General features: G+C 43.2%; 2 protein-coding genes across 2 annotated transcripts; both read right to left on the bottom strand.

Moving 5' to 3' along the window:
* Positions 1-13,071: 13,071 nt before the first annotated feature.
* On the bottom strand, positions 13,072-41,077 carry SSUH2 (ssu-2 homolog). Its single transcript, XM_065408587.1, has 12 exons — positions 41,050-41,077; positions 35,752-35,850; positions 33,888-33,969; positions 30,898-31,027; positions 29,199-29,259; positions 27,579-27,703; positions 26,409-26,471; positions 24,326-24,411; positions 23,090-23,182; positions 20,863-20,968; positions 19,643-19,750; positions 13,072-13,218 (listed from the first exon to the last, which is right to left on the bottom strand). The coding sequence occupies exons 1-12, from the start codon at positions 41,075-41,077 to the stop codon at positions 13,072-13,074; spliced, it is 1,128 nt and encodes a 375-aa protein (XP_065264659.1).
* An 8,902-nt stretch (positions 41,078-49,979) lies between these two features.
* LOC135881881 (protein SSUH2 homolog) lies at positions 49,980-70,780 on the bottom strand. Its single transcript, XM_065408607.1, has 13 exons — positions 70,743-70,780; positions 67,118-67,176; positions 64,334-64,438; positions 63,891-63,972; positions 62,703-62,832; positions 61,476-61,536; positions 59,146-59,270; positions 57,794-57,856; positions 54,457-54,542; positions 53,599-53,691; positions 52,095-52,200; positions 51,168-51,275; positions 49,980-50,120 (listed from the first exon to the last, which is right to left on the bottom strand). Exons 1-13 carry the CDS (start codon positions 70,763-70,765, stop codon positions 49,980-49,982), a joined length of 1,182 nt encoding a protein of 393 aa, XP_065264679.1. The 5' UTR covers positions 70,766-70,780.
* Positions 70,781-72,089: the final 1,309 nt, after the last annotated feature.

Raw genomic sequence — 72,089 nt, 5'->3', positions numbered from 1 at the left:
GGGAGAGTTCTCACCAGCCAAATGGGAAAGGAACTATCAGGGAGCACCAATAGCCCAAACAACTCTGGCAGGGGGTCTGGGGGGTTCTCTCTGCTTTTAGGATAGAAGGGGGAGCTGTGGTCTAGCCTGCTGCCCCCCTACGTTAACTCTTACATGTAGACTGTAATCTTGCTCTCCCTGCACCAGTGCAACTGAGAGGAAAATTAGGCCCTATATAGCTATTGGAGTTCAGCACAATGACATTCTGAAGCTCTGGTTGTTGAGGAAACAAGCTTTCATGGCTTTGCTGAATGAAACGGTGCAGAAAAAGAGCTGTTAACACAATTAATTTGCACTCAAACGTAGCAGGTGTATGGGCCAATTTAAGGAGAAATGTGTTTTACCAAGACCAATCAAAAATAAAAACCAGTCTCCCATAATGCAGAAGGCCGTGCAGTCCCACAAACCCACTAGTAGTGGCTCAGTCTACTATGAACCCTTCTGATTTAATATGAAATAGGGATGAGGCCACTTAGACACTGCAGTGTGAAGCAACCCCAATTCTCAGGGGCTCCTCAGTGGCAGCAGAGTCAGAAGAGGATATCATTTACATGACACTGTGATGGGTACAAGGGTTTCCCTCAGAGTTTGTAGAGAGCCCTATATAACCATGGGCAGCCCTGAATATCCATTTGTCATCCCCTTTCAGTAAATACTTTGTTACCCCTGCTCATCGAAAATAGAACCTTCTGATTGTCCAGGGTTTCCAAATGCTAACCTTGTATTCTAAGATATGAGGGGCAGTGTGGCCCTGTGGGTAAGGCACTTAGCCTGTTGGAACATTGGTACAATGACCATCCACGAGCTTTTCCAAGTGATTGTGAAAGCCACCTAAAATGAACAACAAGTTGCAAGAGAAAACCAGACATTCAGTCCTGCCCCTGAAAATCAGCTCATATTATAGTGTTCTATTGTACTCTATTCAAACTGCAGGCTGCACATCAGCAAGCCGCTGTGTATATTAAGGCTCATCTGCTTCATTTCCTCTTGAGACAAAGGAAACAAGTTGGCTTTTAAGTTGGATGTATTTTGCGCTTTTCTAAACAGTCGAGTCAGATTATTAACACAATTCCTGTTAACGAGTTAAACGTGTATGCTGCTCTAAGTCTCCAGCAGTGCTGACATCACATTAAACTCCAACAATTGTATATAAGCCTTGCTATCTAAAGCAGCATGTGTCAGTGCTTTATTGAAAAGGCTGAACGTGATGGCATAACTTCCGTACCAATTGTTGTCTTAGACCTACCCTTTCCAGCTCAGAGAGCTGTAATTGTGTAACATCTGGGATCTTTTCTTTTCTTTTCTTAACAATTTACCTTCTGTATGTGCACCAAATAATATCCTTTTATATGTTGATGTCTCCAGAACTTAAGATTTGTTGATGGGTTTTGTTGCCCAGCTGCAAACTCAATGAAATTCACAAAGGTGCAAAGAATAATTAATGGCAGGAGATGGTGCATAGAGTTTACAGTATATTTCTCTTCTTTTTTTAACCCTTTCAAAATAGCTGGGTCTCTAATATGCCTCAGAGAACGTGTACAAGGAAAATAGGAAACAAATTGTTGTCCCGTTGTAAGAAACACAGTAACCAAAATGAGAACTTCTGTATATGGTAATGTGTTAATCGGGTCTGTTTTATAAGGGATTCCCATATTTTTGTGTGCACAATTTTTCACCCATAACTTTTTGCCTGCAATCAGTGGGTGACACAAATGATGCCGTTTATATGGCTAACTGGTGCAAAATTGGTCCACTTGGTTCATGTGCAAAGGTTTGTCTGTTCTTTGTGTGCCCTGTTAAAAATGGTGGCAAAAAGAAAGAGAAGGGCTTTGCTGAAGCACTGATTGCTGTGTAGGGATACCTTAGATCAATTAAACTGTGTTCTTGATCTCTTAATCCCCTGCATAATGGGGGCGGAGGCTATGACTGGCCCCTACCAGAAGTGTAAAGTTGGCTATAAATGAAGGAGCAACTTTTGTAGGGGTTATGGAGGTAGATATGTAGGGTCTCTTGGACTGGAGAAGTCATAGTGACATGGGTCCTGCCTGCAAGGGGCATTTTAAAAAAAAAAGATGGTTTGGAAAATTACACAGGGAGAGGGGCAGGATGCAACATGTGCTAGAGATTACAGTAGTGTGGTTAATATAACTGCTAGGCTGCATGACTCACTGAAGATTAGGAGCAAAATAGCAAACATGAGTTTTATTGCACTTTGATGAGTTACCCTATGCTGGCTGGGAGCTAGACTAGGTGACCTAATGGATCTTTCCCATCTTCTATTTCTATGAGTCTGGTTTAATAAAAAAAAAAGAGAGCTATTGAGCTGTATTCCAGCTGGGAGCATATGACCATTGATGATTCCATTTATGAGCAAAAATGTGTTTGCCCTTGACCTGGTTAGTTTTCTTTTCATTCCTGTGAATTTCCTCCCAATGTAGCCTGCATGATGCTAGGCAAAACCCTTGGATCTTTGGTTTCTATGCGGGTACGTTTTGTGCAGCCAAAACTCCATGCAAAGGTTCTAGGGAGATGGAGGGAGAGAAAATATTAACACACTTATTTTGCTTCCCTCGGACACTCACACTGACTCTGGCAACATGACAAAACATTTCTTCAAGAACAAATGACTTCTGAATGTTGTTTAACATCAAAAACTTTAATAAGACCATGGCTGTGTTTCAAAATGGCTTAGATCTCCGCCTGGAGGTCAAGGCTAAGCAATTTTGAATATGGAATTGGTATTAGTTCTAGCTTGTAAAGCCTTTCTATTAGATTTTCTATATATGATAGATGGGTCAAACACAGCCTGCTTGGGTCTCTCAGTGATGAAGGAAAGATGAATGATGTCAATATTTTATGTGATAAAAGCCAAACAGAAACCTAGGTTGCATTCAGTTTTGTCCACAGGTGGGGAGAAAAATGCTTAAGCTGTAGAAGAAAGAAGATAGAACATGGGAACATTGACTATGAGAAGGTCTCGTCTGAAAGTTTTGGATAATGATCAGGTTTTATATAGAGAATTGGTTGAGAATTTTCCATTGGAATGATTTTCCAATGGAAAACGTGGTCGCCACAAAACTGACATTTTTCATAGGGAAATTTCAGTGTTTCCAAAATGTTTTGATCTTCTGATGGGGAAAAGCTAAATGAAACATTTCATTTGGGTAAATTCAATTCAGAATATTTCATTTTGTTGAACTGACCTGAAATGATTCATTTCAAATCATTTCAACAAAACTTTAAACTGAATTTCCCTATCAGTACATTGCCTCATGGACCTTGTAGTTTGAGCCCACATTCTCTCCTAGGGGTCAGGCTCTCTGGTAGACTAGGTGTCCCAAAATACAACGCAAATTCCCCCTCACCCACCTGTGTGGTGCATCATGGGAGTCACATGACTCTGGATGAATTATGGGAGATGTAGTCTGGCCATGGAACCCAGTGGAGTACAAATGTTTGCTCCTGTTAAGGGCATGATCAGTGGGTTCACACCCAGCAAATTCTATGCAGTGGTACAGAACAGAAGATGTGAGGCCCAGGACTCCTCCTCCTATGCTGCAGTAGCTGTCTGCAGCCTGACTACAAGGGCACAAATGCCCCTAAGCACTTGCCTGAGCTGAGGAGTTCTTTCCTAGTTTGTGAGTATTAGTAGTTTCTCATCTTGGGGAAATGAACTTACTTTTGGTGTATTAAAAAAAAGAAATTAAAGGAATTGATAGCTCTGGCACTGCTATAGCACTTTGTACATAGTAAATGCACACACGAGTTTGCTTGATGTATTTCAGGCAAGACCTACCACTGGGATAGTGTGTGTATCAGAGCTACTGAGTGAGAAAGACATGAAATAGGGAGGAGAATAAGTTGCTTCAAACTGTGCTTTGTAAAGGCATCTGTGAAGTGGGGAAAGAAGCCTAGATGAAGCTTCAGAAACAGCCCTTTGAAATGCTCTTCTTTTCTTGGAAATGCAGTTTGGTATGTTTTACATTATCATATCTGACGCCAGGGAAGTGAGGAGAGAGACTGTGGCGAGGCAAAAGAAAAGTCAAATATTATTTTAAAGTGCATTCTTCTTAGCAGTTTTTCAGTGATTTTAGAAATGCACCTGAATCAAAGCCCTAGCTCACGTCTTGCCACAAATTTGAGGGCTTCAAAATCTAATTCCAAATGCCGTAGCTCAGACCAAAATAAAAGACCACCCAAAGCAATTTGGATTTAAGCCATAATACAGGAATCTATGGACAAATGGCAGCCGACTCAGTCTGTGAGCCTAATTGTTTGTCTTAAGAACAAATGCCAGGGCTAAATTCTACTGTGTACAATTGTTAGCAGAAGTCCCAGAAACCATACAGTGTAGAATCTATGCAAACAAAGTTGATGAAAAATGGAATGCCAGGCAAAACTACATTTCTGTTTGCATTTGCTTCCCTCTGGTGGGCAAAACTATAAGGGCATGTACCTCTCCAGGCTCTCATCCTCCGTGTGTTACAGTCGATTACCAATGGGATGCCTCTTGCTCTTCTAGAAATAATATTAGACAGACCTCCTCTAGAAACTAATTCTTCTGCTGTAACATTACTTTCAAAGGCAGTGGATTCTGCTAAATTTAGAGCAGTGAAAATAATTTTGAAAAATGGTCCATCAACCCAAATATTCAGTTTTTTTTAATCGAACAAAATTCAAGCCAAGCACCGTGCCTAATCTGCTCCCACATGACCTTGTGATGTTGATAGGAGTGCTATGTGCAAACTGAAGGCACCGACTCTCCCCTGCCTTTCTCCTTGAGTGGTCATTTACATTTACACAGTATAAAAAGCTACTATTCTGATTGGATAGGTATTTACACCCACTTTGCAGAACTGTAAATGAGCATGCAAGGTACAAGGCAAGGGAGAATCAGACCCATTCTATGGATCTTAACTTGCTAAAACCGCAAACATTTCTATGCTGCCCTTGCTGAATTACCTGTCTACACCAAGTATCGGGGGGGTAGCCGTGTTAGTCTGTATCCACAAAAACAACAAGGAGTCCGGTGGCACCGTAAAGACTAATAGATTTATTTGGGCATAAGCTTTCATGGGTAAGCTTCTCTTCTGTAACTTTCACTCCATACATCTGAAGAAGTGAGGATTTTTACCCATGAAAGCTTATGCCCAAATAAATCTGTTTGTTTTTAAGGTGCTACCGGACTCTTGTTGCTTTTCTGTCTACACCAGAGACAAAAGGAGCACTTAAGAATAATCAGAGGCACAAACTATATTGCTTGATACTTATGTCTATCTGTTATTACCACCCAGCAATGTATGCAGTATTGCCAAGCCCAACTATTTGAAAACCAGGAGTCAGGCTCCAAAATTATGAAATTGCCTTAAAATTCACGAGAGACAAGGTGGGTGAGGTAATATCTTTTACTGGACCAACTTCTGTTGGTGAGAGAGAGACAAGCTTTCAAGCTACTGTGACAGACCCAGACCAGTGGGGTACAGGAGTCTGGTCCTATTGGGATCCAGGATGTGGGCAGGCAAAGCCCTATTGGGATCCAGGATGTGGGCGGGCAAAGCCCGCCCACTGCTAAAGGATCCCTCCCAGCCTAAGGGGGGGGTCCACAGGACCTGGAGACCAAAAAATTACGGGGGACAACTAATAAAAGAACAGGGACAGGAGTGAGGTCAAAGGGTCAAAAGAAGGGAACCAGATGGGGACACCGAGCAGAGAACCCCGGACAGCGCCCACTGTCCTCGAAGGCGTCAAGGGAGCCAGTGGACGCCGCCCAGAGGAACTCTGCCCGGATACGTGAACGAACGGAGGACCGGAAATAGGCCCCACAGTCACAGGAGACTCCATCGGCCAACCTCTTCACTCTGGTTTTATAGATGGCCAGTTTTGCTAGGGCCAGGAGGAGGTTGACCAGGAGATCCCGTGACTTTGTGGGGCGACGGATAGGGAGTGCATAAATAAAAAGGTGAGGGGAAAAGTGCAACCAAAATCTTAACAAAATATCCTTGAGGAGCCGGAATAGGGGCTGCAGCCTGGCGCACTCTAGGTAAACATGCGCCAGGGTCTCCCTCACGCCGCAGAAGGGGCAGGTGTCTGGGATAGGGGTAAACCGCGCCAAGTACGAGCCCCTGCTCACGGCTCCGTGAAGGAGCTGCCAACTGATGTCCCCGGTGGGCTTCGGGATCAGAGTAGAATAAATACTGGCCCACCGGGGGTCCTCGCCATCCAGAGGTGGCAGAAGGTCCTGCCACTTCGTATCGGGGCGGGACGCGAGGGTGAGGACATGAAGAACATGGAGCACGAGCGTGTATAGATGTTTCCTTGGCGCGGTCCGGAACAGAACCGGCTGCAGATCGTGCAGCCGGCTCATGGCGAAGGGACGGGGAGGGGGCCGGTTGGGTCCACGGGGCAGGGGCCCGACGAAAAAGTCTGGAGGGCTTGGAGTGGAGGGTGGGCGGGGTGTGCCCTCTCTCAGGACCCGGTCGAGATAGTCCCGAGCAGCAGGCGGCAAAGTGGCCCTCACCTCCTGAAGTACGCGCCGGGGAGTACGAGGTCTGGAGAGCCCCATGCGCTGAGCGAGCGTCAGGGGATCCAGCCAATCTCCCCGGTCGTAGTCCAGGAGGTCTCCGACTTTGGTGACTTCTGCCAGGACCAACCTCTGGCACACCATGGGGGACTCCGCCACCTGCACACGGAGCTGAGGGTTGTGTAGCAGGGGCTCCGTGAGGAGATCTGCCCCCACGGTGGCCGCCACGGACCTGGTCACTGAGAACAGTTTCCACGTCCGGAGGAGGTCCTGGTAGAAGACCAGCAGCCCGAAGAGGTCTAGCGGAAGACCTCTCGGATGGAGACAAAGGAGCTGCCGGTCATATCGGAGCCCTCGGAAGCGGCGCAGGAAGGCATGCGCCAATACACTCCACGCCAGACTACCTGCACCATAAAGGAGTCTCTGCAGGGCCTGGAGGCGGAAGACATGGACCTGAGCGTGCAGACACTTCAGGCTGCCCTCCCTCCTCCAGGGGTAGATGGAGAACCCCCGCAGAGACCCAGTGCAGTCCTGACCAAAAGAACTCCAGAATCGACGTCCGGAGGTTGGCCAGGAAACCCGGGGCCGGGACCAGGGTGTTGAGCCAGGTGTTGAGCCAGAGCATGGACAGGACTAGTTGATTGAGCACCAGTGCTCTCCCTCGAAGGGAGAGACACCAGAGCAGTCCTGTCCATTTCTGGAGCTGCTCCGACACCCTGCCCTCTAAACCTACCCAGTTCTCCGGTGGAGACGGATGCGTGGCAGAAAGGTAAACGCCGAGATAGAGCAGCGGACCCGCGCTCCACCGGATGGCCTGAAGCGCGGGTGGGAGGGAGCTCGCCTGCCACCCGTCCCCTACCACCAGGCCAGAGCTCTTGACCCAATTGACCCGGGCGGAGGAGGCCACCGAATAGATGGTCTGGCAAGCCTCCACCCGCACCAAGTCGCCCGGGTCCTGGACCACGAGGAGCACGTCGTCGGCGTACGCCGACAGGACCAGCCGCAGCTCCGGCTCCCGCAGCACCAACCCTGCCAACCTCCTACGGAGGAGACAGAGGAAGGGCTCGATCGCCAGAGCATACAGCTGGCCCGAGAGGGGGCACCCTTGACGTACTCCTCGCCCGAAGCTGATGTCCCGGATGTCCCTCCGTGCCGGGCCAAGGGGCAGTCCCTCCGGACGTGTCCTATTGCCCGGCAGAGGTAGCACCGGGCCTCCCCCGTTGAATAATGCACCCGGTAGCAGGCCCCCTGGTAGGGGACCAAGAAGGACCCCTCGAGCGCCTCACCGTCACGTGCCGCCGGCCGCAGTTGTAACTGTACCTGCCGGCGGAACGAGAGGACGTGACGGAGGGCGGGGTCTTTGCAGCCCAATGGGAGAGGGCTGACCACAGAGATCGGCCTCCCCAGGGTAGAGAGGGCGGGTAACAGGGCGGCATTTGGAAGGAAGGGAGGGACAGAAGTCAGGACCAGTCGGGCGCCCAGGTCTTCTAGCGGCTCCAGGGGGACGTACACGCCCCCCACCGCCAGGCCCTTCTCCACTGCCTCCTTGGCGGCGGCCTCCGATGCTAGGAAGAAGACGACCTTTCCGTACATCTTGGAGGCCGCCACAATGGCCGTGGGCCCCACCACCCTCGCCAACGCCCGCACGTAGGTCTCCACGTGGGGCGAGGCGGGTACCAGGAGGCAGCGGACGCCGTGCTTCCTGGTCAAGGTGGGGAAGGGGCCCCGGCCGCTATAGATGGTAGCAGAGGCGGTGGATGAGGGAGATGACGTAGCGGCAGGCGGGGGGGCCGCCGCCACCTGGGCGTATGCCCTGGGGGCGGGGGGAGGGACACCCACAGAGCTGGTGGAGGGAACAGCAGGAAGGGACGCCGTGGCCGGTTGCAGGGCCGCGGCAGTGGGGGCACCCCCTGCCATGGAGGGCCTGGCTTTTTTAGCGGGGCCTTTACCCTTCTTTGTGCCCTGGCCCTTCCTGCCGGTTGGAGGGACTCCCCCAGAGTCAGAGGGGGCGAGGGACGTGGCAGCAGCGGAGGTCACCTAGTTACCCACCGCTGCCGGTGCTCCAGCAGGGGTGGTAGTAGGTGGCTCGGCAGCGGCGGTTGAGGTAGAGGCTAAGGGGGACGATGGTGGGGCGGGTGGAGGAGGGGCAGCAGGGTCTGTCTGAGGGGTCTCACTCTCCTCGTCCCCTGCCATAATGAGGACGGGGGGGAGAGCAAACACTGGAGGGGGGGGGTAGGGAAGGGGGAAGCAGGTCGACCACTCCTCCCCACTAGACTGTAGGCAGGGGAGGAGGGCGCCAAAAAAAAAAAGGGGGGGGGTGGATGGGGGGGGCTATCAAGGGCTAGGGGTCAGTCACCGACTCAGGGAAGGTTTCCGGCTCCTCTTGTTGCACCAAGGAAGGGAGGATATAACAGCATTGGGGGGTGCAGTGAGACAAGGTCAAACTAAAACGGGAAGGGGCACAAGCGCAAGGGAGGGGACATGGGCGCACGAGGGGAGGGGCTAATCAGGGGCAAGGGGACCGCAGGGGGAAGGGAGCAACCAGGCGGGAAATGGGGCAGAGGAACCACGGTGCTAGCTTCAGAGGCTGGGGCGGGTCAAACAAACAAAGGCTGCAGAGGGAAAGGGCGGGGCAGGCAAACAAACTGGAGCTAGCAAGGGGCTGGGGCAAGGGGGAGGGGCAAAAGGCAGCAAGGGGCAAATGGGTAGGCAGCAGGGGCAAAGCTGGGGGCTTGCTGCAGGGGGGAGGGGGTCAGTCCAAAAGGGGGGGGTACGTGCACCCACGTGCGCTTGCAATGAAAATAAAGTCTTTTAAGGTTGGCTGCTGTTTCAGGCCCAATGGTGGCAACAGGGCGTGGCAAGCCTAGGTGAGCAGCTGAAATCCCAGAGGCAGGAGCTCAAGGTAGATGGTAAGTAGCCAGTGTGGGTGGTGGAGGGGGCAACGATGATGGTGGTGGTGGGGATTGGGGGGGGGACACAGATGGACCAGGGGGCAGGCTCCACGCCACACCCCCTGTGTCTCCACAAACACAATCTAGATCCCCACCACAAGAGCACAGTTAAAAAGTTACTCAGTCCGGGAGGGCCCCCTCCACGGTGGTCTGTAGAATTCCTACGCGCTCCCCCACTGGCAGATGGTCCTCTCCTTCTCCTCAGGGCTCCAGTAGCTCCCCAGCAGCAAACACAGCAGCTCCAGGCGGCAGTCTGGTGGCCAGCAGGAAGGACCCTTCTCAGGTGGAGGTGGTGGTGGCATCCCCAGCAGCAGGAGCAATGGTTGGGGTCTTTCCCTCCCCTCCTCTGGGGAGTGGGCCAGCAGCCCCCCCCCCCCAAGGGGCTGTAGCTGGAGCAGCAGCAACCAAGGGTGTGGGTGGGTCTAGCAGCCAGCCAGCAAGCAGGTAGCAGAGAAAGAGGAGGAGCAGCCCCCTACCTCCCTTCCTCCAGGCCAGAGGGCTACAGGAGAGTGATCTATTAGTCCCAGGTCAGACAGGGTTTCTGTTCCCTGAGTGACCAGAGCAGGGGCTGCACTAGAGTAATCAGGAACCTGCTAGAACCCATTAAGGCAGGCAGGCTAATTAGGACACCTGGAGCCAATTAAGAAGAAGCTGCTAGATTCAATTAAGGCAGGCTAATCAGGGCACCTGGGTTTTAAAAAGGAGCTCACTTCAGTTTGTGGTGCGAGTGTGAGGAGCTGGGAGCAAGAGGCTCAAGGAGCTGAGAGGGTGTGCTGCTGGAGGACTGAGGAGCACAAGCGTTATCAGACACCAGGAGGAAGGTCCTGTGGTGAGAATAAGGAAGGTGTTTGGAGGAGGCCATGGGGAAGTAGCCCAGGGAGTTGTAGCTGTCATGCAGCTGTTACAGGAGGCACTATAGACAGCTGCAGTCCACAGGGCCCTGGGCTGGAACCCGGAGTAGAGGGTGGGCCCGGGTTCCCCCCAAACCTCCCAATTGACCTGGATTGTGGGTTCTCCCAGAGGGGAAGGTCTCTGGGCTGTTCCCCAACCCACATGGTGAATCTCTGAGGCAAGAAAATCCACCAATAAGTGCAGGACCCACCAAGATAGAGGAGGAACTTTGTCACACTATACAGAGTTCTTCTCCTAGTCTTTGGAAGGTACTGAGAGTGTCACAGCTAAATACAAGATGGAATAAATTGTTTAGCATAAGTAGTTAACATATATTCTAAGGGATAATTCAAGGTGAAGTGGCCTGTTAATATCTCTGCAGTCATAGGACAAAAAGAGTGGGTTACAGATTATTGTAATGAGCTATAAATCCAGTGTCTTATTAAGACCATGCTTTTTAGTGTCTAGTAAAGTTATGAATTAAGCTCCCCAGCTCATTTTTTTGAATGTGTTGTGCAGATTTCCTTTGAGGCTGAAGACTGAGAGGTTGCATGTGGAATGATTGTTTTGTAAAAAGTGTTGGCCAATGGGTGTTTTTGTTTTTATCGTGTTTCTGTGTAAGCTCATTCACGAGTGTAGTGATTGTCTGGTTTCACCCATGTGAGTTTTTTAAATAAAAACGTTGGCTTCTTTTTATTGCCTTTCTGGTTTCTGAGCCTTTAGAGGGTGCTCACTTCACCCATTCAAGCTTTTCTCTGCCACAATTAGGGCTAGACATTTTTTTTAAATGAAAGCTGGGATTCTCAGGGGGTCTCTGGCAATAGCTTGGACTTTAAGAGTAACACCAGATATTGCAAGATTAGTGGTAAGACTGCAAGAGCAAGCAACACTGCATACTCTAGGCGTGATCCAGCACCCATTGAGGTTAGTGGAAAGATTCCCATTTAGCTTCAGTGTGTACTGGATCCGGTCCTAGCATTGGATATTCTCCCTAGATGAAGTATTGCAAGCCAGAGGGCAGCAAGCACTGTCTGGGAACCAGGTGATGGCAACAGGAAATTACAAGTCTTCACTTCTAGCACTACAGCAACATTTTCACATGGCTAGTTTACCTGAGGAATATTCCACCTTCATCCCAAATCCAGGCTGGAAAATTCAGGATACACAAAGCTGTCAGAATCCTTTTAAAAAAACGTTGACCGTCCTGAACAGTCTTCCATGCTTTTCCAGGCCTCCCGGATCTTCCTCAGCATGATCATCACCAGCCCAGTTTGATGGATTCCTTGATCTTTGTCTCTCAGCCAGGGCCGGCTCCAGCATTTCTGCTGCCCCAAGCGCCAAAAAAAAAAAAAAAGCCGCGATCGGCGGCGGCAGTTCAGCGGCTGGTCCTTCGCTCCTAGAGGGAGTGAGGGACCTGCCGCCCCCGAATTGCCACAGGTGCCGCCCCTCTCCCTTGGCCGCCCCAAGCACCTGCTTGTTAAGCTGGTTCCTGGAGCCAGCCCTGCTCTCAGCCCCCAGTGGACTTTTGACTTCCCAGAGACCCACAGCTGCACTGGACACCCACCCACCCCTTATTCTAAAAAAAACTGAATCCTAAAGTCTGGTGTTAGGGATGGGGAGAGGAATTAACCATTGGCACAAACAGGTGGTGAAATTGACCCCTCATTCCAAATCGTCACAGGATTATAGGAATTGCATAGGATTTGAGTAACATGGCTTTTCTGCTACTCATGGGAGCACGTGCTGATTTCTCAGGAAGAGCAATAATCTTTAATGGCTGAGAGTTTCAGCATTGACTTCAGTGGGAACAGAGTTAAAAATTCCACCCTACAAATACGTACAATTAAATAAACAATTCCACTTTGACCTGCCCCAGGCCCGGTGTCCTTCACCTCCTCTCCAGCTGCCAAGAACATCACACACAATGTACAGGGTGCCTGAAAATGCTATTTATTCTTATCTGATCCTTTCCATACAAGTATTATCACATCAGGCAAACTCCAGTTGGTATTTTAAAATAAAATAGATTTAATAACATATTTCTCTATATATTAAATTATCTGTTACTATGGGTTATTTGTAGTAGCTCGGGGAAATCCTAACAAAGAAAAGAATAGAGACGAGAACACATCACTCATAAGTAGCATAACCTTGAATGTAAAAAAAGGCTTAAAAATATGTAACATTTAATGGTGAATCATTACAGCAATAAGCAAACAAAATATCCAAAACATCCTCAGGTGGAAATACTTTTCTGAAGGCCTGATCTTTCCATTGGCTCTAATGAGGCTGAATCAGGCTTTGAGCTGCTAATAGCATTGATGAGTATGTGAGTTGTGTTCCTTATTCTCTCTCCTGGTGAGGTTTATTTTCTTCTTTCATTGACTTCATCTAGACTGGAAATTTTAGGTCCATGCAGTTCCATGGGTAGTAACACTAGATAAAGCTGCAGAGTAAACAGGACTCAGGAGTTATTACCATCATGTCTTCCAACTGTACCCTGAGTGGGACCAGATGACACAGTGATGAAAATACCCAAGTCCTGCCATGCTGTTTCTCCCTCTGGTGCCGACCCTGCTGGGGGTGCATCCATGGAATGTTAATATTGCCATTATAAGTGCAGCCATTGTCTGTTTCACACTGAAGAACTCTGGAAGCATTCCACTGCCATCATATGATGGTGCAGCCACAGCAGTACCTCTCTGGGTAGTCCAGTGCATACACCTTGTTTTCTAGTCCATAGACATAGTACAGGTACGTCTTCCCTGCATACAGATAATGAACTTCTGTGATGGGGATCAGCTCAATAGTCTGTCGCTGAGAAAAGAAAAAAAAGCAAGTGAAAAGCCTTAATTAAGTAAGGCTGACTCCTCATGTTTTGCCACATCTGGAGAGGAAGAAAGAAATGCTTGACATCCCATAGAGAGAGATGCCTTCAGCCACCACATCAGTTGTCAAATGCTCTCCCCCTTCTTCAACAGACTATCCTGTGTGTTTGGAGCTTTCGGCCTTGTGCACACTAGAACACTGGCAGTGAGTTTATAACCACTTTGTGACATGCTTGATTTGTTCACAAACAAGACATGGTTAATCCTGGGGGCTAACTGTGTGCTTAGGCCAGGCCACCATGTCTTCCTGTAACCGTGTTATGACAGTGTTATTTTGCTGCGTAAATGTGACCCTTTCACTGTGTAAACAGGTTAGCCAGCCCTGTATTGTCACAGCTCTGTGTGTGGTAACACAGCCCAGAAAGCATTGCCTCATCTATTGCTGGTACATCTCCTGTAGATGCAATTCCCCCTCTCTGCCCCCGCAAGGCATTATGGGATAGCTACATGGTACAGCAGCTTTGTATGAGTAGATGTGTAAAGAGAGGACCTACGGTTTTCTGGTTAAAAGCCATGAGGGTACAAGTCATCTGTGCTTGCTGTAACCAGGGCAGATAAGCATGTCAATCATGACCTTGTTACAAAAGTATTTGATTACTTGTAGATGGATGAGTACTTAGCTTCCAGGAAAGTTTCAGATTAAAGGAAATTAAAGACATGTTTATTGCTTCAGAAACTAGGTTTGCATCAAAGCCAGCAATCAGGGAGTTAATGTCTAAACTGGGTCCCGCACCCTGAAGGATACTGACAGAGCTAATTAGAGCTCTTCATTGGTCAATCAGGGCCCAGGTGTGAGTCCCTTATTAACCTACCAACCAGATTCATTTATAAAGAGATCCCTTGGGTCAATAATCAGGAAGGCTGAGGGGGAGAGTAGCAGCAAGGCCTGTATTCTAAAAAAGTGACATCTATAGCGTTTTGGGTGAGCAGGGCTCTCTGTTTGGATTTCTGTGAAGGGTTTACTCTATATAAAACCTTTGATGGGTTCTTTTGGTTATCTAGGAGTTGAGGCTAGTATGTTTTAACAGGCCTGATGCACAAACAAATACTGAGGGTCATTTCCTGGGGTGGGGGGTTGTTGATAGTGGTTGGTTTTGGGCGGGGGGGGGGGGGGGAGATTAGACTTCTGTACTCCTACCCTAATCTCCAGCACACAGTGTGAATATCCTCAGACAGTCTCTACTCAGGTCTAACTGAAAAAATGTCTGTGGAACTTCCCATGTGGGAAGAGTACTAAGACTTTTTTTTTTAAAGTGAAGTATATGGACAATAAGCAGCAGCATGGTCAGAGCCACAGACCTGCTTTTAGACAATGAGATTGCCTAGAGAAGGCATAGTTTGGTCCATTAAATTACAGTTGCAGAGTCTTTTCAGCCCCCATTCCATGTAGCCCCATCCCCCTGCTCTCAAATAAAGATTGTTAGGAGCATTTCTACCATGGCATGTGGGAAGAAAGCTGCTAAACTTTTTAAACCTTCACTTTTAATCTAGCTACCCTTGTTCTTTCTATAAAATATTCTACAGTAGATGACACTAAAAAATCAGCCATTACTACACAGTTGTCCTAGATAGCGCCTAATCTGAATGGGGGAGGAGAACATTATACTACAGGATCAGCCTTTTGGCTAAGAGAAACTGGTATGTTTTACTATGTGGCATGTCTCTTATTGGAATATATTTTCCCCTTGCAGGGAGGAGAGGCTTTAGGGTTCAATAGGTCTTGACCCTTTCTAATGTGAACCAAACCCTGGAAAAGTTTGGACCCGTGGCTGTTTCTTCTTTCAACAATGTACCAAATCAAGATCTCCAATCCAGGAGCCCATGAATGTTGGGGAGGTTCAGATTTAGAGCCAGAGATTGTTGCTCAGGCCTTCTCTAACCTACAGTGCTCCTACAGCATAAAGAAAATTAAATGGGTGGTTTCAAAATACACAGTAAACTTTGTGTAAAAAGAGACTATCTTGCAATCTACCTGCTTTTCAGTTATATACAGTTTATGCTATCTGGTTATAGTTCTCTTTTTGATTTAGTTTGTCTGTAATCAATTTCCACCTGAATCATAGAATATCAGGGTTGGAAGGGACCTCATCTAGTCCAACCCCCTGCTCAAAGCAGGACCAATCCCCAGACAGATTTATGCCCCAGATCCCTAAATGGCCTCCTCAAGGATTGAACTCACAACCCTGGGTTTAGGAGGCCAATGCTCAAACCACTGAGTTAGCCCTCCCCTTTGGTTTCTAGTTCATCTTTTTCTTTTCTCAGCCAAATATCAGTACTATATAAAGGTTTTCAGATGCTCAGGGAACTAGACACATTTTTGCAAAGTGAATAAGGATTATTCTTGTTCTTATTCTTCCAACCCAACATTTAATGGCGCTCTTAGACCTGTTTCTTCCTTGTATTATTGCTCATCCTCCATTATTTAGATTCAGTTTTACTATAGTGAACTTACACTATATACTGTTAAAGTTTATGCCTATAATGCCTGAGTAGCATATGAACACACACTTCTTTGGTAATCTTTTTCTGTAGTGACTTACCGTTTATTAATAAAACTAGTTCATTAGATGTGTTTTTATACAGGAAGCTCATAGTGACCCCTTTATAGTCAGAGCAGGGCATCCTTCTACATATTATACAATATTTATCTCACCATCCTGCCCTTAATGGCAGATTTTTCTTTTCTCATATCTTTTATAAAAGAAAGAATCAGGATGGGCCAGTGGTTAGTGCATTCACCTGGAACTCAAGAGACCTGGGTTAAATTCTGTGCTCTGCTACAGACCTTAAGCAAGTCAGAGTCTACCCTGCCTCAGTTTCCCATCTGTACAATGGGGATAATAGCACTGCCTTACATGGATGTTGTAAGGATAAATCCATTAAAGATTGTGAGGTGCTCAGACCCTATGGAGATGGGGCCTATATAAGTACTCAAGATAGCCACAAGAACATCCTTCTGAGTTAAGGTGCTGGGCTAAGGGACTCAGGAGATTTGGCTTCACATCTTGGCTCTGCTACAGACTTCCTATGTGACCTTACCAAGTCACGCAATCTGTGCCTCAGTTCCTTGACATGGAGATAATACTTCCTTTCTCTTGTCTGGACTATATAGACTGTAAGTGGGAGGTGTTTGCAGGATCCCTACCCTCGTAGCTTGGAAGGAGAAAGTATGTCTTAGTAGCACTGTTCTCTCTTTCTCTTACCCAAAAGACACAAGGGCTCTGCGGGCTTCCAGATATGTGGATGGGGAGGATGCAAACATGGGACATGCTGCACAGACGGTATCCTATTTCCCAACCCTACATACAACCCAGCATAATACTTACCAATGTACAACCCAGCAGAGTTCTTGTGAAGTTTAATGCTGACCTTGTTAGCATTAATCCACCCACCTTTCCCTCTTTGCAACCTGATTTTTTTGGAGGGTGTACTGGCCCGTGAGAGCCCCTTCTAGCAAGAAGAGGCACACAGAACCCCAGAACTGCCATAAATTCCATGCCACTCTCTTCCCCTAATGGAAGAATTCTTAGGAAACTTGCAAAATTCTTGCACCCCGTATAAGGGCCTCAAGAATATGTTTGGGTACATTTCACTTCTGCTGGAACTCAAGAAGATTGTGAATCACAGAAACAACCATCTTCTAGGAGTTTGGTGCCTTTTATAGCATAAAGTGTCACTAATGCAGATTGGTTGTATCCCCTTCAAATGTTGGCCTCACAAAACATTTCAGCAGTAGTTCAAAGACAATGACAGCAAATACTTGGTCTTCCTCTTGAAGGATCAGCATCTTCTTGGGGAGTTAGCATGTCAGTAAAGAAGTAGCATTGAGAAAGGCAAAGACGAGCACATTAGTTGTCTTTGGAGCATATAAAAATCTGGGTCTAGGGATGAGTTGTCGCAAAGAGTGGAAGAGGTTTAGGAGACAGTGCGGTCCAGTGGCTAGAACAGGGAGCTGGGACTCTTGGATTCTATTCATGGCTCAGTCAATAACTGTGTGAATGTCGGTCCTTCGGGGCGTCATGGTACCAAACCTCCTCTAAGGCAGTCCCTGGTAGGACACCAGTTGTACCACAGCTGAGATAAGCACTGTAGGTACTTCAGCTGCTAAGACACTATCACTAGTGGGTTCCCTGTTGCATCCCAATGCCTTCAATGCCACACTCTTCCCTGGGCCAAAGACACCCTGACTCTGCCCCACACTCTGCCCAACTGCATCTTCTGATGGCCCTATCACTCACTTCTGCTGGGGTGTGAGGAGGGAAAGAGCAGTCACAGAATCACCAGTAGCAGATTTGCCACGCTGGTCCTCTGCAGACTCATCACTGCTGAGCTGACTCATCCCAACTAGCTGCATGGCCTTGGGCAGTTCACTTAACAATTCTGTGCATCAGTTCGCACATCTGTGAAATGGGTATAGTGATCCCAACCCACTCACACCATGTAAAACATTTTGAGGCTCTGTGCTGAAAGCTGCAGATAAATCACACATGCCAATTAGGGAGTTACCTGGGACAAAATCCTGTTGAGGACATTTTAGCAAATATGTTTCAACAGCTAGAAATAACTAATCAAGTCCAAATATTTCAATGAGGGACCATGCCAGAAAAAAGTCTGCACAGGAAGCTAACACTCGGGTTAAATGCCTGTTTGCTAATACCTTGAGCTAAATGCCTGTTCACTAGTCTGTAGTGTTTTGAGAGCACGCATTCAGTCAAACCATTTGACTACATAATTCTCTTTCTTTTGTTCCATTCAGCCTTGCAAAGGTGTACATCTCCACTGGTAGCATTTGTTATGAAAAGACACTGCCATCCAGTGCTGAAGCTAAGCTAATGCAACTGGGATCTAGTTTAGTACAAAGTAAAAAGGCAGAGGAAAAGACTGCAATAGCTGTGGTAGATTAAGTAATAATCTCCTGCTCTCAGTAAGTAATGATCCTCAGTTGTCCACCCTGATGTGTTACAATTACACACAAAGTCAGTGTTCTAAACACAACTCAATGAAGCAAGCAAAAACTGCCAGACTGTTGTCATGCTGAGCCTACGGAATGTTTATGGGCACAATATTTACCTCCATCATATGGCCGACTTCATAAAAAGCTGGAATGCCAGCAGCCAAGCAAATAGAAGTGGGCTGTAGCCCACGAAAGCTTATGCTCTAATAAATTTGTTAGTCTCTAAGGTGCCACAAGTACTCCTGTTCTTTTTGCAGTAAAAGGTGTTTCTCCTCTTCTCTTCCAAAGGATGCTGATTATTAAGTGGTAGAACTTTAGCCAAGAGCAAGTGGAGGGTGCAAAGAATTAAGTAATGAGGAATGGGCCGGCAGGACGCAGCCCAGACCTAAGTAAACAACACATGGTCTGGGAGATTTGGCACTGAAAGAGCTTCTCAACACCTGCTTTCCCAGGCAGCTAGAGGCGGCATTTGGATGGTGTGTCCCAATCTAGTGAACAAACTGCTTTTGATAGTGAGAAGTGGAGATTATCGCCTGGAATTAATTTGGAAAGCACGAGCTTGCCAAAGAGCTGATTTTAGATTGACAGACCATATGGAAAATCAAACCATTGCCCCTTTAGCTTATTTTGGTCTCTTAATTTACTTTTCTTTTTTAAGGTGGCCTTTTTCTCTTTCCAGAGGGAAAAGGCAGTATGTACCAGCTATAATTTAGCATTTGCAAACTAATGAAGGCAATAGATGTGACTTGATGGAACATAATGGTTATGCAAAATTAGCTGCTAGGATATTAATCCGGGAGAATAAAGAATTTATTTGCCGTGTCTTTGTTTGGAAACGGGGAAAGAAGTTTCTCTTGTCTTTAGAACCAAGAGCTGTTATTTCCCCTGCGGTTTAACTCTGATTTTTAAAGAAACCGTGCTTTACATCTGCTCAAAAATAATATTGCTCTTAAATGACTAACCTAGTAATTAACATCTACCATCCTCCCCCAACATCGCTGGTTTTAATCAATTCCACGAATAAATCTAATGAAATAAACACAGTCCAAAATTATCAGGAGGTAATACCACATACCTATTTGATTTTCCCCAGCTTATACATCCACGGATCACATTTCCCCTCTTAGTTACAGCATCACACTGGGAGCTTAGGTTCAATTGGTTATGTACCGTTACCCCTAAGTCCTTTTCAGTGTCTCTGCATTTCAGGATACAGACTCCAATCTTGTAAGTGTGACCTACAATATGGGTTACTGGCTAAGAACCTGATTCTTTGACTCCAACTGCTGTCAGTGCGTATTGGATCAGGCACTACATTCCACAACGTTGGCTTGCATGAGTAAGAATCAGATCCCCACACCTTTTACCCTTGGTCTTACTATCTGGCTTCCCTGCTTACCTGCTGTAGAATGCGTGATGATGTGGCAAATACTGCATTATGCTCTGTGATGGCTCTCTGTGAAGCTAGGGAAATCTCTGGTTTAGGGAAGTCAACGATGGGATACACCTGAAATTTAAAAAGAAAAGGAATAAAAACCCAACCTGTGTGGCACGAACTATCTGGTTTGCCATTCTGTCAACACAGGCAAGGAGCCAGCTACAGCACAATGAAAACATATTGAATGTCCTTAAATAGTGAAATCATGGATACAGATTTATATTCATTTTACCATAACATTACAGACCTCAGAATGTAATTGTGGCTGGAAAAGTGACTGTGTAAAGATGGCATCTTCCGACTTAGAGGCTAACCCTCTTCTCATGCAGTACCACAGCAGCTGAGAGCAGCCAATGTTCTCTAATTGATAAGCCTCAGATTCCAGTGCCAAGGTGGTAATTCCATAGAAAGGATTTCCATTATGGAACTCACTCCCGTCTTGTTCCAACAGACTCCCACCAGTCTTCTGGACTTTGAAGGCTTGTTGCAAAGCCTCATTCTCTTACCAAGGCCTTGTCTCAGTGTGTTGATGATTTATGGAAGAAGTACTGGTTCTGTGCATTGGGAAGGATCACTGACCTGGTCAATCAGCCAAATGGAAATCTGAATGGATTTTTTTTTTCTCAGAATGATTTATTCATGTCCCTTGAGCTTTGGAGAGACACATTTTAAAAAATCTCTCTCTCTCTCTCTCTCTCTCTCTCTCTCTCTCTATATATATATATATATATATATATAATACGTCATGAACATAAATGTTTCCTATATACCTGTGAGTGATGTATGCTTAGGACTGCAGAGACAATACAGCTCTGAGATAGTGAACTGGATTCTATCCTGCCTCACACACTCCTGAACTAAATTCTGATTGCAGGATCTTTACTACTGATATGACATGGTTAGTTAAACTGTAAGCATTTAGGGACAGGGACTCTGTTCAGTTACGTGTTTGAACTGTGCCTAGCACAATGGACCCCTGGGGCATGGCTGACACAATACAAATAAATAATATAAAGAATTCATCTAATTCACAGTTGGTTAGTGGTTTGCGGAGCTGGTAGTTATTTTAACTCAAGTCCACTATGCACTAAAGCTGACTTGTGGTAAAGTGGAAGAAAGTCCAGAAATGGGTGTGAGGTAGGAACAATCACTAATTTCCTCCAGCCCTAAGATTTACTCACCAGAACATTTTCATCTTTAAATACATTCTCTCCATTGACTTTACTGAGCAGCTCTCCTGGAAAGTTCAGCTGGTGCTCAGAAACAAATTCAAACACTTTGTTCTTCCTGGGAGGGAGAAAGCATCGTAGGTTATTTATATTGCTCTAAACTATTTCTAACCACTTGAGTAAGGCTCTACTGCTTCCTGATTTGAGGACAATATTCACTCTTCACAACCTTTGTGCTCTTCTGCAACAACCTCTTTTCTTAACAACCTCAAATGCTTTTATGGCATGGATGACTCTTGCATTAAAAGATCCTGAAACTAGGGCTTCATGGTTAACAGGCTACCTTACAGTTTTCAAGATGACTTATAAACCTATTATTTTACTGTTGCAGGTTCAGCCGTATATCCTCCTTCAGAAGCCATGGTTTCTATTATAATTAATTATTTTGCACTATGGCTTGGAAGATAAAGGCTTGGTTACTAAATAAGGAAGACTTCAAAAGGAAGTTATACAATGCTATTGGATATACTGTATATCAGTGGTGGGCAACCTGCGGCCCGCGGGCCGCACGTGGCCCGTCAGGGTAATCCGCTGGCGGGCCGCAAGACAGTTTGTTTACATTGACCGTCCAAAGGCACAGTTGCCTGCAGCTCCCAGTGGCTGTGGTTTGCCGTTCTCGGCCAATGGCCGCCACTTCTCGCAGCTCCCATTGGCCGGGAATGGCAAACCGCGGCCACTGGGAGCTGCGGGCGGCTGTGCCTGCAGACGGTCAATGTAACTGTCTCGCCAGCGGATTACCCTGATGGGCCATGTGCGGCCCGTGGGCCGCAGGTTTCCCACCACTGCTGTATACGGATCTCTCTACACGTGGAGCTAGGGGTGTGATTCGCAGCTTGCATGGACATACTTGTGCTAGCTCTCATCAAACTAGCACATTAAAAATAGTCGTGTGGCTGGGTAGCAAGGCAACAGCGAGCAGCAGGCTAGCCGTGCTGAGTATACACCCACCTGAACCCCATGGGTACTTACATGGACACAGCTAGCCCAAGCTGCCACTCGCTGTTGCCCATGAGACCCCAGGCTACACTATTATTTTTAGCTCACTAGCTCAGCACAAGTACGTCTACATGAGCTGGGAATCACATCCCCAGCTCCAAGAGTAGACATATGTATATCTCATGTGTATACAATAGTACCACATGACATGCCTTACTATGTCACTCAATTGCCTGAAGGACTACATGTGTTGAGGATTTAGTGATGAGAAAATAGAGCTTCCCATCTCAGGGTCACTGCCCAGAATGGTAGTGTGATCCAAATCTGTTGGCTATGTTGCATCCTGTGCCAAATAAATGTGTAGTGCCAGTCCTTTTCTTTAGTAGCCTGGTGTACATTTCATAAAAACCATCGGCACCACTTGGTGGCAATTCCTGATTTAAAGGTTGTTCCACGGATGAATTGAAATTAATTTTTGAGAAGCAAAGTTCTTTAAATGGTGGAGCTTGGGCTTCCATTAGAAAGTATTTTGGGGTGTGGGTCAACAGGCAATGTGTGGCTTTTAACCAAAGCTCACAACCTGAGATGCTGTTAGACCCTTCTGTTACCTCTGGCTCCAAAGCTCCCAAATTAGAAGTGTTAATACTGGAGCCACAACAGAGGGAACCAGCTTTTTTCTGTAGCATAAACCCTGGTATGTGGGGTTCAGCTGCTAGACTCAGATGTCACTACTGGCACTGAACCACTCAAATAACAAGTGTTAATAGCAAAGTGCTAATGTCATCCATTCTGCACTGGCTGCTAACCTAACATTAACTCAGACTCGATAATTCATTTCACTCTCTGCACAAAAGAGATGCTTCCAACTGTGAGATGCCTCTGATTACAGGCAGGAAAGCTGATCTTTTGGTTCAAGTGCTGGACAGGAACTCCAGAGTTCCTCGGTTCCATTTCTGACTCTGCCACAGACTTCCTTTGTGACCTTGGGTAAGTCATTTATCTCTCTGGACCCAATCCATCTCCCACAAAAATCAATGGAAAGACTCCCACTAACTTTAATGAGAGTTGGAGCTGGGCCTGTGCACCTCCGTTCCCTATCTATAAAATGGTAATAAATACTTTTTTTTATCTGTGTCTAGCTCTTATTACCTATCGTACAAAATGGGGCCCCAATCTTGGTTGGAAACTCGAGGTGTTGCTGTACTACATATAATAACTACAACATTCTACCCACTCTACTTACCAGGTTATTATCAACTGTATGAAATGTAAGAGCTTTTTCTCTCCCTGGCATGTCATACAGGTTTTGTTGCCCCGCCCAGAACAGGTGCTGCACCTTTTAGAGGCAAAAATAAAGGTTTGTTTCAACAGCAGTTAAATGGTTCAAGTTTAAAGTTTGAGGGATCTGGAGGCTCAGCCCCTACAATGTTTTCAATGTTCTTTGGTTTGTTTCTTTTTTGAGCCCATCTCTGTAAGGCAGTAAAAAGGTTAACAAAATTATATGAAGTGGGTGTACTTCTTTCATTACTCTGTGATGCAAGGGATTTGTATTTATTGTATAAACTGAATGACTAATACCACCACAAAGACTGTTTGTAAATGTGGAATTAGTCAAAGAAATTATTTGTGCATCTAATTAAGGATAATAACAGTTTCCCTACACAACTGTAGAAGGCTGAGTGTCCCTTTCCAGACACTGATATCTCTGCCTCTAACAGATGCAGGAGGCATATGCTTATGCATGGAACATTTTGATTGCTTCAACACAACTCGGATTAGCAGCAGTTAATAATTGATTTATTGAAGCTCTTTAAGCCTTCATTAGCCTCAGTGGATTCATGCTTTACAATTATTGCCATGATTATCCACAATACCATCTCTGTTATTTTAAACATAAGAACGAACTAGGGGCCGTGCTCCTCTTGATCTGCTGCTCACAAACAGGGAAGAATTGGTAGGGGAAGTAGAAGTGGGTGGCAACCTGGGCAGCAGTGACCATGAGATGGTCAAGTTCATGAGATGGTCCACTTGCACCAGGAAGTTATCCCCAACACTCTCCAAAAACATCCTGGATTATCTGTGCACTGCTGTATTGCTCTCCCAGCAGATATCAGGGTGATTGAAGTCCTCATGAGAACCAGGGCCTGTGATCTGGAAAATTTTGTTAGTTGTCCGAAGAAAGCCTCGTCTACCTCATCCTCCGGGTCTGGTGGTCTATAGCAGACGCCCACCATGACACCTTGTTGCTCTCACCTCTAAACTTAACCCAAAGACTCTTTACAGGCTTTTCTCCAGTTTCATACCGGAGCTCTGAGCAATCGTACTACTCTCTTACATACAGTACAACTCATCCACATAGAGGATCTGCTTCTCTGTGCACAAATGAGGATTCGATATTTTTTTTCTTAATTAATCAAATTATTCTAGAAAATAATCCAAATGGAGCCATGGTGGCAAAATGCCAATGAGCCCACCTTACCTTTTACGTCCAGTACCTGAACGCACCTTGCACCGCTTCTGCTGCTTTTTCCTCTGTCTGGCCCCACTGCACGTAACACATCTCATCTAAAAATGCACCAGAGAAATAAAATATGCCCTCTCTGATACTAAAAACAACCATGTTTCAGATTTGTAAAAGCCAGATTTGTCTTGTACACTATCGTTATGCTTTCTAACTACAACCCTGCTCAGTCAGGTTTCAGCAAAAAAGAAGTTATGTTAGGTATGTGCTTTGCACAATTGTGATAAATCAGAGGGGGGATAGCTCCCTTTTGTGGACACCCAGCCAGCCAGTTGGCTATGGAATCCCTCTTGATGGTTGTTCTCTACTTGCTTTACCTGTAAAGGGTTAACAAGCCCACAGGTAAAAGGAAAGGAGTGGGCACCTGACCAAAAGAGCCAATGGGAGGGTTAGAACTTTTTAAAATTGGGAAAAAACTTCCCTTTGTCTGTGTGTTTTTGTTCTCCAGGAAAGAGGGGAACAGGGAGCAGTTATGCTCTGAGAAGCTTTAAGCCAGGTATGAAAAACCATCAGATCATACCTAAAGATTGCTTATCTGAAACCCCAGAAATGTAAGTAAATTAGGGAATGTCTAGGAAGATGCGATTTAGGGTTATTTCTTTTATTTTTTTATTGGCTTGTGGACTCATCTGTGCTAACCCCAGGTGCTTTTGTTTTGCTTGTAACCTTTAAGCTGACCCTCAAGAGAGTTATCTTGATGCTTAATTTTTGTAATTGTTTCTTTTGAGATCTAGCAAAAAGCCTACGTTCCAAATGTATTTCCTTTCTTTTGTGGTTTAATAAAATTTACCTTTTTTAAGAACAGGATTTGATTTTTGTGTCCCTAAGAGGTTTGTGCATATGCTGTTTAATTAGCTGGTGGCAACAGCTGATTTCCTTTGTTTTTTCCCTCAACTTTTCCTGGGAAGGGGGGTGAAAGGGCTTGAAGGTACCCCACAGGAAAGAATTCCCAAGTGTTCCTTCCTGGGTTCTCAAGGGTTTGGTTTGGTTTTTTTGCACTTGGGTGGTGGCAATATCTACCCATCCAAGGTCAGAGAGAAGCTGTGACCTTGGGAGTTTAATACAAGCCTGAAGTGGCCAGTATTAATTTTTTAAATCCTTGCAGGCCCCCACCTTCTGCACTTGAAGTGCCAGAGCGGGGAATCAGCCTTGACAACAATAATGTGGAAAATAGAAGGTTGATTAAATCTCATTGCGTATGAAAGTGGGCTAAATAGGTGTCTATTGGTCAAATTTACCACTAGTATAAATGAGATTGGAATGAGATTAAATGTATTTTATATCATATACACATTTTTGCACCTATATTTTTGTATGTAATGACTAGCAAGCTGCTTTGCAGAAATATTTTTTTTAAATCGGACTAGATTGAGCTAAATACTATGCTCTTAGTGCTGTGAACAACAATACGTTTTTTGTTGCTGGGAACTTTTATGCACGATGAGCACATCCGAAAGAGGAGGCCAAATGCACAGCTGGGAACAACTCAGTGAGATTACTCTTCCATTTAAAGTTAAGCATATGGCTTGTTGGATTGGGGACTCATTTCCACTGAGAAATTTCAAAACTACGATCTGAGCAAATGTGTTGATGGCTTTACTGTATTATATGTTTAGGATTCACACTCATTTGATTGCATGCAGAGTGAAATCTACTGTCAGACAAACCAATGTAATCCACAGGCTAGAGAGGAGTAAGGTATTACAATTCCTGAGGCTGTCTATCTACCGGAGTGGATTTCCAAATAAGATTCTTTTCATTCATAAAATTCACAATCCAGATTCTATATATGTGGATCCATTGATGTCAATAGGAAGTTTGGGTGTACAAAGAATGCAGAATCAGGCTTTTACTATGCAAAGTTTAGAAGTAAACAACACTATCCTGCTGATTTATCACCCCTACACTCATCCTGAATCCTCCCTATTTATAAGTACAGTAGCACTGCATTACATGCTAGATAAGATATCTGTGAATGAAGCATCCAAGTGAAAAGTAGGGAATTGGGGACTGTCTTGAAGAAGTCATAACTGCTACTTACCCTGCCTGCACCATGGCAAGCGCTGCATTTGTGTCGGCCACGACCCTGGCATTTGTGGCATGCCTGAAATCAAAATATTGCTCATGTATAAAGCTACCAAGATATTTCAGAAACATTAACATAGGATTACACAATCATTTTACATCAAAAATACTTTAGTGATGGTATTTTACTCCCAATCGGACAGCATCAAATAGAGTAAAACCTGTTTTAAAAGCAGGGCCGGCTCCAGGCACCAGCCCACCAAGCTTGTGCTTGGGGCGGCACCTGGAGGGGGGCGGCGCAGCGCTCCGGCCCCCGGGGAGAGCGGGGCCACGGCCGGCTCGCCACCCTCCCCCCGGCGCTCTGGCCGCCCTCCCCCCTGGCGCCCTGCCCCCTGGCCGCCGGGGGGAGAGCGGAGCCCCGGCCGGGGCTCGCCGCCCTCCTCCCAGGGTTCCGGCCGCCCTCCTCCCGGCCGCCGGGGGGAGAGCGGAGCCCCCGCCGGGGCTCGCCGCCCTCCCCCCGGCGCTCCGGCTGCCCTCCCCTCCCCCCCCCCCGCTGGGGGGGGGGGGCGGCCGGAGGGGCAGCAAAAAATCCAGAGCCAGCCCTGTTTAAAAGACTACTAAAGGAACTATCAATAGTATATTATTTAACGGAGGAGAAATTCTAATTAGACCTACCAGAAAAATGGAAAATATTTTCTGTGCATACTTTTGCTGAAATTTCTTTTTTTTTAAATCAAAATTTTACTTAAAAAAAATTTAAACTACCCATGGAGGTGATCAAAAGAGGAGGGAGATGTCATGAAAAAATATTGGAAAAGCTTCTGCCAATTTTTGTCATTATTTTAAAAAAAAAGAGAGAGGAAAAAAATCACCCTGCACCACTTCTTATAACGCTTAGAGCAAAATTTGTACCCAAACAGCTAAACAAAAAAGAGTAATAAAAAATAAATTATACCTATTTGCCCATATATTTATAGTGTGTTTGTATGCGCACACATACAGACACTATTTTCATATGAAGATTCAGAAGATAAAATTACAAAACTAACACTAAAATATATTGAGAACTCTGCCCTCCACAACCATAAATAACCCATTCGATCTTCGGAAGGCTTATCTAAATGAATGTGTCCTAATTAATAACACACTTTGCCCTTGATTTTAACTGATCCATAGACTGAATTACCTTGACTAATGAAGAGTGAGGTACTCGGAACTTCTTTGTATCATCCTGAAACATTGGCGGCGCCTGGACCTTAATATCCCATGGCCGAGGAGAAGCGCCATTTTGTGGTCCATCTACCAAATTATCTGCATCAGGAAGAAAACCTTGTATAAACCTTGGTCGAACTTTGCCCTGCTGTATATGTTATTGGAAATGAGTCTGGAGTTCTCCAGCCACTGCCCAATGGAACACCAACAAGCCCCACAAATGGCAGTGCACTACAGGGTGCTCTTGTTGGCATTCTCAGCAAAGGATGAAGACTGAACTGCCTACTCTTTCTCTGGTGTAGACTTTCTTACTGACTCCTTCAACTGCCTCTCACGGATCCCCAAGGCCCATCCTAGTCAGGGTTCAGGCACATTGTTCAAGGAGTGTAAGGGACTGTTATCTCTGCTGTTCCTCAAGCTGTACCTTTCTTCTGGATAAATAAAAGAACTTCACTCTCTAGAGCTGTCAATCTGAAATCTTTCACAAGCACCGCGGTATATCACACTTTTCAGGAAGTTATTACTATAGAGGCAATCTGCTTTTTCTAATGGAAATAATGTCATCGGCTTCCAAGACCCTTAACAAAAACCTCACAAAATGGGAATAAAATGAACCTAAGTCTATAAAGGAAAGTCTTGCATCCACAATGCTCTCTTCAAAGTCCCTCAGCTGCTTCATATAATAGGTTATGCCAATCACTTCAGCCAGAGTGTATTACTTCTCTTAGAAACCCATCACACCTCACCTTTGCAAGACAGACCTCATTGTGTCCTTGACTTCTCACAAGCGGATCTCTTTTTATTCATTAATTTTTTTTATTTATTTATTTTTATCACTCATACTGTAATCTGACAAAAACCTCTTTAAAGTAGTCAGGTAAAGCTTATTTTCTTGGTTTAAAGTCCCAAGTCGTTAAGTACTGTAGACAGTTGATCAAGAGAACCCGTGCAAAAAAAAATGAATTAAATCTGACTTTAAATTGAAATAAAATAGTTTTAAATGTTAAAATTAAGTTAATGATCTAAGCACTGAATAGCAGAGCTGAGACAGCTTCTTATCCACCTGCTACAATATTCAGGCATTACATGGGGTCTCTGAACAGAGTATGATTTTTCAATGTGTACAATATGTACCCTATTATAGATGGGTGCAAAACAAAATCCCAGGTCTATCCTTCCCCTAAGCTTGGAGAGAGATCTGATCCATTTCCTCATCCAAACTTTTCATCTTAGGTCCATATCTTACAGGTACTAGCAGAGGATGGTCCTGTGTGAGATGTGTGAGATGGTCTAGTGTAAGAGGAAGAACGTTCTAGTCATGTGGACACCATAGACTTCTTCTGTGACCTTGAATAAATCACATATTCTCTCTTAGACCACATGGGTACTTATTCGGGGCGGCTAGCACATGTCAGCTCTCTCTGCTGCCCATGCCACCTTGGCTACGCTATTACTTTCAGTGCAGAGGTCAATGACAGCTAACATGAGTATGAGCTGGGAATCACACCCCTAGCTCCAAGTATACACACAGCGTCAGTTATTCAAGCATTTCCTGTTTGTGTCATTTCAAATTGGTTATGTGGCAGTTACTCACTAGTAAAAGGTTGAAAAGTCCATTCACTTAGCCTTGATTCATGATAGGTCTCCAGTCGATACTAGAAAAGAGAAACAATCATGCAATCAATTACCGTTAAGATAAATTGTATTAAGCCGCCATAGACTCATAGAATATTAGGGTTGGAAGAAATCTCCGGAGGTCATCTAGTCCAATCTCCTGGTCAAAGCAGGACCAACACCAACTAAACCATACTGGAGAACTTTTCCATTTCAAGTTTTCACAATAAGTTGCTGGAAAAAGTCAGCAAGGACATTCACTGAATCATTTGACTCAAAGATAGAGCTCCATCAACTTTTTATTTATTTATTTATTTATTTAAAGAATTGGACTAGCAAATACAAACGGAAAGTCTTTTATTCATGGGAGTCTGTTGCTTGTTTACTCAGAAATGTTCAGATAACAGCTAGAAAGTTTGTGAATCCCAAAAGTTGAACAACCTAGTATAAATGGTTATTTGTCTGAAATTTCCTACAAAAGGTGCAGTATTTATGATTTCCTATTCATCAGTTGTCATTTATAGTCTAGTATGAAAGGCTTCAGAAAACCCACTGGGGAACAGAAACAATACCCTGTGACTTGGATGAACTATCACTCAACACAAATGATGTTGTATTCACAAATGAAGAACTAACAGGCCATAGGCTAGAAACTCTTGATTCTGAATATTTAGTGAATACTTCCAAATTACTAATGACCTCACACCTCATAAGTCTTGTGTGAACAGAAAAAAGGGCTAGACTGGCAATAAATATTATTTTAGTGAGTTATTCAATTAACTCCATTGAGAACACAAAGAGTTTTGTCTATTGTGATATTTGGTGTCTTGTATTTCTCTTTTTAAAAACTTTGAAAAGAGAAGTGCTCAATTATATATTAGAACTTGCTACAGCATAACATTTTTTTTCTATTTAACAGCTATGCTCATCCCATTGTATATGTATTAGAAAGTTGAGTGATCCATTGTGTATAATAATAGGGGGCGTCTGCATTCTGAAACTCATTAATGCTCAGTTCAATGGCAAACTGGCATTTTTGGAGCAGCACAAAATATTTTAAAAAACATAAAAGAACATACACAAAAGAACTTTGCTACAGAATGGAGAAAGAAGAGAAAGCAAGAGGACGAGCTCCTCTTGAGCTCACTTTAATAAATTTGTGATGGGGGTGACATAAAGAACCTAGATCAGTCAATTTTCAGCTGAATTATATATTACAGTGAATAACTGTGGTAGAGTACATTTAGGATTACAATTTGTTCCCTGTGTTTGTGTAAGTAAACCAAGTGCAGGTTAGCATATACCTCCAGTTTTGCCCGGGGAAAGGCAGCAATTTTAGGAGTCTGATGCCACAGACAAATTCCATAGTTCAGAAGGGAGGAGAAAATCTTTCAGAACTTTTGTAGCGTTTAGGTATTGCAGATGCTCGTACTATAGAGAAAGATGGACTTTTTCACTCGTAGAAGGCTGCAAATAATTGTAAGGTGTGTTTTCCTTGGAAAATATTTATTTGAGCAATAGAATTCCATTTCAAGACAAATTAATTAAAGCCATTTTATTTAATAAATAGATGATTCTTCATGGACCAGTATCACTTGACAACTGGAAAATTATCCAAGCAACTTGGCCAAACATGGCCCAAGCACCATTTTTTCAGTTTCAGATCTGAATATACTCACTCTGTATACAGTCATCTGTCTCAAATTCTGAATGACCAGTTCTCCAGCAGCTTTATTGCCATAGCAGCATTTGGAATTGACAAAGCTGAGGAAGGCATTCCTGGCCACGTCTTCTGTCATTGTGGGAATCCTAAGGATTAACATTAAAATGATAAACTCTCGATTTTTAACCTTTTAAAGAAACAGCCATGTCTATTTAGCATGTTTAACTCACTGCAGGGGAGAGAAGCCCATCTGAGAGAAGCCCAGTCTTTGACACTAATCACTGCTGGCCTCAGCATCTTTTTAATTACAAACAAATAAAAGACAAATGTATTTTTAAATTACCTGCCAAACGAAAAAGATCTCACTTTGCTCATTAGTAGAAAAATGGGTCTAACGCAAAAGTTTGAACCCCCACCTTAAACTCTGCTGGTTGGGATAAGAAAGATGCCAGATCTAAAACACCATTGGTGGCTTTTGCAAAATCAAAACCCAACCTGTGATTTCGCCAGATCCAAACCAAAATACAAACATCTTTCCTGACCGATCTCTATCCACACTTAGAAACTATATATAATTTTATACATGAAGAGCAGCCATATCTTGAGTCTGGATTTTTTTTATTTCAGGTTAATAGAAACGGCAACAACAAAAAGACTAATGTGCACATGAAGAGAGCATAATATGTATCCTCTGTAACATGCTGCAATAGCTCTGCTCTGAGTGGCAACTGCCTCTGCAGACAGCAGCCTCCTAGAAATGTAGTGATGCAGTACACAATATAACTCGCATACCTACATATACAGCTGAAATAGAATATGAATGACATGCTAGCAGTCGCAATGGTAATAACTGATTTTAAAGCCCTGCCCCACTGCCTTTGGTAGTCAATGGTAATACACACACTGACTGCGAAGGTGGAGGACTGGGACCTCCATGCCCCATTGTAATACTGTATGTTCTCCTTTTATATATTTGTTACATTTCTCTAATGTAAAAATACTCTTGCAAAGATGTATTGAAATACTGTAGAGTGGATGCTAACAGAGGGGATCATCTCAGCGTTTGCTGTTTGGGGAATGCTTAAGTAAGCAATTCTTTTCTTAGGAGGCAATGATGACTGAATCCTCCCAGGTAAAGTAAGTTTTGCTAAGGATTTGTTATGACCCGAGACAATATCCTTTAAGAATCTTTGCTGTCAGGATTGTGGCAACTTATATTAAGAAGCCCCTTTTCAATAAAAAGGAAGATCTAATATCACAAATCCTACAAATAATATGATGCTACAGGCAGTTATCAGAGAGCGCAAACGACCATTTTATAGGCTATTAGCCAGATCATTCTTGACAGGATAAATCACCCCTGCAGGCCTTCCGATCAATAACATGGATGTCTGAAACATCCATGACACTCTGATTAGAGACTGGGGGCTAATAAATCATCCTTGTGTTCACGCTATCCAAAGGAAATTTAAAACACATCTGCTCTTAGCAAATATTCCTGAGCCTCTAGATCCATTTTTATTTGGCTCAGATGTTTGATTTAATGAGTGTTTAGCAGATAACTATCAACTCACAGCTCCTATGTTTCTTTATTACTTTTCTGTCATTTCCAGGTTGTATTTAAAAAGACATTCAGGCAGGTCCTAATGCCCATCCCTCTCATAAAGACTGAGAAACTTAATCCCACTGTACACCTAGTCTAAATCTTTTTTGAGGCTCCCTCCAATCATTACACTATACTACAGTTCATTACAATGGCGCTTTATCATTTGTGCTTTGCTTTTCTACTTTACTGGCAAATGGAAGATTGTTTTAAAAGGGTGAGGGCAGAGGCAAAGATGGAAGGTGCTAAGTTCAGTACCTGGGGCTGCACATTAAAGGTGAAATTCACCCCTGAGCAGAGGGCTAGCCCAAAGTGCCACTTAAGTCGCACAAAAAAATGTTGACAGGTTTCAGTGGTAGCCGTGTGAGTCTGTATCAGCAAAAAAAAATGAGGAGTCCTTGTGGCACCTTAGAGACTAACAAATTTATTTGGGCATAAGCTTTCGTGGGCTAGAACCCACTTCATCAGATGTGTGAAGTAAAAGTTACAAGAGCAGGTATAAATACATGAAAGGATGGGGGTTGCTTTACCAAGTGTTAGGTCAGTCTAACAAGATAAATCAATTAACAGCAGGATACCAAGGGAGGAGAAATAACTTTTGAAGTGGTAAGAGAGTGGCACATTACAGACAGTTGACAAAAAGGTGTGAGTAACAGTAGGGAGAAATTAGTATTGGGGAAATTAAGTTTAGGTTTTGTAATGACCCAACCACTCCCAGTCTTTATTCAAGCCTAATCTGATGGTATCTAGTTTGCAAATTAATTCCAGTTCTGCAGCTTCACGTTGGAGTGTGTTTTTGAAGTTTTTTTGTTGAAGAATTGCCACTTTGAGGTCTGTTATTGAGTGACCAGAGAAATTGAAGTGTTCTCCTACTGGTTTTTGAATGTTATGATTCCCGATGTCAGATTTGTGTCCATTTATTCTTTTGCATAGAGACTGTCCGGTTTGGCCAATGTACATGGCAGAGGGGCATTGCTGGCACATGATGGCATATATTGTGCATCCCTCACTCACATGAGTAAATCCATTCACATGTGAGTAGTCCCAATGAAGTTAATAGATCTGCTAGAGAGGATGAATGGCCTTGTGACTAAGGCATCAGTGGGGACTCAGGTCAGTGCCTGGCTCTGCTTCCTGTCTGGCCTTAGGCAAATCATTTCATTTTTCTGTAAAGCGAGGAGAAGAATGCTTTCCCCTTGTCCAACTTGTCTATAGAGATTGGAAGGGCATGGACTCTCTTTCACTGTGTCTTTGCTCAGCACCTAGCACAATGGGGCCTTGATCTTGGTTGTGATCTAGGTGCCATTGTAATATTAATAATCATCAAAATAATACTCCTGGGGCAGCAGACTAGGGCCCTAGGTCATGTTAAGCAAATACAGCAGGAAAGGCAAGGATCTCACCTGTGTTCTAGAAATATGGGCCTGTTTCTCTGTTCACTGAGCTTTCTGAGTAAGTCTGCAGGTGGTGGCAGGTTTTTTCCTCCTAAGGGAAACAATCAAAATATGGAATTAGTCTAAAATTTGACAGTAAAATCTTTTACTTTACAGAGGTTGTCTGTTGCTATGAATTAGTAATGGTGGAACCTCCAAAAAGAGAGGAATTTAGATAAGGTCTCAGGAGTCTGGAGGCTTATCCAAAGTCTGCAAAATAGGGTGGCTGGACTATATCCTCAGATGGTGTCAAACATCAAATCTCCAGTGGAACGACACTAACTTACGCCAGCTGAGGATCTGGCCCAGAATCTCCTGAATAGACTTTCTCATGAGGTTTCTAATCCTTTCTATTTTCCAGCAGGCCAGAGTTCGGGAGTTTGGGCATTTTCTTTTGGAGCTTTGACAATTCTGGCTTTGGATCTGGCCAAAACCCAGCAGGGCAGAGGAATCAAAAATGAAAATAATTGAGGAAAATTATGAACGTTGATCACTTTAAAAAAAAAAGTTTCAGTTTGAGTTTTGTCAAAGGCTTTTTCTCTGTGGTTTTTCAGAGTTGATGTAGCGATTGAACTGTATCCACGTCAGCAAACTCCATTCATTCCAGTGGAGTTCCCGTAGCCTAATAATCCAGAAATATTGGATACATTGTAATAGATTTACTAGTTCATTACTAGGCACTGTTAACCCCTAGCTCAACATCCAGCAGAGGGCTCCATAACCTACCAAGCCAGGGAAAGAGAGTACAACCAGAGGTGAAATGGGCTAGGCTCAGGAGGGAGATGGAGGCTGTTGTCAGTAGGAGCAGCAGCAGGCCAAACACAGTAGCCTGGGAGCTGGCAGTGGATGGAGGTGGAACTAGATGGCCTGAGAGCTGGACAGAGATGCAGAGGACCAGCAGGAGGATACAGGGCCGTAGCTTGCAGGGAAGACAGTGTGCAGGGTTTTCATGGGGTCCTTATTACGTTTTATTCAGCTGTGCTGGGTTTATCTTTTTGTTGTTGTTGTAATACTGAAAGCAATTGTGCCTAGGGTGTTTGCACATCTTTCTGCTGACAGGCCTAGTAAAGAAATCTTCAGAGCATGCAAACGTTTTGAGGAACCCACTGAGCCTAAAGAACCTAATCCTTGAAGCCTTGGAGACACCCAGCATGCTACCAAGTGTTTATGGGACTGGTGCACCCCAGCACTCACAGCAACATCTTGTAGTGGGACCCGGTACAGTATTTAACCACAATCCAGAAATAAGCAACAGAGAGTCCTGTGGCACCTTTAAGACTAACAGATGTACTGGAGCATAAGCTTTCGTGGGTGAATGCCCATGACATGCATCCGACGAAGTGGGCATTCACCCACGAAAGCTTATGCTCCAGTACATCTGTTAGTCTTAAAGGTGCCACAGGACTCTCTGTTGCTTTTTACAGATCCAGACTAACATGGCTACCCCTCTGATACTTGAATCCAGAAATATTTAACACTGTGGCATAGATAGGTAGCAGAGTGTTGTTCTTGCTCCTTTCTCTAGGGATTTCCAACCCAACCCTGATTAGGTTCTAAGTGAACATTAGTGCACTGATCTCATCCAAGCCCCACTCGCATACTTGACAAAGCTGCCTCACATGTTGGCATGAACAGCTGCCTCTGTTCAAGAGTGGCGTGGGACCACAATAGCAAAAGTTTTCACACCAGAACAGAGACTTATGGGAAAGAGTCATGAGGATGCTTGCATGGCTCTTGCTTGGATAAAGCAGGGGCAATTAATCCCTCACTTTCACAGAACCAAATTCATTTACAGATTGTAATAAAAGCGAAACTGTCAGTGTTGCACATATACCCCCATCTCGCAGAGTCCATTCATATCCGTCCAGTTGTTCCAGAAGATCTGCAGGGGGTGCTAGTGGACTTTCAGGCTCTGATTCCAGATCCAGGATAGCTAGTGTAGAAATAAGGAACACGGAGTGATCAATTAAATGGAATAATCATGTACTGAGCTATAATTTTACTGGGGAGGGAGATAGGGCAAAGGGAGATGATAAAGGTAAAAATGGAGAGATCATAGCAAACCTTGCCTCCTGGGAGCTCAACCTCCAGGCTGGGGATGGAGCAACTCTCAGTACATTTACAGAAATGTAACTGATGTAGCCTAATTGTCAGAGCTGGGGTTGGAATCCTCAGTTCTATTCCAATGAAGCTTTGACTCTGGGCAAGTCGTTTAACTGTGCCTTAATTCCCCCACTTGTAAATGGGGTACAATCATGCCTGCCTTCTCAGCATTGATATCAATGTAAATACTTTCAGATCCTCAGATGAAAGATATTGAATACAAACAAAATCATTTCTACTCATAAAGTATTTGTCCTGTTGGTTATAATGAAAAAGATGAATATACTACTGATGTGATTTAAGAATAATATTTTGTCGTAATTTAAACATTTCACAAACTAAAGGATCATATTAATTTTCAGCAGTACTTTTTTAGGGAAATGTCTGCTGACTTAGCTTTTTAAGCAAAACAAAAAAAAAATACTTGTACCTGATATCAGATATTAGAATTTAGGTTCTGATTCTGCAGATACTTATACACATGCTTAGCTTTATGCACACATTACTTTAACGGGACTATTCATACTTGTGATGTTAAACATGAGCATGCAGAATTAGGGCCTTACAGAAGTATTACTGTAAATAACGTTTTTCCAGAGGTTGGACTTCTCTATTTAGTAACTGGATAAGAAAACATGAATGAGAATTTCAAATTGCCTAAGGGATTGAGGCCCATTAAAGCTAATGAAAGCTGGGTGTCCAAACCTCCTAGCTAGCTTAGAAATCTCACCCTTTGTTTTTAGTAATAGTAATGCTGGTAACTAGCAGTTGCTTCTATAAAATTTTGCCACACTTTTAACTATTTTAATCCTAATCTTGGGACACCAGTTGTTTGTTTCTTTATGTGCTGCTCTAAAAATACTCCCCTTACTGAGCTATAACAATTGGTACTCCTGTTCCTTCATCCAGAAACAATCTCTCTTGTTAATTAGCCCTCCATCCAGTGACCTTTCCCATCATATTAGAGTGGTTTGCACCATGAAGCAAATTCAGTTAATAAAAAAAAAAAAAGAAAGAAACACGTGGAAGAGCCAGGAAATGTCATCTGCTAACAATGTACAATTCAAACTACACAAAGAATGGCTCAGTGCAGTCATCCATCAATTTGATTTACTTGACTTTTCTTCTGAGACCATTCTCAATTCTTCAGAGAGCCTAAATCAACCTCTTCATTATTTTACCTATGAAAATAAGAAACTATATGCTTCAGTAGAAATGTCACCTTTCCTGTGCAGGAGAAGACAAGGTTGTCCTTGTACTGAAGGAGTGAAGATATCAGCCTAATGTTGAGTGATAAACACTACAGGACACTTTCTTTTTAAAAAAATATCCATATGTTGCTTTCAGTATAATTATTTTGCTCATGTCCAGAGCAAATTCAAAGTGATTTTATTTAAGGCAATGAGCAAAGCATCTCTAGAGTAGACTAGTAGATTATATCACAGATTACGGTATATTAGTCTATTATGCATTTCTAAAATCTCTTGAGTCAGAGTTTGGTTTTGCAAATTTAAAATCAAGGGATAGTTCCGTAGTTCTGATCTAGGTCCCATTTTATCTGCACTTCCAATGTCCGGGGATAGGGAAAGGTGTTGGATAAATACTTCCAGTTTTGCCCCATCTCTGTGTCCAAAAGAAATTATCTGCTGAAAAAAGAGATCTGGAGAACCTACACCTATCTATGACTCACGACCTGGAGGGTTCACTTCTGGATGATATGAGAATTATTAAAGTTACAGTAGTGACTAGAGACCCAATGGATCTTGAAGGCTCATTGTGCTAGATTCCACACAAATAGATACTTACAGACAATACTTGCCCCAAAGAGCTTTCCAGGTACAAGACAGACAAAGGATGAGTATGGAAACAGAGGCTCCGAGAGGCTGAAATGACTTTCCAGAGGCCACACAGTAGGTCAGTGACAGAGCCAGGAATTAGGGCCCGTATTAGTTGATGCCTACTCACTCACAGCCTCTCTAGAAGTTCAATTTCCATGATATTTCTGCTGAGATTCCCACTAACGAGTTGAACAGCCATCCACTATGGACTAAACTGTGACAACCAACCCAATTCACCAACTCCTATGACGTAGCAATGGAACTCACTTAGGTCATGATGCCCACAAGAAATCAGTCAATTTTATAAATTTGTCTCATTCAGAGAACTAAAAATCTTTTATAAACATTAATTAAGACTGACATCACACTTGTGTGGTAGGTGTGCATTATGTATATTTTATAGAGGCGTAAACTGAGAGTCAGTGGTTTATCCATGGGCACTGTCAGTGCAGACACAAGAACACAAGTGTCCTTACTCCCAGAACCCTGTTAACCACACAATCTCTGCCAACATTTTTGATTTCTAAATCACATTGTACTTATAAAAAAATCTAGTTCTGCATGTTCCCAAGAGTACCCAAACATTTATTTTTAATGGACTAAAGTTAAAAATAGCCCAGCATTTTTAAGTAACTTATTTACAACAAAAATTGAGCTGAAAATGTGTTCCAAATTCCAGTCCCATGCAAATGTTTTAAATGGCTGAGTTATAAATATCCTGAATTTGGAGCATATAAATCACCAACAGACTTGTTCCTGTTGCTGGATATAACAATAATCTATAAACACATGTATTGCTGTACTTTAGAATAACAATGAGACTGAGAAGCACTTTGACCAAAGCCAGGAAATTGAGAGTGTAGGTTATTACTAATCAGTTGTGCCTTAGGTATTTCAGTTTGCAGCATGTTCATGTATTGTACATTAGAGATCTAATCCTGCACCCATTGAAGTCAGTGGCAAAATTCCCATTGACTTCAGCAATGCATGGAAGCACATGGTGACACCAATTTGGAAGTGCCCATGCCCCAGAATTCCATCCACAGACCATATGTGTGCATGGATGGACTTCCAGAATGCAGAGCTCCTCTTTGGGTAGGTGCTTCCCACTGTGGCCACCCCAAATTCAAAAGCAGGTTTGTCTGAGCTATCAAAATAGAATGATTTCTCAATGGAAACACCATAATTTTATGATGAAACTAAAGTTACAGGAGTGTGATTCCCCCTCCTCTCGGCCCCCCCACAAACTCCAACAGGGCAGGTCCAGTTTGGGTTTGAGTTTCTGGCTAATCAAAACTATTGTATGCCCTATCCTATACTGTTGAATTCTTATACTTTCTGTGATATCTCAGTCATTTGTTTTTCAGACTTTGGGGGTCTATAACAAGACTGCAAAACCAATGCCCCTTCCCTTCCATTGAGCAATATGGAAGCTCAGAGTGATTGAGACTGCCTGGTTAAGAATCCACAATGTAGATATGAGTGGATGAGTGATGGGCACATATAAAATAAATTGCCAAATACATTTTTCCCTTATCATAAAATAAACTGAACTTTGTCATCTCTTATTTCCCCACCTTTCTCTTATGCCATTTAGCACATGAAAAGCATTTATATATTTTTACTGGAAACGGAGAAAGTGATATTTGGACAAAACTTAAAAATGGTTTGAGAGAGTTCTGGTATTACAGCTGGTTTAAATCTGTCGTCCTTTCCCTACATGTAAAGGAATATTTATGGGAAAGTTTATCAATAGTTGGCAGGAATTAAGTATTGAGAAATTATTTTTTTCCTTTTGATGAAAAGGGAAGGTTTAAAGCTAGAAGTAAATGGTGTCAATGCATTTATATGCCTCTCATAATATATTGGGATGATCATTTTCTTTTTTTAAATTGCAATCTGCGTATAATGATGCCCATTTGCTGGAGGTGCATTGTTTTAATGGATACGTGTAATAGTATATGTTATTGCAGGGTCTGATCTAAAGCCCTTTGAAGTCAATGGAAAGACTCCCATTGTTTTCAATGACTTTGGATCAGCCCTTTCTGAACAACATCTAGCCAATCTCACTCATTAGAAAAATATAGCCTTCAAATATAATTATTTCTCACAACACCCGGGAAAAGCATCATTGAAACCCAGTTCACTCTGTATCCTTTCACCTATTTCTTAACTCTTTGGCGGTTAGTCAGACCTGGAGTTCAGTGGTTTGCATAGAGATTAATATCTCCTTTTTATCTTGATTTAACAATACTTTGTGTAGCATCATTATTTCTCCCTACAATAATCAAGACTTTCATCATTCACAAATTAAACATCAGAACTCAATGACATTTCAGCAGTATTAGTGACGGCAATGTATCACTGGGGCCCCTTGAAATGGGTGTCTCTTCTGGGACTGTATTATAATCTCTTTAAAAAGGTGCAGACAAAGATTTAAGATAAAAGATCCTTTATCATAGATGTCTTAATTGCACAGCATTTTATTAGAAGATATAAATGTCCCTGTTCAATTCTTGCCATGCAGCTTTGTAGTAGAATTCAAAAGTCCTCTGTTTATTAAAAACAAAACTGTGATGCAAAATTACTATGGAATTCTAGTTATGGAAGATGATTTTAAGGGCCTGAGCCATTGAAGGAAATTGGAGTTTTCCACTGATTTCAGTGGACTTTGGATCGGACCCTAAGTTTGCATTGAACACCTTCAGCTGTCCAGAGAGGTGTATTTAAGGAATGCATTGACAGCGGCCACATTTTCACAGACAATGGGAGGAAGCATTCATGTATTTACTGTGGGCCTTTTCAGTGCTGGAAACATACTGTTGTTCAGTGGGTGGCCTGAAAGAAAAGCCTATAACTATTTTTAAGCAACAGAGGGTCCTGTGGCACCTTTAAGACTAACAGAAGTATTGGGAGCATAAGCTTTCGTGGGTAAGAACCTCACTTCTTCAGATGCAAGTAATGGAGCATTACTTGCATCTGAAGAAGTGAGGTTCTTACCCACGAAAGCTTATGCTCCCAATACTTCTGTTAGTCTTAAAGGTGCCACAGGACCCTCTGTTGCCTTTTACAGATTCAGACTAACACGGCTACCCCTCTGATATTTTTAAGCATGCATTATAACGAAATAGGAAAACAAACTATTAGAGAAACGGTCCTCTCTGGGCTATATTTCCTTTAGTTTTACTTACTGTCATCTTCATTCTGTTCATGGTCCATTTTCAAGGGTCAGGAGGCAAAGAGGATTTTCTAATCCCAATTTCCACCATGGAATGCATTGTTTTCTGAGCATTCTGTGTTCATAGTAGCTAAAGCCCATCCCCTCCAGCCACTCCCACCTCACAAACAATTCAAAGGTCAGAATTAAAATCAAAGCTGACACAAAAGTGAGTGACGAAAATAAAAGCCAAACAAACTTATGAGTTTCACGTTCCCCTCCCAAAGCAAAACCCATAAGAGGGGACAAAATGTTTAGAAAGACTAACACACAGGGTCAGATTACTCAATGGGCCCTTCAGGCCAGCTAGCCTGATATAAAGGGGCTGTAGAGTAGGTGTAAGTCCCCCTACACATCATATTCCCATCTGTCCCTCTTCTCCATCCAGTAATATGAGAAAGGTAGTTCTTTCATTATGTGTTTAATGTGATCATGGGCTTTATTCATTTTACTCATCACCCAAAATACAGATGTACTGTTATGGGACTTTGTCTTTTTTTTCCCCCCCTTTTCACCTATTTTGCTTTCACTAGAAGTCTTTGTATCTGATGTTAGGTATTATCTGCTGTCATGTACGATTATGATGGCTAAATACATGCCAGCTAGACACCAGAGCTTTTGGCAGACTTAAGCAATGATCAGAATCCTCCATTCATTGCTCTTCATTTAGCCAGACTTGTATATATGTGAATCCTGTACATTACTACAACTCAAATTAGGATTTTTGTGGTCCCTAGTGAATACTGTAGCTATACCAAATGAGCTAATAAATATTCTGTGCCAAGCTATGCTAAGATTTCCCCACTCCCTCTTGTGTACCTTACATCCCTTTTCTTCTTGTTCTCTGATTCCACAAACGTACTTCCTTTTTGAACTTCAACCTTCATCCAAAAAACCTAAGTTTACTGTACTATATGCAGACAGCATTTCTTTGGTAATATGTGTGCTCTCTAATGTTATCCATCATTTCTATGAGCTGAAATATTAGGAACAAATTGATACGGTTAAGGACAATAAGCTATTGCCTGTCTGGGAAAACAGTTAACAAGATACTTTGGCCAGGTAGCTGATGATTATCATAAACAAACCTGTTCTTGAATTTTCTTATTTATATGCTATTTCCATCATTTATATATGTTTATATATGTTTTGTTTCATTATTGTTTATATTTTATAGAATAACAAAAAATGTGAAGTTTAAAAAAAAAATTAATGGAGGATATGTTGTTACTAGCCAATTTTTCAGTGCCTTACTTATTAGTTCATGTGGCCAAAAGGTTAATATCCAATGATATTCAAATATTTGATTAATTAGGGGCCTGATTCTATGTCATCCTCATAGACTCATAGACTTTAAGGTCAGAAAGGACCATCATGATCTTCTAGTCTGACCTCCTGCACAACACAAGCCACAGAATCTCACCCACCCACTCCTGTAACAAACCCCTGACCTATGTCTGAGCTATTAAAGTCCTCAATTTGTGGTTTAAAGACTTCAAGGTGCAGAGAATCCTCCAGCAAGTGACCCATGCCCCACACTGCAGAGAAAGGCAAAAAAAACCCAGGGCCTCTGCCAATCTGCCCCGGAGGAAAATTCCTTCCTGACCCTAAATATGGCAATCAGCTAATCCCTGAGCATGTGGGCAAGACTCACCAGCCAGACACCCAGGAAAGAATTCTCTGTAGTAACTCAAATCCCACCTTCTCTAGTATCCCATCACAGCCCATTGGACATATTTACCGCTAATAGTCAAAGATCAATTAATTGCCAAAATTAGGCTATCCCATCACACATCCCTTATGTAGGTATGAAGCATGTCTGAGAGAGAGAGGCTGTAGGAGCCTTTCTCTAGAGCTGATCAAATTTTGGATTTTTGTTTTCACTTTAATCCATCACCATGTCAACATGTCTTTGGGCAAAAAGTTCCTTCCATCCCTTTTTTCAACTGCTATAGACCTGGTCAAAATTTTCCAAATGGCAACATTTCACTGAAAATTTTTGACAGAAAAAAAAAGGACATGAATTTTTCATGAAAATATCCTTTTGCATGGACTGCATAATGGACACGCAAAATTGCAGGCATGATGCTTATACTTAGATTGGGTGCTCTCTGGGGTAGGGTTTGTCTTTTTGTTTTGTGTTTGTACAGTGCCCAGCACAATGCGGCCCTGGTCCATGATTGCGGCTCCTAGGTGCTGCTGCAAAACAAATACATCAGCAGCAGCAATGGGGAATCAGTAAGGACCTTATAAACCAGGGGTTCTCTAACTGAGGGTTGGGACCCCTCAGGGGGTCACAAGGTTATTACTTGAGGGGTCACAAGCTGTCAGCCTCCACCCCAAACCCCGCTTTGCCTCCAGCATTTATAATGGTGTTAAATATGAAAAAAAGTGTTTTTAATTTATAAGGGGCGGGGGGGGGGGGAGTCGCACACAGAGGCTTGCTATGTGAAAGGGGTCACCAGTACAAAAGTTTGAGAACCACTGTTATAAACTGTGAGAAGTGGAGAATACCTGTAGTGTAGTGTTCCCTGGCCACACCACTGCACCACTGGCATGCTCTGATCCATGCCTTATGTCTGGACTGGGTGCACAGCTGGTGTATAACTTTTACTCCAGTACTTCACCAGCCAAAAAGGCTCCCTACATAAGAGATATTTGGGGGAGCTGCCTACACATACTTTAAGGCCGGTTTATGCTGTCAGAGTTGTATAAACTGACCTTAATGTAACTCAGAATGAGGCCCTAATATAGCTCCAAAACCTTTATACATTTCGGTCCATCTCAGGTCATCAAGGAAGAGAGTTGACATTCTACTGCTAGCTGCAGTCAGCAGGAGCACGTGAGCTGAATCCCCCACTTTCCAACAGAGAGGGGGCAGCTAGCAGAGTGTTCTGAGTGAGGGCACCAGGACTCTGGAACTTGCTCCCCTTCTTAGTCCAAAATAGTCTGAATTTGTTAACCAATGACATCTCTTTGATAGGGCTTTTGGAGAGGGCTGAGACTATGGGTCCCTCAACAACTAAGGGGTGGAAAGGAGTCTCTTTAAGTGTCTGTCTGGCTGAGTTCCTGTCTGAATTGATCATTTAATGCTGTTGAGATGTAATTGTGCTGTTAATGGAGTTTTTAGAGCACTTACAGCCTTGGCTAGGAATCTTTTTAGCTATTATTTAAATCAGATTTTTTTTTTAAATATCTAAAAATACTAACCACCATGGGATAGTGCTGATAAACATTGAGATAAATTGTGGCATAGAGCCACACCTCTGAGAGGGATAAATTAATAGCATGTATTAATAGCAATGAATAGATCCATTAGCCCCAGTGCTAAGCATTATTACTGCCAGCGACAGTTGTTGGTGTTCATTAAATGCTGTCAGTGTGCTAGGTGTAGTTGTTATTACACTCGCATTTCAACTTGAGAAGCTGTGATTCATTAAATACCTTCAAGATTAAAATAAATGGCTCTTAATGATCAAGCTAGACTTCATGTTGCTGTTAACTTCTACTCTTTAACTAAAAGCTTCAAGCATCCTGAATAGACTCTAAGGCCCTAAACTTGCAATGATAGCTGCATGGGTGGACCCCCACTGAAATAACTGGGGCTCCTGGGTCTGTAATTTGCATGATTGGGACCTAAATGTGCTGCTTAAAAACCTGTTTTTTTTCTTTCCTCTGTCTGTCCCTTCCATTTTATGTGAAAAGACCTGAAGGCTGTCCTGATGTGTTGACCATAACTGTTCACTTTCCATCTAAGTCATACCTGTCTTAATAAAAGTCTAATAATAAAACTTAATAGAACTTGATGGTCACATCTTTTCTGGGGTCTCTGATCTTTTCCACCACTGTGTCTGTGCTATATCACATTGAGGCATAGTCAGATTACAATGCTTTGCTGACAAATTGCTGCATTTCATCATCCAACTGAAAGCCAGAGAGTCTGAGGATTTCTTTGGTGAAGTTCATCTTTTAAGACTATGAATCAGTCTGATATAAGCGGGACAAGGCATGGAGGCACTGAGTCCTCCTAAAGGTTATTATAATTTGTGAGTGAATTTACTACCCATGAAAGTGGAGGTTTTTATAGCAATGATTATACATTGTGCAACCCTTCTCCACATATTGCAGCTTCAGATGGAGTAGGCTGGTAGTATGCTTTGGAAATATAGTTAATACAGATAGGTCCCATCTATACTGCAAACCCAACTGTGTTGTTTAACTGGGTCGGGATCACCAGTTTGTAACTGGAGCCTCCAGCACTGTTACTTTTGTAGAGTAAATGGAACCAAAGAGAGAGAGAAAAATTCCATCCAACTCAATGGGACGTTGGTGCTGAATCCTCAAAAAAGCATTTAAATATCACTATTTTACTGCTGGTCACTTTAGTAGAAACTTTCAAAAACTCTGGGATTGTTGGCAGAAATTAAGTTTTTGGTGGGACTTGAGTAGAATCCCATTACAATGTATTTGTTCCAGAACCCTTCGGGGACTAGAAGACCTAAGGTCTGGTGGAAAAGATAGCAAGACCAAGTGAAGAGAAACCAAAATGAATGAACTGACGTGGTTGGAGATACTCATTGAGTTTGTGCTATTTTGCTAAATTCACACCCATTACAGCTCTCACCTCCCTTTACTGGTGAGTAGGACAGGCTGAGTTTTTCAAATTTTGTAATTGAAATTTTAAAAAAAGCAAAAGCAAAAAAATAAAAATAAATGCTCAATTTTTTCCACATTTTTTGACTACCCTTGGTAGAAATAGCAAGTGAGCTAGTCACAGTCTCATTTCAGGCTAACAGGACATATGTGAAAAGTGACCTTTCCCTTACTCTTAAAATGCTTATTTTACAATTATGTGTATTAGTGGTATCAGTAAAATTGTCTACACCGGTGTGAATATATATTGTACTGGGTCTTCCGTCCCAATCTAGGAACTCTGGAACTAGCATGTTATTTCTCTTTTTTAGGGATACATGTAAAAGAGACACCCTTATAGCTATAGTAGCTGCATGGCATTGGCTATTTCCAGCTGCATAGCTGATATTATTTTCTGTTAGCTAGTCATATTTTTAGAGGCATTAAAGGTTTTCTGGTGTTGGATTTGGGGGTGGGGATTGAATGCACTTTTATAACTGCCCTTTTTATTTTAAGGCATTGTTGATTAAACTCTGGTTTGGGCCTTACGCGTTTTGTCAGTTGTCAGCTGTAGAATTAGGGCTCATAGTTTCACGGCCCATCCAAAACCTGACTACTGAGAAATGCTCACACCCTTCATTGCATGTGAATTGTATAATGTAAATAAAACAAAACAACTCCTGCCTGTTAAATTGTGATAACATTGTTATCGACTTATCAACTCTCCCTGAAAACAACGAATTACAGCGTAAATATTAGCAAGGGAAAACCCTAGATTCCATTCAGTAGGATAATCTGGTGTAAATAAAACACAATCTATGAAATAGCAATGATTCCAGGAAGTATTAAATACAATACCTTATGAAATGTGTTTGCATCATCTCTGATTGGAACAAGTTGATGTCTCTCCCAGAACTTTTGGAATGGAAAAGATCTTCCTGGATGTATATTTAAATAATACTTTTAAATAAATACTTCATGTGGGGATCTCATAGGCCAACACGCCAAGTACAGAAGCGTAAATTAAGGTGCAGAAAGATAAAATGACTTGTTCAAGCTCACTCAGCAAATCACTGGCAAAGCTAGGAAATCAAGAGTCCTGGCTTTAAGTCCTATGCTCTACCCAATGGACACACTTCCTCCTATTTTAGAGGTTTTGTCCAGGATTTAAGTCAGTAAAATCAATGGGAGACATATAGCTATAAAACCTCTGTGTGATGTTTTGAAAACCTACCCTCAATTGTTAACAACCCTTTGGAATTTTCTTTATAAAAAGACATACATGTTTGCTTGGCCCATGGAAAATTTGACTAAGGCAGAAAATGAAACACACGGATGGTGGCGGAGTTCTATGCCACTCCCCGGGGGACTATAGCATTCTGTGCTGCGCTCAAAAGATAAATGTGACAGGTTTTGGATGCCTGCTGTACTATGATTAAAAAAGATTGAACATACAAACTTCAGTCGGGAACAAATACATTGGCCTGCTAAACCTAGGGTTGTAAATTCAATCCTTGAGGGGGCCATTTAGGGATCTGCAGCAAAAATCTGTCAGGGATGGTACTTGGTCCTGCTGTGAAGGCAGGGGACTGGACTCAATGACTTTTCAAGGTCCCTTCCAGTTCTATGCAATAGGTATATCTCCATATTAAAGAGGTACTATGAGCTGGAGTCATTTAGATACTGCTGAGACTGTTTAGGCGCAAAACCTTAACAGAAGGGTGCTACTGTCAATGGAGGGAGACATGAGAGGCTTATGCTGACCAGAGAAAGGAGTTCTGCTGCATGATTTATACATTCCAGTTTTGTTTTGAGTTTACTGCATGGAAGGAATGTGCAGCTCGAGCCTTTTGCCAAGTTGGTGTCAATTTGGGTTAAATCTGAATCCCCTGCAATAGTACCCCAAAACAGAGAGAATAATTTGTATCCGAACCTAACCTTGCAATGTTAGGTTTGGATACAAATTATTCTTTCCATACTTGTCCTGCTACAAGGGCTATAATCACTTGGCTAAATGTTTGACCCTTGTTTTGACTGTGGTATAATTGCATGTAAAGACAAGGTGGTGAAGTCATATTGTTTATTGGCCCAGCTTCTGTTGGTGAGAGAGACAAGCTTTCGAGTTTACATAGAGCTTTTCTTCAGATCTGGGACGAAAAGATATGACCTCACCCACCTTGTCCTATAATATCCTGGGATCAACACAGCTACAACAACACTGCTTATTATAATTGCTTGTGTCAGTTAGCTTGCGCTAGTAACTGTACCCAGTTACACAACAACACAGATTACAGTGGCTTTGGTGGCCTTTAGTGTTGGCATTTACTTTTCCTACTCCCCGCCCCTCTTTCTCTCTCTACCCCGGACATAGTCTATGACAAAGATCTTGGGTCTGAAAAGGATGACGTTTAACTGCACACATGAGTTGGTTTCAAAGACAAATCACCTGTTGTGCTGCTCTAGGGCCTGAGTCTGATGTCACTTACCAAAAAGTGCTGTCACTCCAGGGACTGGAGTTACTCTTGCTATACTCCTTGGTCAATGACAACAATGCAGGCAATGACAACAGTAACTATATGATTTGCACCTCAGCGGGAGGTAGCCAGCAGTCTCATTGGCTGCTTGGAGGTAACATCTAATATAAAATATGAAGGCAAGGGAGAAAGGTCTGATTATAACCAGTCTGTGAAGTGCTTGAAGAGAGTGTTGCTATTCCACCACTCATTTAGAACAGCCCGGGCGGGGTGGGAGGAGGTTCATCAGCCTCAAGCGAGAAAGCTCAGCTCCAGTGTTTATTTTATTAATTAAGTGTCTGTCGCGTGCTTGGTGCTGTCCACGACACAGAGGAGTTCATGTTCCCTGCTGCGAGGAGCTCCCACTTTAAATAGATGGACAACAGAAACCTTCTGGGTCTCCCAGTGTAAGGGTCTGTCCTAAATCCTAATTTTTTAACAGACCACCCTAGTGAGGAGCCTCCTGAGATACTTCTGTAATTGACCCTGCTTGTGCTGACAGTGTGGTTTGAGCCCAAGTCCTACGGAGCTGAAAGCATGAGATGCTATCGGTTGAGCTAGAGGAGTAGCTCCTGCAGTTCAAAGCAGACTCGTGGCTGTTGTGTGGCTCAGTCACAATGAGGGAGACAAAGACCCACTTTCCCCTTGTGTATGTTACACATGGACATGTGCTAACATCACTACCTATCCCTCTCTGAACCAATCTCTTCCCCCACTTTCTTGTGAAGGTCCTTATCAATGGATAAGGAACGCACACCTGTTGATCCTGACCCTGAGAGCTATTGCAGAGTAATAGTGTATTTGCAAAATGACAGATCACATTCCTTCATTTCAAACTCTGTAAGAAAGCTACCTGACGCTGCTTACATTTCCATCATTTAGAATATGCATTTCACACATAGGAATTTAAAGGATACATTTAGCAAGCTAAATATCTCAATGCAAAGCTACGGAGAACAAAACCAAAAGCTCTGTCTGAATTCAAATCTGTCATACAATATACTAGCAATGTTCAATTTTCATTATCACGATTTATTCATCTCCATAAACATAGAGCGAATGGCAAGAGGTGCACGAGAGAGGTGTTCTGCTGTTTAATTTAAGCACTGTGCAGGACCAGCTCCAGGCACCAGGCAACCAAGCACATGCTTGGGGCGGCACCTGGTAAGGGGCGGCCAATCTTGGGGTGGCGGGGGGCAGCGCAGCGCGGCGCGGCATTCCGCGGGGGGGGGGCGCTCCAGTGGCGCGGCGCTCAGCGGGGGGGGCGGGCTCCAGCGGTGCGGTGCTCGGCGGGGGGGCGGGCTCCGGCGGCGCAGCGCTCGGCGGGGGGGACGGCGCGGGGCGCGGCGCTCGGCGGGGGGGACGGCGCGGGGCGCGGCGCTCGGCGGGGGGGTTCCGGCAGCGCGGCGCTTGGCGGGGGGGGCGGCGCGGGGCGCGGCGCTCGGGGGGGGGGCGTTCCGGCGGCACAGCGCTCGGCGGGGGGAGCTCGGGGGGCGGCGCTTTTTTTTGCTGCTTGGGGCAGCAAAAAAGTTAGAGCCGGCCCTGGCACTGTGTGACCTGCATAAATCGTTACTGCACCGATAAAGAGACACCCATCACCCTCTGTGATCATGCTGGGAGTGAAGATCTTTAGATCTGCTGTCCAGTGAAAGTTGGAAAGGAAGGAGTTGCTCAGTTTATTAAAGAGAATAAATAATTCCAGCTGCGCTGTGCTGCCCGATGGTGTGTTTCTTAGCTGAACTTATGACCTATCTGTGAATCACATGACTGAACAGCAGCACTTTGCTGGGTAGTCCTCTGTATACACTTTATTCTCATTTCCAAAGACATAGAAGGAATAGACTTTTCCTCTCCATTCATATTCCACCTTGGTGAGTGGAATCAGCTCAATGGTTTGTTTCTGGAAAAGACAAAGGAAATATATGATTATATCTGATAATAATCTTAAGGGCAGAGTTTGGGAGTCAGATCCTGCTGCCCCGGCTTCTGTTGAGGTGTACCTTACTCACAAATAGCCCCTTTCACTTCCCGGGTAAAACGCTACTCAGCATGAGCAAGTGGATCACAACCGGGCTCTTCTTTGGTTTAAGGAGCCTGATCCAAAGCCCATAGAAGATCTTAGGAACCGGCGCTGGTCCAAGGATCAGTGGTTGAGAAACACTGGTGTAGCCTATCTGTGCTTAGTGTTTCACTCATCTCAGAATTCCTATGGTGACGATGAATCCTTGGAACGGTTTCAGTTCCTTTCCCAAGTATCCTTTGACCTTTCTTGCACACCAGGATATTTAGAAGTAGTGGACTTCATTGTACAGGTTTACACCACTTAAATTATTCCATCCCCAAGTGGCTGTAAAACAAGCTTCTTCAAACTTACTGTCCCCCCATCTAACTCTCCTTTTATAAAAAAATCTTGGGGACTGACTATGTCGTTTACATTGATTTTACATGATGGATCTTCATTTGATTTTGATAGATTTACTCCCAGTGAAAGTCAGATTAAAATTGTGCAACAGAGATCTGGTAAACACGTGACAAGATGCAACCTCCCGGGCAGATGGTAAATTAGTAGCAACTTGCGCTCGAATAGGTGCTGCAGGGAGGTGCAGTAAAACAGCTCCAGGAACAGGAAGGGAAAGCCTGGCTGGCTGAAGGCTGATCTCTGAATGTGGGGCTGTAGATCTAAGTTAAGATTCCTCGAACCGGGAGAATATTTTGCATATTGATGTTTTTGGAGTGTTTTTTATTTCCTGTGATTACAGTGCACAGTTCTCCTTGAGTAAAGGGAACTGACTGGCTGACCTTGTGTGATTTTGCTGTGTTGTTTCACCAGTTTACAACTGTAAATTACATATTCTGGAGATTAGCAGTAGAAGGATAGTATTCTCCCCCAGTTGCCTCCCATTTATTAGGGCAATGAGTTCACATTTGTTTGGTGCATCTTACCTACCTGTCTCAATATATGACTATTGGAGGCAAACTGCATTTGGTGTTGTGCAATGCATGATTCTGAACCCCTATCAATGGTTGGCTCGGGGAAATTCACTATAGGATACACCTGTGAAAATAAAGACAGAGTTATGAAGGACATATTTATACACCCTCCAAAATGCAGTTTTATCATGTTAAGGATAATTAGTAAAGAACTGTAGTCCCTTGGGTATATTTTAATTTTATCCCATTGTACAGACCGCACGTACAATGCCGACGCCCTCCTAAGCATGAATTTAACAGGCAGCTGGCAAAATGTCAGTGCTTCAAGGGATAAATCAGTTTTAATCTAATTTTAAATACAGATCCTGGACTATCCTTCAGCACCTCACATCCCCAGCACAAAGCAGACCTGCAGTTGGCTAAATCAGCACAGGAGGATGACTGCAGGATAGTGAGAGTCTCAGATGGCACAATAACCACTCTGGAGAACTCCTTTCCCTGTCTTGTGCTGTGACAAAAAAGGGCCCGAGATGCAAAGTCCCTCTATAGATGCAAACTTTCCCCAAATTCCTAGTAGTTCAGATCCAGGGTTCTGGTTCAGGCCTGTCTCTCTTATTGCTCATCCACAAGTATTGATAGCTATCACCAGTGTTTAACTGGACTGTAGCATGTTGCCCATGTTGTAACATGATGATATAGCAATGGCTGCTACTGTGTTGTTCTGTCATTGGAAAATTGCTGTCACATTTTTTACTAATATGCAGTGAAACCCTCCTATAGAAATTATACATTTAGCATAAAATGTATGGCTATTAATTTTACTTCTTTGTCCCTTTAAAATTACTTGGTACTTAGAGAGCTAGTTCATAAACATGGCAGTGTGCTCTGCAGTTTCAGTGGATTCCAGATAAAAGAATTTTAACACAATAGCGTCATTATTTACCACTTGATGTTCATCACTAAATATTTCCTTCCCAGTGACTTCCTGCAGGTGATAAATAGGAAACCCAAAATTCTTGTCAACAACATATTCAGCCACGCTGTTCTTCCTGTTGGGAAAATGGGGGGAGCATGTTGGTTTCTATTTCTCTTCTTTAAAAGTTAGGATTGCTATGATTAGCTCTATACAACAAAACCCCATAGTGTTCAACATGTTTTACAATCCCTGGGACAAAATCATGCCTTGGGAAGCACACAGGATTATGGCGGAAAAGCCACAGCTGGGAGGGGAACCAGCAGGGGTAACTTTTGTGCCCTGCTCTTATCTCCCACAAAATCTGTCAAGTTCAAGCCTTTGTAGCTAGAGGGCATTCTGGGCTGGGCTTTAGTTATGTGCTTCACATGTTTTAGCTCATATGTCTCAGATCCTACCACCCCCTGCAGGTTATTGCTTTCCTTGGCCTGAATAAACTATGTGAGAAGAGATTTCCAGGGCCGCAGCCAGTCCCAGGTCTACCTTAATTCTGCCCTTGCGTTCATTAATGTGTGCCACAGTGCAAGCTACAAACAATGAGGGCTTCCATTTGGCCTAAGATATATACAGATGGTTTCTTCCATGACTGAAATTCAACCACTTGTGGGGTATGAGAGGCACGCTTCAAACAAGGCACAGCAACATTAAACAGATCAGAATTTAAAGGGAAGATGATGGGTCTGACTCTCATTTACACAAACGTTCCTTTACACCTTAGGGGCAGTGTCAAGGCCCCTAAGGTGTAAAGGCCCCTTCTTTAAGGTCCCTTCATCTTGGTAGAGCAAGGTAAAGGGATCAGAATGTAAACAAGAATCAGGCCCACTACAAGAAAATGTTAGTGAGGTGAAATGTAGTTTACTCAGAATTCTGTCTGGGCATTGAGCTAAGGTGCTCTAGCTAACCATACCGAGGGCGTTTTAATAGGCACTAATGCTCGGGTTTTCTATTTAATCCAAAAGTTCTAGTAATCTAGTTGAACACTCCAGGTCTCTGAATATTTGTGTGCCAGATGCATTCAGCATGGACTGTGATAATGTTATTTCTCATACTGCTTAACTAAAATTAGATAATCAAGTGACTTCTGAAACTTACAAAATTATACGTCCAAGAGAGGAAAGCTGGATTTCAATGCCACTCTTTCTTTCAAATCTACATGTAAAATATCAATTTCTAAGGATTTTAACACTTCTCTTAAATGACATCGCCATCACCAGGAGCACTGATCTCATGTTTGAGCCATATACTTTAAAATGTTGGGCCACATAACTGGCAGGTGTAAATCAGCCTGGTTCCATTGAAGTCAGTACTCCAAACCATGGCACAGCATTTAACAGGAATGACCTCAGCGGATCTACCCTCATTTACAACAGTTGAGGATCTGTCTCAGTAACATCAGCATGCTTGAGAATGGCCAACAACTGTATAGACCCTCCTGTCTAACAACAAACCCCTGTGTTCATTGATTTCAACTTACCAAGTGATTGTAAGTTCAGAATGATATAGCAAGAGGCCTTTTCCAGAGCAACGGATGCATTTCTGCCAACCGCCACCATGACAGTCTGAGCAACTATGGAAGAAATACGACATTTACGCACTCGCTTTACACACACAAGCCTCCTTTATAGCACTCTCATTTTCATCCAGAAAAGTGGATCGGGTCAGTGGGCCGTCTGATGTCAATGGGTTCATTAATCGGACATCACCAGTCTGCATGTGTGTGTTCTAATGTGACACCAAGGAGTGGGAAAAACCGTTATCTGACTTGACTTTTTAAATTGTAAGGTTTTCAGCACAGGGATCTTCTCTTACGATGTGTTTCTACAGTACGAGTGAGGCACAATGGGTCTCCAGATCTCGGTGGGGTCCCCTGGGTGCTAAAATGATATAATAAATGAATAACAACCTGAAGAAAGTGGGTATAGAATCCATTTTACACCCACTTTGTATTCATTTTCCACTAGTTTAAATGATGCAAGGTAGTGAAGGACGAGGCCCACTGCCTCTCTGTGTCTTATTAACCCCATTTTATGTTGGAGAGACTAACACCTACAGCACCTTACAGGAGGCTTAGTAAATGTTTGCAAATTGCTTTGCAAGCTTTGAATGTAAGGTGCAAATGTTTGTTATTATAAATGGAAAGATTCCCATTGACTCCAGTGGGCACTGAATTGGATCTGTAGTTTGGTTAAGTTCTTATTCAGCTGGCACCAATTCACCCATTCCCCATATTCAAAGAGCATGGAGGAAATTATATCCTAATAAAGAGCCATCTGGTCAACGAAAGCTGTTAAAGAAATACAAATTGCCATCTGGTATTTTAGCATTTTCTTACCGTCTCTTTCCTGAACCTGAGCAAAATAAACAACTCTGATTGGATGTGTCTTGCCAGCCAGTCCCATTACAAGCCGTACATCTTCTCTACATTTAAAAGGGCGAAAAGAAAAAGATATTTTTTCTCTGACAAGAATTTGATCTTCTCACTTTTCATTTTGTCAGGTCCACATTCTCAACAACAAAAGTACATACACGTATCTGGAGCTCAGAACGGGGTAACCTAAGTGGACCTATTTCATCCCATGCACCATGTGGCAAGGGCACCTACGATGAAATTCATCCCTGTGCAAAGAACCCATACAAGGTCCGTGCGCCACGCTAGTCCCACTCAAATCCTAGTTTTGAGGATTTAAATGGAATGAAAGTAATGCATAGGCCTCATGCTGGATTTCTATACAGGGATGAATTTATCCCTTAATGCAGACTATTCCAGTAAGGATTCCGTATCCAGCAGAGTATTTAATTGCAGACAACTTAATACTGCTGCCTATGTAAGTGACATCACTCCATTAATATTACTGTTAAAATGAGGTAGGCACATCCTTGGATCCATTCTATAGTCTGTACGAGCTGATATTTTAGCAAAAAACTTTTCATAACACATTTTCCGTGTCTGAAGATGGCAGTAGAGTCTGTTCAGTTTCAAATTTTGCAATGCTCACCTGAACATAATTGAGTAGCACCTGCAGATTCCAGAATTAGGACTACAAATTAAAGGCAAGAGATTCCAGCAATACCTGTTCTTCCTTCCTTGTTATCGATAAAGGTTTGTTAGTCTCTAAGGTGCCACAAGGACTCCTCGTTTTTTGGTTTTTTTTAGTGCTCATGCAGTTATCTAGTCTCGCTGATACTCATAAAAGTAGCCCTTACCACCTACAGGACCTGTTTTTCTCCTATAATTTGCATCCTCTGGAGATTCAAGTCCTTTGTCTACAGGTACTGCATGCATAGAAGCACTGCCATATTACTAACATTGACTGACCTATGAGAGTGAGCAGTTACCGAGTCACCATTCTTAAGCAGTCCTTTAGCCTCTTTGATGAAACTGCCAGGCAGGATGAGAGTTGGTGCTAGATCAGATGTGAACAGCCATCGTATCACAATGAATTCTGATTACTAATGAACTGGGCCAGAACAAACTGATGAAAAGCTCAGCATCCTATTACCTGTTCCCTGAGTCATCCAACCAGCTCCTCCGATAAAAACCCTGCATGTTTCTGACAGTGACAATGGTTTAGCTATTGGAGAAGGGTAATTCTCTGCCAACAACTGCTGTGACAGCTATATACCACAGAACGGAAGTTCTATTCAATTTTTTTACCAATTTCTCATCCTAAATTTGTATAGCAGAGCCTGGGAAAACTTTTGAGGGGACTTGTGCTAAACGATTAATATTGACATCTATAGTGGCTACAGATGGGCAGCCCTTCTTTTTGTGGTTGGTTAAATACTGAGATGATATTTACAAAGGAAGCACCTCAGTTGAGGATCTCTTTATTAACTGCTACCAAAATCTCAGCATCATTAATGATCTGGATGATGGGATAGATTGCATCCTCAGCAAGTTCACAGATGACACTAAGCTGCGGGGAGAGGTAGATACACTGGAGAGTAGAGATAGAGTCCAAAGTGATCTAGACAAATTGGAGGATTGGGCCAAAAGAAATCTGATGAAGTTCAACAAGGACAAGTGCAGAGTCCTGCAATTAGGATGGAAGAATCCCATGCACTGCTACCGGCTGAGGATTGACTAAGCGGCAGTTTTGCAGAAAAGGACCTAAGGATTACAGTGGGCGAGAAGATGGATATGAAACAACAGTGTGCCCTTGTTGCCAAGAAGGCTAACAGCATATTGGGCTGCATTGATAGGAACATTGCCAGCAGATCGAGGGAAGTGATTATTCCCCTTTATTCAGCACTGGTGATGGCACATTTGGAGTATTGCGTCCAGTTTTGGGCCCCCCACTACAGAAAGGATGTGGACAAACTGTAGAGAGTCCAGCGGAAGACAAAATGATTAGGGGGCTGGGGCACATGACTTATGAGGAGAGGCTGAGACTAGGGCTTATTTAGTCTGCAGAAGAGAAGAGTGAGGGGGGATTTGATAGCAGCCTTCAACTAACTGAAGGGAGGTTCCAAAGAGGATGGAGCTAGGCTGTTCTCAGAGGTGGCAGGTGACAGAACAAGGAGCAATGGTCTCAAGTTGCAGTAGGGGAGGTCTAGGTTGGATATTTGGAAAATCTATTTCACTAGGAGGGTGGCGAAGCACTGGAATGGGTTGCCTAGAGAGGTGGTGGAATCTCCATCCTTAGAGGTTTTAAGGCCTGGCTTGACAAAGCCCTGGCTGGGATGATTTAGTTGGGGTTGGTCCTGCTTAGAGCAGGGGGTTGGACTAGACCTCCTGAGGTCTCTTCCAACCCTACTCTTCTATGATTCTGTGATTCTATCATAGTAGTGTACAGGCATAAGGACGCCTTCTAATGTCATCTTATTCTCTACTCTAGTCACTCACCAACTGTGATATTTGCATTTCTGTTTCCCCCTTTCGTTATATCTGGGCAGACAAAACACAGTGAAACTAGTATAAGAAGCCACTCTTAGCAGTTAACCTTCTGTCTTGAAACTTTCTTAAATATTCTGGGTACAAATCTGCTCCAACTTGATTAGGATGTCATTTCTGTTAAGCCTCCCAATTTCTGTCATTCCCTTCACTCTTCACTTAAAACAGGTTAGATTAAATCACTCCTTTATTAAGGGAAAGCCCTAGATTCAAAGAGAGGTCAGACTCGTTTGTCAATATAAATTGGGATCAAGTTTTTCTCAAATAACAAAGGGCCATGGTCAACTCCCACTGATAGAAAGATTCCCAGTGACATCAATGATCTTTGGATCAGGCCCGTAACCTTCCATTCTTTAGCTGTCACACAACCATTTACATCTCCTTCCTGACTTTGTCATTTCTCTTTGAGAGATTTGTCAAAGACTGGGAACAGCTGCCCCTTTTTTGAAAGCTGAAGACATATGTTCCCTCAGTATTTATTAAAGACCTAACTTTATCTATTCCATCTATTTGGAAGAAAGAATGTGAATTGAATGTCCAACAGACACATAGGTGGGACCAGTTCCTACTAGTGACTATTGTTCTCAGATGACTTGTTGTAATTTGCTTGTCAAAAGCTCAGAAAGAGAAAAGTTTGGGCCAAGTGGTTTTTATATACTTTTCCAAGTATTTTTGAAGGGAAATTTAAGTGTTTTCTTCCTTCCCTGTAGAATTGTACTGCACAGGAAATGGTGACACGTGAAAGAGAACTTGCCATAATTGCATTATAACATACCTTTCCAGATCCAATACACAAGTGGCACTGATTCTTACCACGTCCTTGGCAATTAGGACAATCCTGAAAGCAAAGCAAAAAAGGTATAAGTAACAGAGCAGTGGGTTGAAAGAGAAATACAGCAGCGTGAGGCTTCTGGCATTACAGCCCAAGGGCAATTACTTTTAACCCCAAGGGGTCATCATTCTCACCTAAACCTCATCCTCTCTCTCTATTACACCTGTAGGTAAGGGGAGCCTTGCTTGAAACCCATTGGCAAAGAAACCTAAAATTACTAGTGCAGACAGGGATTCCATTGTGAAATTAAATGATCATATCACGAGGAGCAGAAAGTATAAAAAGACTGTCATCCCTACACTGAAATACATGCTCAAAGGTCTTCTGTCCCCTTCCTAGTGGAAACATCAGGAAGCAGGATATATATTTTCTTACCTAGGTTACTGAGTTCATACACAAAACCAGTTGGGTTGGCTTTTCTGTCTGGTTTTGTTTGTTTTACTCCAGAAATAGCCTTGCTTTGTTTTGCTGGGTGGATACAAATCCTTTTTTATGGCAGCCTGCCCACTTGAAATGCACACTTCAGACTATCTGGAGCAGTAAAATCAACTCCTTGCCAAAAACAAGGACTAATCCTTTATCTAAAGCTATTAAAAAGAATATCTCATTATTTAAAGCAACAAAAAGAATGCTACCCTGCCAGAAACCTGAGTTATCTTTTCTTATCCTAAATCAGGAGGGGAAGAAGCAATAAATATAATTATACCCCAGAAGAGCTATTGCAATTAGTAAAAATAATTGTGTCAAAATAGGTATATGTGCTAGATATTTAACCAAAACTATAGAACTGAAATATGATGGCACAGTGATTTTAAAATTAATATGTAATCTGCATTTAGGATAACATGATGCCTTGGGACCAGGATCCTGCTCCACTGAAGCCAATGGGAGTTTTGCCATTGCTTTCAATGAGAGTAGGATCAAACTCTTGAAGAAGAGCAGACTTTGAGTTACATGCTGCCGGATTTAAGATTAGAAATATTTTCGATTAGCGTAGGTACTAAGGCACTGAAGTGGGACTTAAAAAACCTGGGCTCAGTCCTGGCTCTGCCACAGACTTCCTGTGGGATCTTAAGCAAAATACTTAACCTCTTTTTGTGCCTTGGTTGCCCTCTGTACAATGGGATAATAATATTTTCCTTCTCCCACCTTTTGTCTGTCTTGTCTAGTTAGATTGTCAGCTCTTTGGGGACAGGACAGTCGCTTAGCACAATAGGGACCTGATTTCACCTGATTTCACTCCTGTCACCCAATTAATGATCCTTTAAAAGTCGGAATGTTTGTGGGGGTTTTACCTGTACTGAATATGTGTGCGGCACTGGAATGTGCATTTCACAATCCGTAAACAGAGGAGGTGCATCCACTACTATTGACCACGGGGCAGGTGCTGGTGCAACATCAGAAGAGTCCACAAATTCACCTAGAGCAAAGGACTAAAGATCAGTCAGAAAAGACAGTGGTGTATTAGGGAGGCTAGCATGGAATGGACAAAAACATCACCAGGCACCTCCTTTCACACGTGCGCTTCAGTGCTAGTGGAAGGTGCCAGGTTGATGGCAGTGGAGGAAATTGAGGGAGCTGCTTATTCACAAAACAAATACAATTTAGACAGTGGCAGTTCAGATCTTATCCATTACAACCCCACCTTCCTAGGGGTGAGAGGTGCCAATTAGTACTGACTGGTGTCATGGTTCCTCTGATGCCAGCCTCTGTTTACTGGGTGGAGACCAAGAAAGACTACTGAATCCATCAGCTGGGAAGGACTTTAGGTCTCTGCTAATCTGTGCTACACTCAAGTCCAAAACACACCAGAGTCACTGCACCCCAAAGTATCAGAGGGGTAGCCGTGTTAGTCTGGATCTGTAAAAAGCAACAAAGTGTCCTGTGGCACCTTATGGACTAACAGACATATTGGAGCATAAGCTTTCGTGGGTGAATACCTACTTCGTCAGATGAATGCACACTGGAGGGAACCACCGGAGGAGTTGTGCCTTAGAAGGCATAAACCCTCCCTCAGGTCTCCAGTGCTCAGAAGGAACATGGAAGCTGTGCCCTCTTTAAACATGTTGCCGCCTCTTTCCTTCTCCTCCAGTAGCTTGTTCTCTAAGGCTGGAGCGGTGCCTGGCTTCATCCCATTTGGAATCATTTTCCTACAATTGTCGCTTGCCCTTTCGCAAGGGGATGGAGGGAAGCTCCTTGAACTTACCCCTCCCAAGCCAACCCTTTACAGAGGCCAATCTGTTTTAATTAGATGAGAAAATGTACCCAAGAAAGCTTATATTTGTAACCATATAAGGTTGTATAACCTCAGTGTATTCAATTCTCTTCTCTTTCCCTTTGTACACCCATACCCCTGGTCTCTAGACAGTCCCCCCCCCCCCCTTCTCTCTGAAGGCAGGAGATGTTACGATCCATTTTACTCTGAGGTCAAAGTAAACCGGCCTCACTGTGCTTGAGCTAGTGTGGAAGTTAATTGTATATCAGGAACTATGACTCCAATGAGCAACTTCTGGTATGTTAACAAACCTGCATCTGTCAGTGGAAATTGAAGCAAAGGAACATGCTGTTTCCTGAACTGGACTTTTTTTTAATTATAAAAGACAATTACAGTACACGGTGGGAAAGGTTCTAAATGAATCTATTGCCCCGGCTTAAATTTAGTTTGTGTGAATAACCCTGGGGCCTGATCCACAGCCCACTGAAGTCAATGTAAATACTCCCATTCATTTACTGGGCTTTGGATCAGGCCCAGAGCAAACCAGCTTAGAAGAACGAAAAATATTAGTGGCCACATACAATGGACTGCCAGGAAGTTAGCTTTCACTTAGCTGGCCCCCATGATAACATTCACCTTCCACTTCCAATTTTCCTCACTTTTTCCTCCCCTCTTCACCTTCCACTCTCCTCCATCTCTCTTCTTCCACTCTTGTCTTCTCCTACCTCTGTTTCTTCCCCACTTCCTCTCCCTCTTTCTCCTCTCTGTACTTTTCCTTTCCTCTCTTCCCACCCTTCACCTGGCATGTTTATCTGATCTTCCTTCCCCATCGTCTACCTCTTCGCTTCTCTGTCCCTAAAACATTACATGAACAGAAATATTTTCCAATGGTTTTTCATTTAGGGAGAACCGGATGGAGGTGGGGATTGGACTAAAATGCCAGAATGGGATGCCAAACACATCATCACTGAGTTACTGCAGGAGCACTAGTCTAAGCAGACTCGCCTTGTTTCACTGTCCAAAAGCCAAAGAGAAAACAAATGTCACAAAAGGTGACAGGCAAAGAAAGTTTGAAAAATAAATTATAGTGTTTAAATCTTTTGGTCTCCACCAATTTGGGCTGGATTTAAACTTGCCACCTAAACAGGTGAAAGGCTTAGTTATCAATCCGGTTCTCCATGCCTCTGAAATCAGGCCCTAGGAGATCTCAAGTTGGATTCCAAAATTGAGGCATTCAGAATCAGTAGCCATTTTTGAAAATATTGCCCCTTATGATTCTGCTAGTCTCTGTGCAGTTAAGGAGCATGTGGTCACTCGTTAAATCCATAAGTCTACTGAGATAGTCATTCCCTGCCACAGTACATTCTACAGTGTTCACTCTCTGCTAAGTAAGAGCGCTGATTTGCTTACCATTATAAGGCTCGCTGATCGGGAATGTTTCTCTGGTTTCAGTGAAGGTTTGCAGACGATACTGATAAGACCAAACAAAAGTCAACTTTAATGTAAAGCTGCTTCTTATTTTCTGCTAGGAGGTGAAGCAATTCTGGGCTTAATCCTGCTCCCATTAAAACCAATGGCACAACCTTTATTGACTTCAAGGAGAGTAGAATTGGTTCCTGCGCTAGGGTAATAAGAGCTGTTCTGATTTCAAAAGTAAGAGCTAGACAGAGCAATAAAATAGTTAAATTAATAAATGATGTCATTCTCCATGCTATTACTCCACAGTGCAGAGTCTGGCTGAGACATAAGTAGTCTTGATATCACAGAGACATGCTAGCATAAGGCTGGGTGGGCGTGACCTGTGCTACAATGCTAAAAGTCATTGGTGAAACTTGGTGAAGATGCACACTGGGGGTGTCATTACACTAGCATAAGTCACTTCAGTATTTGTTTTCTTTGCTGCTGCCTAACCACATACTGAGGGCAACACTCATGTCTTCCAGTCCACAGTGGAGAAATCTATGAGATCGAGAACTTTTCTGACCAATTTTACATTTAGGGAAAAATTCTCTTCTCTGGGATGTACTTTAGATTCTCTCTCTCTCTCTCACACACACACACACACACACACACACACACACACACACACACACACAGCCTCCCTAGTATAACCAGAGAAAGCACCACATTTTGGAGCAAAGAAAAATGTAACGGGCCTATCTTAGCTGAAAATGGCCAATTTTAGTGTGTGTGTGTGTGTGTGTGTGTGTGTCCCCGGAGGGGGGGATTATGAAATGGGACCACTTTCAAATTGGTAACATGACAAAAGCTGATTTTTTGAGATTTCAGATTTCATTGCAAATATCTTGCCCACCTTCCCGTAACAGAGGGGGAATCGATCTAAGTTACGCAACTTCAGCTACGTGAATAACGTAGCTGAATTCGATGTACTTAGATCGACTTACCGAGGTGTCTTCACCGCGGTGAGTCGACTGCTGCCGCTCCCCCGTCGACTCTGCCTGCACCTCTTGTGGTGCTGGAGTACAGGAGTCGACGGGAGAGCGCTCGGGGGTCGATTTATCGCGTCATACCCTGAAACCGTAGATCATTGCAGTTGGTATAGGAATAAGCCTATCAACTAAGTCTGCCATGCAATGCTAAATTTGGTCAGCTCTTTTCAATACTATATGTACTTACTCTGAATGTGTTGAGCGGAGTCAGGTTCTGGACCACCATACGTTTTGCAGGGGCAATCCGATAGCAGCACTTATTGGCTGTGTACTGTACTAAGGCTTCTCTGGCTACATGCTCAGAAATAGACAGAATGCTGGAAAATAAAAGAAAAAATGTTTTGGTAAAAACTGGACAATCCACTTTACTTCCTGAGATTGAGGAAGAAACTTCTTTATACAGTGAGGAAAAAATGTAAAACCATCAGCCACCATTTTCTTAAGTGGCTAGCAATATGGCATGTTTCACTTTTAGGTACCTTGCTAAAGACTCATTTGGAAAGGGTCTGATTTCTGAGGGTGCTGAGCCCCTCTGAAAAATCAAGTTGCTTTAAAATATCTTGTTGAGCACGCAAAATTTGGGGTGCGCTAACTCACAAGTTACTTATGAAAATCATGCCCGTCATCCTAGATTACAGTTGTTTGTAAAGTCTGGACTAATTTGACGGTAGGTTGACATTTCTGATGGCAAATAAAGGTCAGGAAAGGTCCAGATCAAATCCCTGAATCCAAAAACTCCTGAACATTGGGGCCATAAAAAAATTCAGATCTGATCAGACTCAGAGCCAAATTCCCAAATGTTCAGAATCAGTGTTTGAATTCAATAGAGCATAGAGATCAGTTCAAGCTGTTACTCTAATGCAAGGTTTGGGCCCAGGATTCTGGTTCAGTGTCACCTCTTTTCTCTATGCTCTTTCTCTGGGCTAGATGGACTTTTGGTCTGACCCAGTATGGCCATTCTTATGTTCTAATGTTCTTTACCAAGGTAAGGTGAAAATGCATTGTTCTGTTTTAGAAGATGTTTCTCTTCATAATGCTGCTGTTTTAAAGCAATGTGCACAAGGCTGTAGGAAAAGACAGGCAAAGGACAATTCTATTAGCTGCTAGTCAAAGGTACTTAATGGGCTAAGCTCCCATTGACTTCAGTGGGATTAGAATCAGGTCCAAACTCAGATAACAGCAATCAGCATCCAAGCAATGTGATAGATAGTATCCAGCATTAACTTATCTAGCTAAATACATCAATAAAACATGGAAATTCAGGCTATGAATTTTACACTGTGATTCCACCATGTTCCATAGACAATAATGTAAATGTGAGTTCAAAAAGGGTTTGCGCTCCCACACTGGAAACAGCACCTAAAAGGCATCTTACCTCCACTCTGTCTGAGGTGGAATGGAATCATTGTGCTCTCCTTCGGGCACCTGATCAGCTGGGGGAGGTAAACCTTTGTTTCCTACAGTGAAATAACAGCAAGAAGAGTTGCTCGCATTTAGTAACTTGCATTGGCACAGTTCAATTTTCCGCTAGTTTGGAAAGATGCAGATGATGAGTTCAGAACTCTGCTTCTTATAATATAACTTGCTGGCTTTACTGTTACCTCATCCTCCTGTGTCTTTTATTAGTCTCATTTACCTGTAGTATTGTATCATAACCTAGATTTTTGGCTGTCTTTTTATTGTGTATCTCTTCAATAAAGACAATAAAGACCGGTTCCTTGATTACTTTAACACTATCTGCAATAGGTGGTTATTTAAAAGTGACAGACATTGCCCTGGACAAACAACCCTAATGCACATGTGGGAGACTGTACCAACCACAGTCTCCTGAATCTTCCCCTTCATCTTCAGTGGCACCATCCATCAGCTCCAAGGGGGGCGCAGAGGGTCGTTCATGGGGTGAGGAATAAGGAGCAGGGGCATCTGCAACACATGAATTTAAGAGAAGTGAATTCTGGTAGGGATCTAAAAGTACATACAGTAGACTGAAAGTGCTTTGCAAGGAAACAGCCGTTAACAATACAATAAAAACATCAAGAGGAGAGAACATATGAAGTCATTAATAGCAGTTTGAAGTAATGATGGGAAACCTTCAGCAGAAGGTTCCAAGACATGTGCTGTATTGATTAGACCTGGATTGGAAGTGATGTCTTCACAACAATAGTGTGATGTTTGCAGGTCAGTATACTACACGTTCCCAATCAGTTTGTCCTACCACTGTGGTACTTGTGGGTCACCAAGAACCATGTGTTTCTGCAAAATGATTAGTCCATATCTGAATTAGTTACCATTCCAGAATTGAATCTTTGGCTTCACTAGTCCTTCTATGGTGCATTAACCTTAGATCCCATAGACTGGGATACAAATGCCACAGAAGTAGATGGCCATGGTATTGTGATGATGCAGAAGATGTGGGTTAAGGGGCAGTCTCAAAATTTCTGACTTTTAGGTTAATGGAGATCAGCCATATTGCAAAAATAAGAGGATTGATCTTTGAATTACAAGATCTCCCCTTTCTGGACTATATAAAAACATATTATTCAAGCATTCCCTTCTAATCAGTCTATGAAGTGTTAGATGGTGGCCACAAGAATGTGCATTCTGGCACATTCTCGAGGGTGGGAATCTCAAGGCAGTGAATGGGATCAAGCAAAACGAGGCAAAAGGCAGCACTGGAGCTGTCTGTCCAGCTAATCTATCTCTCTAGTAGTCAAGGGAGGAAGGCAAAAATCTTTCATAGGAATCCACTCTGGCAGATCTGCCCAGCCAAAAGTGCTTAACAACCCAGAGAGTTTATAAAGTCAATTGCTAAACTAACCTATTTCAGTAGCAAACAAACCTGCTCATTGGATTCAGAGTAAATTGATTCAGAGAGAAAAGTCCAAAGAGAATAAAAAACAATCACTGTTAATTTGTTTCAGAAACATATCTGCCATGTTTCTGAGTACAAGAAGCAGACGCCAAGTTTGTTCTTCGAACTCAGGAAGATGTGGCAATGAGCAACACAGAATGCCACAGGACTCTTCCTTCTCTAATGGGAACTTTTGGGTTACTGCAGGTCAGAAACGTGAAAATATTGTTCTCAGAAATATGCAGGCAGTGTGCTGTATATTTGTACAGTTTGTACAGTATCTGCAACACATGCTTGGCATATTATTCATTTTGTTACCCTTTACTATTGGTCAGCTTTATGCTACATGGTTAGCCACAATGCTAGGGAAGGAAAGGCCATTTTGTCTTTAAGGAACATGACTGTGAACATCCAGATTTTATTCTTTGCAACAGGTTTGTTTTCCATGTGCCCTTGGGAAAACCCCTTAACTCCTCCATGCCTCAGTCTCTTCATCTGTAAAAATGGACAGAATTCTATTTACCTGCCCACATCCACATTAGTGTAAGATCATTGCAAAATCACCACACCATTTAGCACAGTTTAACAGCCTCTGCTCAAGATAGCTTCAGGACTGGACTAGTAGGAATGCTGCAAGCTCAGGACATAGGTGCACTGGCAGAGATGTGTGAGAGAAAGTTCCACAGCATCTGCCTTGTAACTTGCCTGCCTCCGTCTGGTGCTATTAGTCACTCACTTTCAGAAGCATTAAATTTACTCACAAACTTTAAGTTAACTAAGGGCCCTGTTTGCACTGGTTACAGCCCCATGAAACCTTCCTGACGTCAGTGGAGTTGTGCAGTGTGTAATTCAGTGCAGAATTTGGCCCAGAATAAGTAACTAAAATAAGAGAATGGAATGCATGAATTTTTGCTTGTCTCACTTACCTGGTGTGCTGCATATGTGACAGTGGTCTCCATCTTGCATCCTCTGCTGTATGGTGAAGACTCCTAACCTATTGTGACTCCAAATGAGTCAAGTCGACCGTGCTAGATAATATAACTAGGTCTGTTGTTTCTGTTGTTAGTATAACTGGATCTGTTGTTGCTCTTGTAAAACGTATTTTCACGTCGTCAAAGAATGGGTAAATATTTGAATATGACTCCACCTTCTTTGAAAGTGCAGCTCAGGCATGGTAAAGGACTGGGGACTTTTTAGAGGGGAACAAGCATAACCATGTGGAGTTTCACAATGTGAGCTGCAATCGTGATGATCAGCATGCCTGACTGCAAAAGAAAAGCACTGACCGTCATGTGCTTTATGTGTCTCTCAGAAGAGAGCCTCAAACCTTCCTTCAGGTACACAGCATTTATCATTCAGGGGAGACTCAAAGCCCTAAGTATTTGCAACATATTAGTGTCTTCATGTCCTATGAACTGTTATGCGCTTGGGTTATTCTTTTTCTGACATACCAGCATGATGTCATTAAGAATGCTTCCAAAGACACACACACAATCAAAACCTGGTCTATTTTAATTGTTACCGTTATTGCATAAGTTATTTGAAGCCCAACCTTGTTCTTATTGAAGTCAACAAGGTGGGACAATGGTCTTTTCTTTTGTTTTCCTCCTTTTTTAGACAGGTCAACAAACAAAACTAAGGATTGTGGGTTGTTTAGCTCCTGGCCAATCTTGCTTGAAAACAGCCTGCTCAGTAGTTTAGATCTTATCTCAGGTAAACAGCTGCTAATTTACAAATACCATTGTCCATACCTTGTGCAACAGAGGGAGAAAGGAGACATTCACTTCCATAATTCAGACGGCTTTCATTTCTGTTTGGAAGAATGCAAACAAAGAATATAATGAAACAAGCCCTCTGCTAGGAGAAGGGGGATGCACAGCAAGGTCATGATTCATTATGACGTAGGATTAGTGGTATTTATTACCCGCTCGCCCCTGGAGGCGGCCCCAACAGGACGAAAGTTGAGACACATTGGCAGCGCAATTTAGGAGAAACTCATCCTGCTATTGCCTGTGCTGTGCTGTGCTGTTGGGTGTGTTACTTTGAGTAGTGAGAATGTGGCAAAAAAAAATAAAAATAAAAAAAAAAAAAGCCCTGTGAATAGTCCATCGCATTTTTAAACCAATATGAATGTGTTTGCACCCCTTTTGCAAATACCTCCGGGAATTAGATTAGTGGTTGGCTGGACTGCTCATGGAAACCGAGTTGGGTTTTTACTTAATAAAAGAAGTAAACAGAAGCCAGCTTCACCTCCTTAAAATGTTTCTTAACTGTGATTACCATAGCAAGTGCTTGCATAATATTGAATTTTTTTTCTCCTGCTAGCAATCTCACTACAAAATAGTCATTAATCATTCATCAGAAGCCAGTTCTGTTTTCAAGCCCTTAATCGCTGGATTTTTCCATACTAACTTAACTGGTTGCCCACTACCCTGTACAATGAGTGGATGATTTCCAGCCTATTTGTGGGCCTTAAACCCCATCACTCCTGTACGCTTTGCTGGAAGTTGTGCAGGTCTATGTGAGCTGAGAATATGCTTCCTAAATTAAAATGCTTCTCTCCGATATTTTGGTTGGTGTCCTGGTTCTCACTTGGGCTGAATCATTTTATAGCGGCTGCGAGCAACTATTTTAAGTCTCTGCTTTGCACAGTTTTCTTGGGGAAGTTTTCTAAAACAGAGACTGAGGGCTAGGAGTGTTGTATGTGAAGGCCACGTCAGAACAAACTCATACCATCTGATGGATGAAAAATGAGTGATGGGGATCTGGATAGCAAAGGTGGTTTTTAATGATGTATGGGGCCTTTCACTAGTAATTCAAATGCAGTCTGGGCCACAAGTGACAGACATCAGTTGACTGTTGATGATCCATAATTGGTAAAGATGATTTTGGTGTCTTGCTTCAGTTCCAAGAGGTCAGATGTCCACATCATATAAAAAAATAATCACAATCAACGTGGCAAGGACTGAGTGGCAATGAAGAATGAACAACTCTCTTACACCTAGTGGTGGTCCCTCCAGGCTGGGGCTTAGGGGCACAGTGAGGATGTTTGCAGTGCCCGTGATCAAATTGTATCAGGTCGGAAGATAAATAAATGACTTTAGTGTCATCCGACTGGAACTTCTTTCAAAATGTGGCTGAGACACACTGTCCAGAGGTGGATCGTGAATTTCCCAGCATTTAAGTGTTTCATATCCAAAGTTTTGGTTTGGCTCTACTTCAGCCAAAAACCTTCAAACTGTATTGAGCTACAGTTCAAAAGGCACAATATACAGAGACGGGCAGGGTACACTAAGGCAACCTTTACAAAACACTAAGCTGTTTAGACATTTTGTTTTAATGCATGGTGCCCCTTTCTTCCTTTTGTAGACCACTCTACCACTGATGAGCTGATATTTTTAAATCTTGATTCCCAGGATGTAGAAACCTTTATCACCAGCCACCTAAGATTTCCCCTTTACTGTTTGTACTTAACAATGCAGGTATAATATGATGTATTAAACATATACTTGAATCTGTGTTGTAAATTTTAAAGAAACTTTGCTAGATGCTTGAAGCAGAACTTACAGACACTTTGTAAACCAAAGTCTATAATGTTGTCATAAGTAGCTTACCCTTGATAATTCTTCTTTATTTCTTAAGCATTTCTATAACAATCTCCATAAAAACCTCAACAAGGACACCCAAGGAAATCACATACCATAAAAAATAGCATAGCAAACTACTGATTTGAAAAAGGTCAAACCAGCGAACATGTCTGAGGTTTTTTATAGGCATTGGATAATTTGCTCTTGGTACCTGTTTAGAATCATGCCAGATGTCTGATTCTAAAAAGGAAATCCAAATAAGGTTAAAAATAAAAGGGGGAAGATTCCAAAATGGGCTGTAAAGGTAATACCATTGCTATGACTAACAGTCCTGGCAGGCCAAATTTTTATCTCATTTACACCCATGTGATCTCTGAGTCACTGCCCAGAAGTCAACGGAGTTAGAGATAACCGTGTGTTGTTAAACGAATGATGTGTGAATCTTAGAATGTTTATCTGAATCTCTGAAAATGCTGTGCAGGAATGTTCCTAGCATTTCTGGTACTTCCTGCTCCCAGCTGGACTAGAAACATTGCAAAAATAGCCTTTCATCACATCCCAGGCAGAAGCATGTAATACAGAGGGGTGCAGAGCTTAAAATAAGGGGGAAAAGAAGTTAACTGAAACTTTATTCTAGTTAGCTGCAAGAGAGCTCAGAGAGACAATTTAACCTGTTCTGAAAACAGACTCCCCCTCAACGTACATCATTGTCAAGGGAAACACTTGCAATGTTAGCCCAGATTATCAACTGGTGTAAATCAGCATAGGTTTCAATGGAGATACTTATTTGCACCAAGTGAGGATCTGGCCCATTGTGCTTCAAAGGATAAATGTACGCCTCCTGTTATTATTAGTACTGGAAGTTGCACATTTAAGTTAACATCCCAAGCAGAGCACTGTTCAATAGATGGAAGGGGAACAAGGATAGCCCTACTTTAAGAAGGGTTAAAATGTACCACATTGTCCAGTTCCAAGCTGCATTTTGCAAAAATAATTGAGAGTCTTCACATCATGCTTAAGCATCCTTTTGAAGGAAAAATACTGTGTTATTTTATAATAACTACTCTAAACACGGTAATAGCATTGTTACATGCAGTTTTTAGGTGTGTAACTGTACTGCAATCCTCAACTGTGAATTTCATTGTTTTGGTGAGTTTCATATAGGACTACATTTTCAAACTAGGGCAGATAGTTACAACGATAAAATGTGGGATTTTAAAGATCTATCCACTGCAACCACATCTGAAAATATGGTCATTCACCTTCGTTGAATATACGGTATTGCCCCTAGTCTTGGGAAAGCATCCATCATGCCTCACTCGGGAAGGATTTTATTTATCCTGAGCAGCAAAAACTAGGAGTTTTTGATGGAAACAAACTGCAACTGACTCAAATACATATCATGGGATGAAGACATCTTTACACAATATAAAAAAAGGCAACGCTGAGAATACTAACTGGCATTCACTAGAACTTTCCAGAGTTGGATAAAAAACTCCCTCTGACTTAGCAACAGCATAAACTGAAAGGAAACCGTTTCCTTTTATAAACATTACTGTTAACATTTAAAAACCAACTGAGACATTTCTACAAATTCTCCCCAAATTTTTACTTTTATTTGGGTTAAAAAAACAAAACAGTTTCATAGCTCTCTTAATCAGCAGCCTCCCTCTCTCTGCATTACTGTATTAAAATTCCATGCAGCGACTGTACGATTCCATGATTTTTCCAACAGCAGAATGTTTGTACCTCTCCTTCACAAAAATACATTCTTATTTCTTAAGCTCACCCGATCTGCAGCTCTTGCTCCATTGTTGTCGAAAGACACTGACTGCTGTTTGCTCAAGAAATGACACTTCCTGTGCTGGTGTTTAGCTCCCAAAAGGCCTCACAGTTGGAGGAAGTTGCAGTGTCTGTACTAATCTACAAGTCCAGGATCACACAAATTCCTGTAGGGTTTCAACATGCCATCCCCCTAGTTTTAATCAGCAAGAGCCAGCTATTTAAAAAATTGCTCTCTAAGGGCTTGATCCTGTGCCCAATGTAAAGACTCCCACTGACTTCAACAGGGAAGGATAAGGGCCTAGATCTCTTGGTCACTGACTTCTTCAGCCCACTGGGCTTGTCTAGACTAGAATAAAAACATGTATTTCTAAAACTGTAGTGCAGACAAGCCCTCTCTTCCTTTTTCCTATCTGGGCCCCTGAATTTGTTACCTTGGTAACTCCTAGCTCTGGTCTGCATGGGCTATATTGGAGGGTCTGGACATTAACCCTGCTTTAGCGCAGTTGCTCTGCAACAGAAAAGAACCTCTATGGATTTATGTGGGGACGGCTTCTCTGTGAACCCCATCCACACGAGAAGGCTTAATCCACATCCCTTAGCGACCATCTGGATGCTATTACAGTATGGTGTCCCTGGGGCCAGTCCTTCTACATATGAAGTGTTTCATATTGCATACTTATCGTGACACTTCCCTGGGGTACCCTAGGCACCTCGCTATTACCTGCCCTTAACCTCTGACAACACAAGCGCCATCTGCCAGGCCTCTGCAGAACTTGCTTTCTCTGTACAGGTTAGTGATAGGGACTCTTTAACCCGAGTCCTCCAAGCGTAGGGCTACCATACGTCCAGATTTCCCCGGACATGTCCAGCTTTTCGCTCTTTAAATAGCTGTCCAGGGGGAATTTCTAAAAATCTAAAAATGTCCGGGATTTCCCCCCAGTCGGTTATTTATCGACCGAAAAGTGGCCGAGCGTCGCTCGCACTGGGGCCTTGGCAGCCAAAGCCCCTTCCCGGCTCCCCCCATCCCCTGCAGCCTTAGCACGCTGCCCGGCAGCGCTGGGGGGCGGGGCTGTGTGCCTGTGAGGGAACACAGTGGCGGGGCTGGCAGCGGCGGCCAGAGCCCCTCCCCCGCTTCCTCCCTCCTCCACAGCCTCAGCACGCTGCTCGGCAGCGCTCAGGCGGGGCGGGGCGCTCCTTGGGGCGCAGAGCCAGACACCTGCTCTAAGCCAAGCAGCATAGTAAGGGGGCCGGGGAGTTGGAGAAGGGGGGCAGTCAGGGGACAGGGAGCGGGGGGGGGGGTTAGATGGGTAGGGGATTTTGGGGGGGCTGTCGGAGGCAGCGGTGTGGAGAG

This window comes from Emys orbicularis, chromosome 7, assembly GCF_028017835.1.
Source record: "Emys orbicularis isolate rEmyOrb1 chromosome 7, rEmyOrb1.hap1, whole genome shotgun sequence".
NCBI lineage: Eukaryota > Metazoa > Chordata > Testudines > Emydidae > Emys > Emys orbicularis.
Note: the sequence above shows the minus strand (reverse complement) of the source record. Positions and strands in the feature narration are given on the sequence as shown.

What these genes read in the sequence shown, in the direction of transcription:
- SSUH2 (XM_065408587.1), bottom strand. Translation starts at nt 41,077, where the DNA reads ATGGACCATGAACAGAATGAAGATGACA. An exon ending in GACAGATGACTGTATACAGA is followed by an intron (nt 29,260 to 30,897) that starts GTGAGTATATTC and finishes TCTCTTTTCTAG; the next exon opens with TATCGACTGGAGACCTATCA. An exon ending in ATACAGTTGATAATAACCTG is followed by an intron (nt 20,969 to 23,089) that starts GTAAGTAGAGTG and finishes TCTCCCTCCCAG; the next exon opens with GAAGAACAAAGTGTTTGAAT.
- LOC135881881 (XM_065408607.1), bottom strand. Translation starts at nt 70,765, where the DNA reads ATGGAGCAAGAGCTGCAGATCGG. An exon ending in GAGCAAGAGCTGCAGATCGG is followed by an intron (nt 67,177 to 70,742) that starts GTGAGCTTAAGA and finishes TCTTCCAAACAG; the next exon opens with AAATGAAAGCCGTCTGAATT. An exon ending in TTCTCCCTCTGTTGCACAAG is followed by an intron (nt 64,439 to 67,117) that starts GTATGGACAATG and finishes CATGTGTTGCAG; the next exon opens with ATGCCCCTGCTCCTTATTCC.